The 68,780-nt window shown below is 46.9% G+C and overlaps 5 protein-coding genes and 1 non-coding gene across 8 annotated transcripts in view; all 6 read left to right on the top strand.

Moving 5' to 3' along the window:
• The window catches only part of LOC105855778 (5-hydroxytryptamine receptor 3E), a 7,723-nt gene extending 2,278 nt beyond the window's left edge, over positions 1–5,445 (top strand). Inside the window, exons 3-8 of the mRNA XM_076003554.1 lie at positions 2,871–2,980; positions 3,138–3,307; positions 3,986–4,146; positions 4,522–4,726; positions 4,886–5,101; positions 5,219–5,445. Of these exons, the coding sequence (XP_075859669.1) occupies positions 2,871–2,980; positions 3,138–3,307; positions 3,986–4,146; positions 4,522–4,726; positions 4,886–5,101; positions 5,219–5,445 (1,089 nt within the window). The remainder of the gene's footprint in view (positions 1–2,870; positions 2,981–3,137; positions 3,308–3,985; positions 4,147–4,521; positions 4,727–4,885; positions 5,102–5,218) is intronic.
• A 17,472-nt stretch (positions 5,446–22,917) lies between these two features.
• On the top strand, positions 22,918–32,055 carry EIF2B5 (eukaryotic translation initiation factor 2B subunit epsilon). The gene is made up of 16 exons (XM_012736928.3): positions 22,918–23,368; positions 24,427–24,551; positions 25,431–25,616; positions 25,709–25,886; positions 25,976–26,056; positions 26,335–26,412; positions 26,659–26,971; positions 27,904–28,049; positions 28,278–28,419; positions 28,545–28,646; positions 28,828–28,935; positions 29,694–29,784; positions 30,087–30,210; positions 30,780–30,905; positions 31,344–31,454; positions 31,627–32,055. Exons 1-16 carry the CDS (start codon positions 23,171–23,173, stop codon positions 31,684–31,686), a joined length of 2,169 nt encoding a protein of 722 aa, XP_012592382.2. The 5' UTR covers positions 22,918–23,170; the 3' UTR covers positions 31,687–32,055.
• Positions 32,056–36,016: 3,961 nt separating this feature from the next.
• LOC142874906 (U6 spliceosomal RNA) lies at positions 36,017–36,123 on the top strand. The gene has a single exon (XR_012922485.1). It is a non-coding gene; the product is annotated as a U6 spliceosomal RNA (small nuclear RNA).
• A 1,959-nt stretch (positions 36,124–38,082) lies between these two features.
• On the top strand, positions 38,083–54,873 carry DVL3 (dishevelled segment polarity protein 3). Its single transcript, XM_012736926.3, has 16 exons — positions 38,083–38,651; positions 44,754–44,823; positions 45,351–45,472; positions 45,591–45,700; positions 45,899–46,034; positions 46,212–46,305; positions 46,509–46,578; positions 47,216–47,355; positions 47,536–47,612; positions 47,727–47,794; positions 47,950–48,099; positions 48,674–48,805; positions 48,985–49,152; positions 51,594–51,809; positions 51,900–52,310; positions 53,134–54,873. Exons 1-16 carry the CDS (start codon positions 38,491–38,493, stop codon positions 53,163–53,165), a joined length of 2,157 nt encoding a protein of 718 aa, XP_012592380.1. The 5' UTR covers positions 38,083–38,490; the 3' UTR covers positions 53,166–54,873.
• Positions 54,874–56,094: 1,221 nt separating this feature from the next.
• On the top strand, positions 56,095–65,756 carry AP2M1 (adaptor related protein complex 2 subunit mu 1). Of its 2 annotated transcripts, none has more exons than XM_012736924.2 (11): positions 56,095–56,220; positions 58,234–58,350; positions 60,163–60,428; positions 61,538–61,620; positions 62,218–62,353; positions 62,455–62,596; positions 63,064–63,183; positions 63,286–63,421; positions 63,525–63,622; positions 64,094–64,205; positions 65,153–65,756. In XM_012736924.2, exons 2-11 carry the CDS (start codon positions 58,277–58,279, stop codon positions 65,285–65,287), a joined length of 1,302 nt encoding a protein of 433 aa, XP_012592378.1. In that variant the 5' UTR covers positions 56,095–56,220; positions 58,234–58,276; the 3' UTR covers positions 65,288–65,756. The 2 variants fall into 2 exon arrangements, with proteins under 2 accessions (XP_012592378.1, XP_075859644.1); XM_076003529.1 differs by having other exon boundaries at positions 56,099–56,229.
• A 2,058-nt stretch (positions 65,757–67,814) lies between these two features.
• Positions 67,815–68,780, top strand: part of ABCF3 (ATP binding cassette subfamily F member 3) — a 9,677-nt gene continuing 8,711 nt past the window's right edge. For both annotated transcript variants that reach the window (XM_012736920.2, XM_076003519.1), the window contains exons 1-3: positions 67,815–67,969; positions 68,197–68,344; positions 68,484–68,563. In XM_012736920.2, the coding sequence (XP_012592374.1) occupies positions 67,897–67,969; positions 68,197–68,344; positions 68,484–68,563 (301 nt within the window). In that variant the 5' untranslated portion in view covers positions 67,815–67,896. The remainder of the gene's footprint in view (positions 67,970–68,196; positions 68,345–68,483; positions 68,564–68,780) is intronic.

The following is a 68,780-nucleotide window of genomic DNA, read 5'->3' as shown; positions in this document are numbered from 1 at the left end:
CTAGTGTCCTTAACTTTTTCCCAGCCCCTGGCAAGGTGGCCCCTAAAGCCCTTAGCCGCACTGCAGCTTCCTCCACCATTGCTATAGGGCATTTGCCTGGCATGGGGATCTCAAAGAAGCTTTGTGCCATTCAGCACAAAGGTGAGGTATAACAGCACATGGAAGAGAATCTTTTCTTCTCACCCTGGCTGCATACCAGTGTCCAGGATCCACCAGAGGTTCTGTTTGGATGAAACCCAGGCAATTGGTATTTGCGAGCTCTGGGTTATTCTAAGTTACAGCCAGGTTGAGAAGCACTGCTTTCCTCTAGCCCTGCGGTGAACTCCCCTGCCCGTGGCTGGACACATGTGTTTTGATCAAGCTTTTGTCCTAGACTTATAATGTTGGCCTTGATCACAGCATCCCCTTTATATACCTTGGAGGTTGGTCAATGAAAATGTGAAGGGGGGATGAAAAGACTTCTTACATGCTGGAAACAGGAAATTCTTTCGGCAGGATGAACAGCTACAGCTCTTGTCATCGTTCCTGTGGCTGGAAATGGTATGGCCAACACTTTATTCTCTCCCTTCATTTAGTGTCAGAAAGGATTTTAAACAAAGATATAATAATTAAGACTTTTTATGTACCTAACATCACTTTGGAACACATGAAGGAGAAACTGAAAACTCCACCATAATGGTGAGAGGCATCAATATACTGCTTTCAAAAGTTGAGTAGAAAAAGAATAAATGTATATAGTGATTTTTAACAGCATAATTAAGAATCTTAACCTAGACTGGGTGCAGCGGTTCATGCCTATAATCCTAGCAGTTTGGGGGGTTGAGGCAAGAGGACTGCTTGAGGCCAGGAGTTTGAGACCAGCCTCAGCAACACAGCGAGACTTCATCTCTACAAAAAATTTAAAAATTAGCTGGGCGTGGTGGTGAGTGACTGTAGTCCTAGCTACTTGGGAGGCTGAGGCAGGAGGGTCACTTGAGCCTAGGAATTCAAGGCTGTAATGAGCTATGATCACACCACTGCACTCCAGCCTAGGTGACAAAGCAAGAGCCTGTCTCAAAAAAATTTAAAAAAAATTTTTTTAAAGAAATTATGAACTTGAAATGGAGCGCATACATGTGAAAATCTACAGAATGTAGCCAAAGCATAACTCAGTGGAAAGTTTATATTTTAAGTGCATTGATTAGAAAACAAGAGGGGTTTAGGAAGAAAATGACTGGAAGCTTATTAGAAATGTACTTGAGGCAGGGTGCGGTACCTCACCTTACGCCTGTAATCCTGGCATTCTGGGAGGCCGAAGCAGGAGGATCGCTCAAAGTCAGGAGTTCAAAAACCAGCCTGAGCAAGAGCGAGATCCCGTCTCTACTAAAAATAGAAGGAAATTAATTGGCCAACTAAAAATATATAGAAAAAATTAGCCGGGCATGGTGGTGCACTTCTGTAGTTCCAGCTACTCAGGAGGCTGAGGCAGGAAGATCACTTGAGCCCAGGAGTTTGAGGTTGCTGTGAGCTAGGTTGACGCCACGGCACTCTAGCCCAGGCAACAGAGTGAGACTCTGTCGAAAGAAAGAAAGAAAAGAAAGAAAAGAAAGGAAAGAAAGAAAGAAAGAAAGAAAGAAAGAAAGAAAGAAAGAAAGAAAGAAAGAGAAAGAAAGAAAGAAAGAAAGAAAGAAAGAAAGAAAGAAAGAAAGAAAGAAAGAGAGAGAGAGAGAGAGAGGAAAGAAAGAAAGAGAAAGAAAGAGAGAGAGAGAGAGAGAAAGAAAGAAAGGAAAGAAAGAGAGAGAAAGGAAGGAAGGAAGGAAGGAAGGAAGGAAGGAAGGAAGGAAGGAAGGAAGGAAGGAAGGAAGGAAGGAAGGAAGGAAGGAAGGAACTTGATCTCAGGTCCCACCTAAGGTGACTGGCCATCCCAGCCTGTCCAAACTGAGGGTCCTCAGGTCATGGGACTTTCAATGCTAAAACCAAGAAAGTTCCTAGCAAACCAGGATAAATCAGTCACCCTACCCACTGGATCAGAATCTGCATTTCAACATGATCCCCAGGTGTTTCATATGCACAGTGAAGTTTGAGAAGCATTGATCTCATGCAAACCTTAATACCCATAGAACCTCTAATACCCATAGAACCCCCTTTTCTGGCCGTGGCTTCAAACTGCAGCTGCTGACATTAAAAGTACCTCAAGACTAGACAAGCCCACCCAGAGTTAGACAGTCCTTGAAGACATTTTCCAGAGAAAGTTACTCAGCCTTGGAAAAGAGAGCTGGTCACCACGAAGGCAAGAGAAGATAGTATCTAGCATCTGCCAAATAAGGGAAGACCACTAAGGCTCTTGGCTTCAGAGAACCCAAGGGCTTGTTCTCTCCTCAAAATAGAGACCAGTGGGAGATAATTAAGACCTTGCTAGATATTAATCCTAACATATAATAATCTCCAAACAACATTACAGTTTACAAATCCTTCCATCTGCCCTATTTCATTTATACCCACTACTACCCTTATTTCACACTGAGGAAATTCTAGCTCAGAGAGGCTGAGGTACTGATCTTTCAGCTCTAAATCTATGCCTACTATAAAAGGAAAGTATTTCCCCTGATCATCAGTAATTTCTCACTAAAGTAGAAAAGCAGAGGGGTCAAAATTTATAAAGAAATGAACACAGGAAGGTTCAATTTTATCTGTAATTATGATTACTTGGGGGAAAATACTGACTCTACAAAATTGGGAGGTAGATAAACAGATGTTATATTGTTTTATATATTTTACTATATGCTTGAAATATTCTATAACTTCTGTTTTTTTAAAGAGGAAATTGAAGGGCAGGAGAAAATAACTCCAATCCATGTCAGGCTCTCACCTCTCCTCCACCTGGCCTGTAGGTCTGGGATAACCCATTTATCAGCTGGAACCCAAAGAAGTGTAAGGGCATCACCAAGATCAGTGTGGCAACCAAGAACCTGTGGCTCCCAGACATTTTCATCGTTGAGTTGTGCGTATTGGGGGAAAGCTGGAGGGAAGTCCCATCTCCTGATATCAATGGAGATTACCATTGGGACTACCATAAGTGGTCTTTAGATGGCTAAGAAACAACCAGAGAGATAAGAGAAAAACAAGAGCACCTGCCTCCCACCTCATCTCTCTTCTAGCATGGATGTGGATAAGACCCCGCAGGGCCTCACAGCATATGTAAGTAATGATGGTCGCATCAGGTATAAGAAACCCATGAAGGTGACCAGCATCTGTAGCCTGGACATTTTCTACTTCCCTTTTGACCAACAGAACTGCACACTCACCTTCAGGTCATTCCTCTACACAGGTGAGTTGCAGTGGGGTCTCAGGGATGGGGTGAATGAAAACAACCAACAAGGCAATAAAAAATAAAATATAGGCCGGGTGCGGTGGCTCACGCCTGTAATCTTAGCTCTCTGGGAGGCTGAGGCAGGCGGATTGCTCAAGGTCAGGAGTTCAAAACCAGCCTGAGCAAGAGCGAGACCCTGTCTCTACTATAAATAGAAAGAAATTAATTGGCCAACTGATATATATATAAAAAATTAGCCGGGCATGGTGGCGCATGCCTGTAGTCCCAGCTACTCGGGAGGCTGAGGCAGAAGGATCGCTCGAGCCCAGGAGTTTGAGGTTGCTGTGAGCTAGGCTGACGCCACAGCACTCACTCTAGCCTGGACAACAAAGCGAGACTCTGTCTCAAAATAAAATAAAATAAAAAATAAAATAAAATATAAAGTAACTGTGAGTAAATGGTGACCAAGGAGTATGGGTGGAGCAAAGAATAAAGGCTCTTTGGATGCAAAAATATTTTCCATAAAGGCAGAACCCACATCTGTCTTGTTTATCACCATCCCAAGCTCCTAGCAAACTTCCTGGCATATGGTAGTTGTTAAAAAATATTTGCTGAATGAAAAGATGGGAAACAAGAGTGCAGTTGAGCTACGAAACTATATCCTTGGAAGATGATCTGGATGGGTCTCACTTTCAGTGGAAAAAATGTTGCTGGGCATGGAGAAAGAAGTGTGGGAGATAGCAGACACATCCCGGGACATCGTTCAGACCCACGGAGAGTGGGAGCTCCTGAGCATCAACAAGGCCTCTCCAAGGATGTTGGTGGGAGACAAACTATACGATCAGATTATGTTCTATGTGAGCTCGGAGGCCTTTGCTTTTCTTTCCTTGATTGCTCTTGCCCTTGCCTAGAATCTCCACCAAATGAGTATCTCCGAAGTTTCAAGGTCTCTCAACCTTACCACTTTCTGCCTGAGGCCAGAACTCTCTCTCCTGGCTGCCCAGCCTCACTCTCCATCCTAAAATTCATGGCTCTGGCCTAACCCTCTTGGCTGGTTCTATATCAGATTATGAAGCTGCATGCCACATAGCTCCAGATCCCAGGGTGTTATCAGACCAATGAAAAAGGCAGAGACAGAAACAATCGCTTCTATTCCTAGCAGTGAGCTGCTATTTCTGAATTTGGATTTCCTCCCACCCCATATATACTCCCCTCACTTCCCTCCCCACCAGGTGGCCATCAGGCGCAGGCCCAGCCTCTACATCATAAACCTCCTGGTGCCCAGTGGCTTTCTCATGGCCATTGACGCCATGAGCTTCTACCTGCCAGCAGAAAGTGGGAATCGCGCCCCATTCAAGATAACCCTCCTGCTGGGCTACAACGTCTTCCTGCTCATGATGAATGACTTACTCCCCACCAGTGGCACCCCCCTCATCAGTATGGCTCCTCCAACCTTTGGGAAGAGAAGAATGGGAGCTAGCTCAGGGAAGGGAGGTGTACTGGGGAAAGGAGTCTTCATGCTTGCCAAGGTGGGATCAGAAGAGAGAAGTCCTGGGTGGTCCCTCTGGCCCTCACACAGGCCCACCTTCCCTCCAGGTGTCTACTTTGCCCTGTGCCTGTCGCTGATGGTGCTCAGCCTGCTGGAGACTGTCTTCATCACCTACCTGCTGCACCTGGCCACCACCCAGCCCCCACCCATGCCGGGGTGGCTCCACTCCCTGCTGCTGCACTGCACCTGCCCAAGGAAATGCTGCCCCACTGCGTCCCACAAGGGGAACGAGGGCCTTGGCCTGCCCCCCACCCAGCTGCCTGGTGAGGGAAGTCGGCCCCCCACACTTGCTCTTCTCACACCCCCACTTTTCTGCCCCTGCTTCTCTCCCTGGGCAGATAACTTTCACAGCCTAGGGCTCAGTCTCTGTCTTTCTGTAGGTGTGAAGGAGCCAGAAGTGTTAGCAGGGCAGATGCCAGGTCCCAGAGAGGCAGAAGCTCGGGGCTCAGGATGGACAAGGGCCCAGCGGGAGCAGGAGGCCCAGAAGCAGCACAGGGTGGAGCTGTGGGTGCAGTTCAGCCACATGATGGACACCTTGCTCTTCCGCCTCTACCTGCTCTTCATGGCCTCCTCCATCCTCACCGTCATCGGCCTCTGGAACACCTGAGCATTTCTATCTGCTCCTGCAGATCCCAGCTGCTGCTTCTGGCCTCCAGGGACCAGCCAAGTCTTCACCCTTTCCCAAGAACCAACTGTCATATCCCCAAAGTTACCAGTCCCTGCTGTATTCCATGTATACCAATCTAGCCCTGCTGGTCAGTCTTATCCAGTCCCAAACATTTTCCCCTTGGTCCTGCATTCCGTTGGCTTCCCTCAGTCCTACCGTGTGGTTCTAGGACCCCTTTATGTCTTCTGCATAGCAGGTTTCTACCTCCTCTTCCTGCTAACTTGTCCCAATAAATCATTTTACAGAGATTTCTGGTTCTTTGTCATGTCATAGAGTAGAAACGTAAATATTCAGGACTGATAGTTTCAAAATATCACCTGTGCATTCCTTTGCCTATGATAAAGCTTTAATGTCATAAGGCTGCGGTCCCCAACCCCCAGGCCACGGACCAGTACCAGTCCATGACCTGTAAGGACCCCAATGCACAGCAGGAGGTGAATGTCAGGCACACAAGGGAAGCTTCATCTGTCTTTTTACAGCCGCTCCCCATTGCTCCCATCATTGCTCCACCTGCCGGCACCAACTGAATGGAAAAACTGTCTTCCCTGGTGCCAAAAAGGTTGGGGACCACTGTCATAAGGGATGATCCCGTCACTTTAAGTCCAAGGTGACAACTCTCCTATTTGAGAAGTTTTAATTCTCTTAGATGTTTTTAGAAACATATGTTCTTACTAATAGAGTCTTTTGATTCATCTTTTTCACTATCTTGTACTGATTTCATCTTAATACTCTCTCAATTCGTTTCATTTTATTCTTTTTCTTATTTTTCAAGTTGAATTCTCCATTAAAGGATTCTCAGTCTTTCTATAATACAAATTTTACTCTGAGAACAGCTTCAGCTATATCCCACAGGTTTTAGAATAAAGTGTTTCCTCTTCATTACTTCATAGACAATTTATAATTTGCTTTTATTTCTTCTTTGATCTAAAGGCTATTTGGGAGAGTTTGACTTAATGTCCATAGACAAGGGAGTTTTGTTATTGTTATCTTCTCCTTATTAATTCCCAGTTTTTTTAGTTTATGATCAGAGAGCATGGTCTTTAAATTTAAAACTTTTTGGACTTATAAAGCTTTCTGTCAGGCTGAATGCATGATTGGTTTTGTAACAGGTTTTGTTTTAGGACATTAAAAATGCATATATTCTCTATTTATATGTATATCTACTAAGTAGAGCGTATTGATTGCATTATGCCAGTCCTCTTCAGTGGTCCCGAACCTTTTTGGCACCAGGGACCAATTTTGTGGAAGACAATTTTTTCACAGACTTTGGGGTGGGGGGATGGTTTCAGGATGATTCAAGCACATTACATTTATTGTGCACTTTATTTCTATCATTATTACATTGTAATATATAATTAAATAATTATACAACTCACCACAATGCAGAATCAGGGGAGCCCTGAGCTTGTTTTCTTGCAATTAGACGGTCCCATCTGGTGGTGATGGGAGACAGTGACTGATCTGACAGGAGATGGAGCTCACGCAGTGATGCAAGCGGTGAGGAGCAGCTGTAAACACAGATGAAGCTCCACTCGCTTGCCTGCTGCAAGCAGTGTGGCTGGTTCCTAACAGGCCACAGACTGGTACCAGGGGTTAGAGACTGTAACTCTATATCATAGCTTATTTTTTGTCTCCCCTGGCCTATTAAAGTTCAAAACTATTTTATTCATGTTCTCTGGGTAGTTGTAGTTTTCCTTTTACATATATTTGATTGTTATGTTATATGATGCATAAAAGGATATGGTTACTATATATCCTTGAATTATACTGATTTTATCCTCATATAACGTCACTATTTGTTCTATTCAATGTGTTTGAACATGATTTCCATTAGTATCATAATGCTGCATATCTTGCTTTTGCCTGGTATATTTTTGCACATCTCTTTATTAATTTTTGATTAATTTTTGGCAGAGTCATATACATACAAGGTACAAATGTCAAAAGGCACATATGGTACCTATCTTTGTTTGCAGCCACCTAATTCTCTCTAGAAGCATCCACTGTTACTTTCTTTGTGCATCTTTTAGAGTACTTCTTTATTTTCCATCTTGCCTTGTCAATTTATTTTAGGTGCATTTTTGTAAACATAAAGCTGGATTTGGCCGGGCGCGGTGGCTCACGCCTGTAATCCCAGCTCTCTGGGAGGCCGAGGCGGGCGGATCGCTTGAGGTCGGGAGTTCGAAACCAGCCTGAGCAAGAGCGAGACCCCGTCTCTACTATAAATAGAAAGAAACTAATTGGCCAACTAATATATACAGAAAAAATTAGCCGGGCATGGTGGCTCATGCCTGTAGTCCCAGCTACTTGGGAGGCTGAGACAGAAGGATCGCTTGAGCCCAGGAGTTTGAGGTTGCTGTGAGCGAGGCTGACGCCACGGCACTCACTCTAGCCTAGGCAACAAAGCAAGACTCTGTCTCAAAAAAAAAAAAAAAAAAAAGCTGGATTTTATTTAATTCAATGTCTTCCTCTTGATAGATAGATTCACCTGTTTACATTTAACAATTTTTTTTTTTTTTGAGACAAGAGTCTCACTTTGCTGCAAGTGAGTGCCATGGTGTCAGCCTAGCTCACAGCAACCTCAAACTCCTGAGCTTAAGCAACCCTACTGCCTCAGCTTCCCAAGTAGCTGGGACTACAGGCATGTGCCACCATGCCTGGCTAGTTTTTTCTATATATATTAGTTGGCCAATTAATTTCTTTCTATATATAGTAGAGACAGGGTCTCGCTCTTGCTCAGGCTGGTTTCGAACTCCTGACCTCGAGCAATCCGCCCACCTCGGCCTCCCAGAGTGCTAGGATTACAGGCGTGAGCCACCGCGGGCAGCCCCGTTTACATTTAGAGAAAAAGCTGACACATTTGGTTTTATTCCTCCTGCATATTTCATGTTTACCATGTATATTCCTTGATGCTGTTTCCTCTATTTTCCATTCCTTTACTTTTGCTGACTTGATCTAGTTTCTGTTCATTTTTTTTCCTCCTGTAAAACAAAATCCTGCAATGCTTCTTAAATTCTGCTCATGATAATCTTTGAAACAGATATAATTAGAACTATATTTTTCCAGTAATACATGAAGACTAAATTATAATTCTGTGCCCCCTTTAGTGTTTTGCCTATTCCTCCCCCAACCCCAGCAAAGTGAAAACTTTTTTAAAAAACAATTTACTTTGTCACTCTTCTCCCTACCTTCACCGCAACAATTAGAATTTGCAAATACAGTCTAAAATTTTTAGAACAAAGCTATTATTTTTTCTTACAGTTTGACTCTTCAAAGATCATTGCATCCACTTTCAAGGATCATTGCTTTTTAGTAATGGTTTATTTACTCTATAATTTAACTCTGCAGAGGTTGAATATCCCCTTTCCAAAATGCTTAGGACCAGAAGTGTTTCAGATTTGGAATGTTTTTGAATTTTGGAATATATAATGAGATATCTTGGGGATAGGACCCTAGTCCAAACACAAAATTCATTTATGTTTCATATACACCTTATACATGTAGCATGAAGGCAACTTTATACAATATTGTTGATAATTTTGTGCATGAAAAAATGTTTTGACTATGTTTTGACTGCAACCCTTCAAAAGAGGTCAGATGTGGAATTTTCCACTTGTGGAATCATGTCAGCACTCAAAAAGTTTTGGATTTTGGAGCATTTCAGATTTCAGATTACAGATGCTCAACCCATATATTCCAAGATCCACAGTTTATCTCAGTTTCTCTCCTCTTTGTCTTCTTCTATCAAGAAAATTTTGTTCTGTTTTAATTGCCGCCTGGTTAGCACACTTTTCTTGAGTATTTTCTTCCAGTAGTGTACTGGGTATATGCTCTGACTCCTTGTGTGTCTGAAAGTATCTTTTGTTTTGACAGATAACATTTTCTTGGCTAGGCATAGATGGTATAGGTATATAATCGCAGTCCCCCACCCCCCGCACCCAATTATCTATACCTGTTATTCTAGTTTCCAATGTCTTAGATGAGAAATCCAAGGCTGCTCTCATTTCTCTCCCTTTTGAATGGAATATCTGAATGCTTAGAAGAATTTCTATTTATCCTGGGAATAGACCGTATCTAGATGCATGTGTGTGTGTGTGTGTGTGTGTGTGTGTGTGTGTGTGTGTGTGTGTTTCCATTGACTCTGTCTGTCTCTCAGTGATCCTTTTCAACATGAATATTCAAATCTTTCTTCTACTTGGAGGATTTATTTCCAATATTTAAGTAACACCCTACTCTTTTCCATCTGTTCTTTTCCTGTTCTGGAACTTCTGCTATTCACAAGGTAGGTCTCATGTATCTGTCCTCAAACTATCTTTTTTTCTCATGCTTCATTTCTTTGTGGTTTGGCTTTGTGTTATGATCAATCTTTCAGACAACCAATTCAGTTCTCAGTAGTGACCATTTCTGCTCTCCATTCATCTATTGAATGTTTTAATTAAAAATAAGGCTTTTCATAAACTCTTTTAGTGTTCTAATCCCATGTCCTAGAAACTACCTTCTCTTCATCATTACTCCTACTTCAGTATAAGCCCCTGTCCTCAATATTCACGTGATCATTGAAGTGGTTAATTTTATGTGTCAACTTAGCTAGGCTATGGTGCCCAGATATCTGGTCAAACACTAGTCTAGATGTTGCTGTGAAGGTATTTTCTTACATGTGGTTAACAATCAGTAGGCTTTTAATAAAACAAGTTACCCTCCATAATTTGGGTGGGTTTTATCCAACCAGTTGAAGTCCTTAAGAGCAAAGATTGATGTTTCCTAAAGAAGAAGGAATTCTATGTTCAACATCTCTAACCATCAGGGAAATGCAAATCAAAACCACAATGAGATATCACTTAACTCCAGTGAGAATGTCCTTTATCAAAAAGTCCCCAAACAACAAATGCTGGTGTGGATGCAGAGAGAGAGGAACACTCCTATACTGCTGGTGGGACTGCAAACTAGTTCAACTTCTGTGGAAAGCAATATGGAGATACCTCAAAGCGATACGAGTAGATCTACCATTTGATCCAGCAATTCCACTACTGGGCATCTACCCAAAAGATCAAAAGTCACTTTATGAAAAAGACACCTGCACTCGAATGTTTATAGCAGCACAATTCACAATTGCAAAGCTATGGAAACAACCCAAGTGCCCATCAATTCATGAGTGGATTAATAAAATGTGGTATATGTATACCATAGAATACTACTCAGCTTTAAGAAACAATGGTGATATAGCACCACTTGTATATTCCTGGATACAGCTGGAACCCATTCTAATAAGTGAAGTATCTCAAGAATGGAAAAACCAGCACCACATGTACTCACCAGCAAATTGGTATTAATGGACCAACACCTAAGTGGACATATAGGAGTAACATTTATTGGGGGGTGGGAGGGGAGAGGAGGGTAGGGGTACATACAACCACAATGAGTAAGATGTGCAATGTTTGGGGGATGGACATTCTTGGAGCTCTTACTCGAGGGGAGAGGGGGGCATGGGCAATATAAGTAACCTTAACATTTGTACCCCCATAAAACGCTAAAATAAAAAAAATAAAAAAAAAGAAGAAGGAATTCTGCCTCAAGTCTACAACATAAAATCCCTGCCTATGTTTCCAGCCTGCTGGCCTGCCCTGCAGATTTTGGACTCAGACTGCAACATCAATTCTTCCCTGAATCCCACCCAGCCTGCCACCCTCAGCCTGTCTTACAGATTTAGCCCCCACGATCATGTGAACTAATTCTTTAAAATAAATATCCCACCCCCTTTTCTCTCTTTCTCTCTCTCTCTCTCCATGAATACATATATATATATATATACACACACACACATATATATAGTGTGAGTGTGTGTGTTTTGTTTCTCTGGAGAACCCTAATGCAGTTGTGCTTCCTAAGACAGAGTCCCCTTAAGTAAATTGTAAGTTTTCTTTGCTTGTGATTTTGTGTCCCCTCATCACCTATTTGGCCACACTGTGAGATTCTTTTGAAGAAGAGCAAACTGTCTTAACTATGGAAGGCCTGGAATAGACTGCTTTTATGAACCAGTGAGGAAACATTTTCCTTTTATGGAAGCACACGGAGGGCATTTCTCAATTCTCAGGTCAATCCAGTAGCAGGTAGCAATCCTCCCCCATCCTTGGGGACTGAGAATAACTGAACACCTCAGTGCAATTTCCCCTGTCCCCAACATGAACCAGACAGGCCATCCAACAACCACAGCAGCAAACAGAGGCAGCTCTTCCCCAAGTTCACAGTCTTCCACTTGCTAGGCCCCTTTAAAGGACTGTGAAGTTCTGGTCTTTACACCAACCTCAAAGAGAGACAAGCTTTCTCCTCGATACTGATCCATATCACTCAATTGGGACCAAGAGAGGGAAAACAAAAGCACAGATCTGACCATCCCCCTTATTTCCACTGTCTCATCTCTTTTCACTGTCTTATTTTCCCCATAATCCCCCAGGATATTAGGGGTTAGACTTTTTCCTACATCATATCATCATTCTTCCCGACTCTAGTTTCTTGACTAAATGGCAGACAAAGTTACCTTCCTAGATTCTGACCAACCAAGCCTGGTGCTTTACAGTATGATTAAAAGGATATAAAAATGAATAGAAATTTCTTTCATTCTCATACTGTCTATTATCTTGCTACATAATCATATTTTTAATATAATCCATTAAATGTTGCCTTTTTCAAAACTTGGGTTATTCGTTTTTCACAAATTGTAAATTTATAGAGAGAGGGAGAGAGGGAAGTTAATCAAAAGAAATTTAAGAGGCTGGGCATGGTGGCTCACGCCTGTAATCCTGGCACTCTGGGAGGCTGAGGCAGGAGAATCGTTCAAGGTCAGGAGTTCAAAACCAACCTGAGCAAGAGTGAGACCCCATCTCTACTGAAAATAGAAAGAAATTAATTGGCCAACTAAAAATATATAGAAAAAATTAGCCACGCATGGTGGCACATGCCTGTAGTCCCAGCTACTCTGGAGGCTGAGGAATGAGGATCACCTGAGCTCAGGAGTGAGGTTGCTGTGAGCTAGGTTGACGCCATGAAACTCTAGCCCGGGCAACAGAGTGAGAGTTTGTCTCAAAACAAACAAACAAACAAACCAAAAAAGCTTTGTCATTATAATGTGATCTTTTCAATTTCTAATAAAGCTTATCAATAGATTTGTTTTGGACAGCATTTACCTGATGCATCTTTTCACTTTCAGCTTTTCTGAGTATTTATGTTTTATGAATGTCACCTGTAAACAATATATTACAGAATTTTATTTCTCATCCAGTCTTTATGTGAATAATAAAAAGATCTTAGAATGTTTTAACTCTAATCACCTCCTTCCTGATTAATGTATATAAATAGTCGAACACTTTCTTTTAATCCCCCATCTTAGATATTAACATTATTCTATATCATCAATGTTTGTTTATATTTACTCACACACTGAGCATTTTCTTTCCTAGAACTTCCACCTTGCATCTCAGATCTTTGTTTCAGAGTTTTCTCCTACTTGGGGTATATCGTTTAACAGGGTTATTCAATAGAACTCTCTGCAATGCTGGAAATGTTCTCTCTCTGCACTGTCCAATATAGTAGCCACTAGCCACAGGTAGTTATTGTGCACTTGAAATATGGCAAATGTGACTGCATTACTAAATTTTTAATTTTGTATAATTTTAATAGTCATATGTGGCTAGTGGCTACCACACAAGACAATGTAACTTTAGAAGTTTCTTTAGTAAAAGTCTTTTAAAAATTTTTTTGTATTGCTATATAATAGTTGTGCATATTTTGGGGGTACATGTGATATTTTGATACATGTGTACAGTGTGTAATGATCAAATCAGGATAATTGGGATATCCATCACCTGAAACATTTATCTTTCCTTTGTGTTGGCAACATTACAATTCTTCTCTTCTAGCTATTTTGAAATATATAATGAATTATTGTTAACTATAATTTCTCTACTGTACTAACAAATAATAGAACTTAATCCTTCTATCTAACTGTATTTTTGTACAACTTAACCAACTTTCCTTCATCCTCCCCTGAGTAAATGCCTTTTATGGCCAATTGTCTCCATTTTTATTTATCTGAAAATGTATTTATTTTAATCTTGTTCTTGAAAGATAATTTTTCTGGGAAGACAATTCTAGGTTGATGTTACTTTCTCTCAACACTTGGAAGATGTTATGCCATTATCTTCTGGCTTCCATTTTTGCTCTAGTAAAGTCGACCTAATTTGTTCCCTTTTAGGTAATACTGCATGTATTTTCTCTCTCTGATTGTTTCTAATATTTTTTGTTTTGTCTTTGGTGTTTTGCCACAGTGTTGCTAACCTACAGCTCACCAGATTCAAGGACTCCTTCCTGTCCAGGCATTGGAAGAACTCTGGCTTTTCCCCCTGGTTAAAGCTTTTTAAAATTTCTTTCAGAGACAGGCCTTGCTCTGTTGCCCAGGCTGGAGTACAGTGGTGTGATCACAGCATGATCATAGCTCACTGCAACCTCGAACTCCTGGGCTTAAGCGATCTTCTTGCCTCAGCCACCCCAGCAGCTACCCACTATCACCTGGCTAACCCTGGTCAACTCTTTAGGAGGGAGTTCCTACAGCAGAACTCTTGCCACCTGTGACCTGTTTTTGTGGTGAGCAACCATTCCAGTGTGCCAAGGATTGAGCAGTTTCCCTCAGTCAAGGCTGCAGAAGTTTCAGTGCTAAAACTGGGACACTCTTAGGCAAATGGGGACAGTTGGTCACCCTACCTACTTCTCCTCCTTCATACAACAGCCTCCCCCATCCTGGAGCACACACATTCCTCTGGGGAGGCTGGACAGAGCAAGTTAGGCACAGCTTCACACTGTTCCTACAATTCCTCCCGCCTCTAGATCCAAGATCCTGATGTTCAGGCTGATCTATTTGGCTATTGTTTTTTTCCTGGCAATGCTGTCTCAGGAACTCTATTGTCTCTCTCCAGTCCAGCCTCATTCAGGAAGCTTAAGCTCTCTTCAAGAGCATTGGTCTGTACATGTCTGGACCCGGAGCAGCCAGGTAGAATTCTCTTCTACAGGGCTCTGAGGTCCATGAACATCATAGATGTGGCTGGCTCCCACTCACAGCCCTGGAATGCTAAAAGGTACCTAACCAGTCCAGTATAATAGGCGAGGAGGTCGGTGCATAACACAGCAATGAGCTCTAGGGGGCGGTGTTGCCTAACTCCACAAGCCACCCTTCAGCATCTCATCAGGGCCCAACCAAAGTTGTGTATTCATTGTTAGTGACTTTATTTTGGTTTTTTCTCTCTTCTCTCTGCTTAAGTTTTTTGTTTGTTTGTTTGGTTTGTTTTGTTTTTTGGAGGGACAGAGTCTCACTATGTTGCCTGGGCTAGAGTGCCATGGCGTTAGCCTAGCTAACAGCAACCTCAAACTCCTGGGCTCAAGCAATCCTACTGCCTCAGCCTCCTGAGTAGCTGGGACTACAGGCATGCGCCACCATGCCCGGCTAATTTTTTCTATATATTTTTAGTTCGCCAATTAATTTCTTTCTAATTTTAGTAGAGACGGGGTCTCGCTCTTGCTCAGGCTGGTCTCAAACTCCTGAGCTCAAGTGATCCTCCCGCCTTGGCCTCCCAGAGTGCTAGGATTACAGGTGTGAGCCACCACGCCCCGCCTTCACTTAAGTTTTTAAGTGAAGTTTCTGTTTAAAAATCTCAACCTGTTTCAACTGAACTATGGATAAAATTTAAAGGATATTTTTCTCCCAAACCTCAGCCTGGAAAATAAGGAGGATTGTTATACCTCTGGAGGCTGGATATATCTCCAGAGAAGACAATGAGAACAGGCAAGAACTCAGAATTTTATTTCTTTTGTCATTTTCTAGCAATCTGGGATGTGGACAGTAAATATCTCAGTTATCCTGTAGCATATGTAGAACACTTAATTTTCAGAACAACTCCAGACCCAAATATAACTAGAAAAATAAACATCACTCACCACAGTGAACAACCAGCTCTGACCACTGAGCAACAATTGAGCCCAGCTGAAAAGCACAAGAGGCCCTAAGATTTATCCTGAAAGTGCTCTGCCAGTTGGATGCATCCTATTACCAGAGTCCTGACTCTCAAGCAATAACTAGAAAAGGTCAGTTCTTACATACATATCAAGGGTGTCCTGAAGTGGGCATATCCTACATTACTTTGACATATTTACAAGTAGAATCTGGGGAAGAAAAAGTGCCATTTTATAAGTTAGAAGAAAACATAAAGGAAAAGCTTCACGGCATTGGATTTAACAATGATTTCTGAAATGACAACAAAAATACAGGCAACAAAAGAAAAAATATATAAGTTGAACTTCACCAAAACTAAAATTTCTGTACATCAAAAGACACTAGTAAAGGAATCAAAAGCCAATCCACAGCATGGGAGAAAATATTTGCAATCATAATCTAAGAGGTTGATGTATGAAGAACTACAATTCAACAACAACAAAAACAACCCAATTTAAAAACAGGCAAAGGACTTGAACATTCATTTCTCCAAAGAAGACATAGAAATGAACAATAAGCACATGAAATGATGTTCAACATCACTAGTCATTAGAGAAATACAAATCAAATCCACAATGAGACCACTTCGCACCCATTAGAATACCTATTATATTTTCTTTTATTCCTTTATTTTTTTTTTTTCCATTTTCAGTTGGCCAATTAACTTTTTTTTTTTTTAGTAGAGACGGGGTCTCACCCTTGCTCAGGCTGGTCTTGAACTTCTGAGCTCCAACGATCCACCCGCCTCGGCCTCCCAGAGAGCTAGGATTACAGGCGTGAGCCACGGCGCCCGGCCTATATTTTCTTTTAAAGAAAAAAAAAAAGAAATGTTGGTAACCATGTGAAGAAATTGGCACCCTTATGCACTGTTAGTGGGAATGTAAAATGGTGCAGCTGCAATAAAAATAGTATGGCAATTCCTCAAACAATTAAATATAGAATTACCATATAGTACAGCAATTCCACTTATCTTGGTATAAGCCCAAACTAAGTGAAAGCAGAGACTTAAATAGATATTTGTACACCTAGGTTCACAGTAGCATTATCCACAATAGCAAAAGATAGAAGCAACCCAAGTGTCCATTGACAGATGTGGTATGTACACACAATGGAATATTACTCAGCCTTTAAAAAAAAGGAAATTCTGAAACATGCTACAGCATGAACGAACTTGAAGATAATTTGCTTAGTGAAATGAACCAGACATCAAAGGACAAATATGGTATGATTCCTCTTATACAAGCCACCTAAGTAGTCAAATTTAGAGACAGAAAGTGGAATGGTGGTTGCCAGGAGCAGGGGGTTATGGGGAATGGGGAGTTAGTGTTTAACGGGTACAGAGTGTCAGTTTTACAAAATGAAAAGAGTTCTGTGGATGGATGGTGGTGATGATATCACAACAATGTGAATGTAATTAACACTACAGAACTGTACACTTAAAATGGTTTAAGATAATAACTTTTATGTCATATGTATTTTTACCGTAATATTTTTTAAAGACCTCAGCCATGGGAGAGCCAGGATACTTTTGTTTGTTTACAGTTGACCAGATACTCAGTTAACTGACTGGCAACAACCAGTCATTCATTCAACAAATATTTATTCAGCATCTGCCATGTGCCAGTTACTCTTCTAGACACCTGGAATACAGCAGTGAACAAAACACTCAGAAAGCTCTGCTTTTCACAGAGCTTACATTCTAGACTGATTTTATATGCAAGGTTCATTTTGAAATCTAAATGTGGAAAAAGAACCAGAACTGACACTTAGCAAAAAAATACAAATGGTCCCTTTAACATATGAAAAGACGTTCAACCTCACTCAAAATAAAAGAAATGAAAATTTAAATTACACCTTTTCCCCCTTATAGATTGGCAGAAAGTCCAAACCGTTGACATCTGTTGGTGAGGCTATGGTGAATTAGGCACTCTCTTACATTGCTGGCATAAGGGTAAAATGGCACATTACCCATGGATAGCGATTAAGCAATATCTCCAAGTTCCACCAACGCCTCTGCAGGCTTCCCAGCAAGTTTAACAGCATAACCCCTACCATAGAAATTGTATCCAATTTGAACCAGACACTACCCTTTAAGAATAAATTCTGGCTGGGCATGGTGGCTCACGCCTGTAATCCTAGCACTCTGGGAGGCCAAGGCGGGCAGATTGCTCGAGGTCAGGAGTTCGAGACCAGCCTGAGCAAGAGCGAGACCCCGTCTCTATTATAAATAGAAAGAAATTAGCCAAACAACTAAAAATAGAAAAAATTAGCCAGGCGCGGTGGCACATGCCTGTAGTCCCAGCTACTCAGGAGGCTGAGGCAGGAGGATTGCTTGAACCCAGGAGTTTGAGGTTGCTGTGAGCTAGGCTGATGCCGCAGCACTCTAGCCCAGGCAACAGAGTGAGACACTGTCTCAAAAAAAACCAAAAAGAATAAATTCTAAGAAATAAATGCAAATTTATAAAGATACATAGGAGTATGCTTGTTATAGCCTTATTTGTAATTGTAAAATCTTCCAAAAATATGAACATTTATCAATAAAGAAATGGTTGGATAAAAAAATGGTATATTCATACTACAGAATATTGTAGAATCATTGAAAGTAGCTAGGTTTGTCTACATTCCACCATATATCAAATAAAAATTAAGTTGCAGACAAAAATGCATAATCATCATCATCATAGCTAATATTAATACATTAACAATATGTCAAACACTATTCTAAGGGTTTTTCATATATTACTTCATTTAAATTTCACAACAACTTTATGAGACAAGTACTATTATTATCCCATTTCAAAGATGAAGAAGACCAGACATAGAGAGATTAAGTAACCTGCCCAAAGTTACCCAGCCAGAAAAGGTACCCAGACTGGGGCCTGGAATGGAACCCAGGCAGTCTGGCTCTGACATATCAGCATATAATAATAAAGTAAGGGCCGGGCGCGGTGGCTCACGCCTGTAATCCTAGCTCTCTGGGAGGCCGAGGCGGGCGGATTGCTCGAGGTCGGGAGTTCGAAACCAGCCTGAGCAAGAGCGAGACCCCGTCTCTACTATAAAATAGAAGGAAATTAATTGGCCAACTAATATATATAGAAAAAATTAGCCGGGCATGGTGGCTCATGCCTGTAAGTCCCAGCTACTTGGGAGGCTGAGACAGAAGGATCGCTTGAGCCCAGGAGTTTGAGGTTGCTATGAGCTAGGCTGACGCCACGGCACTCACTCTAGCCTAGGCAACAAAGCGAGACTCTGTCTCAAAAAAAAAAATAATAATAATAATAATAAAGTAAGTATACTGTCTCTAAGCAAAATTCTAATTCTGTGTTTGAATATGTGTGGATATAGCTATACTATATTTGAACATGTGTGTATGGTGTATATATGCGTAGGCATATATTATATCTCTAGTTCTATATATATAAAATTAAGGGGGAAGTGGAAAGAATGCTCATCAAATTGTTAAGAATGGTTTAACTTTGAGGGTTGGGTAAGATGAGAGAAGTGGGGGAAGGAATTTTTCTTATTTATGTAGTTCTGTGTGTGTGTGGTTATGTATGTGTGGTTTTCAGTATCTTTTGAGTAAGTTTTTTTTTTTTTAGCATATTATGGGGGTATCAGTGTTAAGGTTACATATATTGCCCTTGCCCCCCCTCCCCCTTGAGTAAGTTTTGAACAAAAATTAACAGAGTAAGACAGTCTCCCTGAGGCTCATTTATTAAAATTGTATCCATTCAGTTACCTTTCTACAGAATTGCAAGACCTGGATTACCACATGCACAAGTGCCTTCTGCAGCAGATTCACCACTTCTCAAGGTTGCAGGAGTCATTTAAAAATGTCTACAACTGTGAGCAGACAACTTGCAGAATGGGAGAAAATATCTGCAAACTAGGCAACTGACAGAGAACTAATATCTAGAATTCACAAGGAACTCAATTCGACAATAAGAATAAAAATACAAATAACCCCATTAAAAACTGGACAAAGGACATGAATAGACATTTTTTAAAAGACATACATATGGCCAACAAGTATATGAAAAAATCACTAATCATCAGAAAAATGCAAATTAAAACCACCATTGAGATACCATCTCAGAATGGCTATTATTAAAAAATCAATGTAATCCTAGCTCTCTGGGAGGCCGAGGCGGGCGGATTGCTCGAGGTCAGGAGTTCGAAACCAGCCTGAGCAAGAGCGAGACCCCGTCTCTACTATAAATAGAAAGAAACTAATTGGCCAACTAATATATATAGAAAAAATTAGCCGGGCATGGTGGCACATGCCTGTAGTCCCAGCTACTTGGGAGGCTGAGACAGAAGGATCGCTTGAGCCCAGGAGTTTGAGGTTGCTGTGAGCTAGGCTTACGCCACGGCACTCACTCTAGCCTAGGCAACAAAGCAAGACTCTGTCTCAAAAAAAAAAAAAAAAATCAAAAAATGTTGGTGAGCATGCTAAGAAAAGGAAACACTTATACACTGTTGGTAGGAATGTAAATTAGTAGAACCTCTATAGAACAGTATGGAGATTTCTTAAAGGACTAAAAACAGAACTACCATTGGATCCAGCAATCCCACTGCTGGGTATCCACCCAAAGGAAAAGAAATCTTTGTGTATCAAAAAGACACCTGCATGGCCAGTGCGGTGGCTCACCCCTGTAATCCTAGCTCTTTGGGAGGCCGAGGTGTGCGGATTGCTCAAGGTCAGGAGTTCAAAACCAGCCTGAGCAAGAGCGAGACCCCCTCTCTACTATAAATAGAAAGAAATTAATTGGCCGGCTAATATATATATAGAAAAAATTAGCCGGGCATGGTGGCACATGCCTGTAATCCCAGCTACTCGGGAGGCTGAGGCAGTAGGATTGCTCGAGCCCAGGAGTTTGAAGTTGCTGTGAGCTAGGCTGACTCTACAGCACTCACTCTAGCCTGGCAACAAAGCCAGACTCTGTCTCAAAAAAAAAAAAAAAAAAGACACCTGCATGTTTATCACAGCACTATTCACAATAGCAAAGACATGGAATCAACCGAAGTGTCCTTAAGCAGATGATTGGATAAAGAAAATGTGGTACATATACACAATGGAATATTATTCAGCTATTAAAAAAGAATGAAAGCATGTCTTTTGCAGCAACATGGAAGGAATCGGAAACCATTATCTTTTTTTTTTTTTGCCAAACAAGTCAGTTGTCTGAGGAAACCATTATCTTAAGTAAAACAATTCGGAAGGCCGAACTCTGAATGTTCTCACTAATAAGTGGGAGCTAAATAACATGTCTACATGGAAGCAAAATGTGAAATAATAGACAATGGAAACTCAGAATGGCAGGAGAGCGGGAGAGGGGTGAGGGATAAAAAGTTACTTACTGGGTACAATGTACACTATTCAGGTGATGACGGATACACTAAAAGTCCAAACTTTAGCACTATGCAACGTATCCATGTAACAAAATTGCCCTTTATACCCCTTGAATTTTTACCAATAAATTTCTACAATCTGACCTATTTTCCATACCCTCTCAACCTCTCACCTCTGCGTGTAGGTGTGCTATTACTTCCTTGCTAGTCCTACTTCATTCCTCCCCCCCCCCTTTATTTCTGACTGAATTTGGAGGGCAGCTGAATACCTTCCTCCACAACGGACATTCGTTTCATAGAAAGCCTTTACCGAGTTGCCTTCTGCCTTTTTTCCTCCAGGCTAAACTTTCCAAAACCAAATGGCTTCCGCTCAGCGCCCTCAGGAGGGAAGAACTGACAGACTCCTTGGTCCCACAAGGAGGGGGCCGGAGTCCAGTGACTCATGTCGGAGTCGCCACGTGGCAACAACTCTTGTCCTGCGAACTCCAAATCCCGACGTGCACCGCGGGGCAGGGGGTGGGAACAACATTTGCAGAAACTGCAGCATCCTGTGGCTGCGGAATTCGGACAGTTCCCGCGCAGAAAGGCACGGTGCCTTGCTGGAAAGCTCCTTGCCTCTCTTCCGCCGCCTCTCCATGCCAGCCTTGTTCTACTCTCGGCAGTCACCGCTTCTTTCCCGGAAACTTGCTGCGCCCATTCAGCATCTGGCCTTTGGCTCGCAGTTTCCTCTGCCTGGAAAGTTTGCAGCTTTACTCCAGTCCTACTCAACGTAGCTGGTGTTCTTGGGTCCTTCCGCGTCTCCACTCTGCTTAAGACAGAGTAGGCTCACTCTGGGAGGCCGAGGTGCGCGGATTGCTCGAGGTCAGGAGTTCGAAACCAGCCTGAGCAAGAGCGAGACCCCGTCTCTACTACAAATAGAAATTAATTGGCCAACTAATATATATAGAAAAAATTAGCCGGGCATGGTGGCACATGCCTGTAGTCCCAGCTACTTGGGAGGCTGAGGCAGCAGGATTACTTGAGCCCAGGAGTTTGAGGTTGTTGTTAGCTAGGCTGACGCCACGGCACTCACTCTAGCCTGGGCAACAAAGCCAGACTGTCTCAAAAAAAAAAAAAGACAGAGTAGGCTGATAGGCTGAATGAATGAATAGATGAAGACATCATAAAATAGTCACTGTTATCCCCACATAACTTGGCAGAAAGATTGTGGAACTATGAAGTCAGACATATCGGGTTCCAATGCCCGTTCTTCCACTTCCTAGCTGCGTGAACTTCCCTCTCAGAGTTCAAGTAGTGTTTGTTGAACGAACGATAAAATGTCTTGCAGAGGTGTGTGACGAATTAAATGAAATAATGCTTGTATCGTGCGTGTTCCCCAATCATCGCTCAGCAGAATTACTACTCTCCCTACAATACCACGTTCCGTATTTATGTGGATTCCCTGCGGGGAGGGGAAGTCTGATTCGGTTCCAGCTCCCCAAGGCGCCAGGTCCCATGAGACGAGGTCTACTCAGAATGAATATGAAGGACTATGATTTTTTTTCTTTTGAGACAGAGTCTCACTCTCTTGCCCGGGCTTGAGTGCAGTGGCATCAGCCTAGCTCACAGCAACCTCAAACTCCTGGGCTCAAGCGATCCTCCTGCCTCGGCCTCGCGAGTAGCTGGGACTACAGGCATGTACCACCATGCCCGGCTAACTTTTTCTATATATTTTTAGCTGGCCAATTAATTTATTTCTATTTATAGTAGAGACGGGTCTCGCTCTTGCTCAGGCTAGTCTCGAACTCCTGACCTTGAGCGATCCGCCGCCCGCTCGGCCTCCCAGAATGCTAGGATTACAGGCGTGAGCCACCGCGCCCGGCCAGGACTACGATTTTTAACGTGCTCGGGGCGGGGAAACCACTGGACGATTACAGATCTCGGATGGATCTGGCCCCCTCGCGGCAACCACAAGTCCCATCATGCCACGAGATTCTCGGTTCGTTCACGTACACGTGAAGGCCTACAATACTTGCAGACGGTGTCTGACGTCTAAGGGACCGGAGCTCCACCCTGCGCCTCCACTGAGCAGGACAACCGGCATAATCCCACCCCTCACTGCCCTAGGCTCACACCTCAGACATAGTGTGTGTGATGGGAAGACGCATGCGCACTTCTCCCTTCTCTTCCCCTCCCTACGTTAGTTAGCCCTTCGTTTTTCAAGTGCTGGATCCTTTTTGTCCCCTACTGCGTGCGGTGTCAGCTTCCCTGCGGAAGTGGTGGCCGTGAGAGAAGAAGATGGCGGCCACCGTGGTGGCGCCGCCTGGTGCGGCGGCCGGTCGGGCCAACAAACGCAGCGGCGGCGGGCCGGGAGGCGGCGGCGGCGGTGGGGGAGCCAGAGGGGCGGAAGAGGAACCGCCGCCGCCCCTACAAGCAGTTCTGGTGGCCGACAGCTTCAACCGCCGCTTCTTCCCGATATCCAAAGACCAGCCTCGGGTGAGCACAGCGCACGCAAGCGGCCAGAGGGCCTGGAGGGTGGCGGGGCTGGAGTAAGTTATACTTTCGGCTGTCTAGTGCAGCGTGCCTTGGAAGTACTTATGTCCATCCTGTTATCCTAAAACCGAGCTTATCTAGTTAGGAGGAAGGCGGAGGAGGGACAGTCTAAAGCCGTGACCTGGCTGATTGGGACATTCGTATTGCTGTCCACCTCAGGTTTGACAGGAATGGAGAGTACTAAATGTAGAAACGGTGCTGGAGAGAAGCCTGCACACCAGGAATCAATGCCCCTAGAGGAGGCTGCGCCGCCTTTAACCTTGCACAGGAGAGACACTTAGGTGAAAAGAAACACCACCCTTTGCCTCTGAAAGACCCTTAAGATGCCTTAAAAAGAGCGGGCTAGATCTAAGGCAGTGTACTTTTTTTCCTTTCAGATTTTAATGACAGCCAGTGCCTTCTGTAAAAAGGAGGACAAAATGGGTTTAGCGGTTGGTTGCCATTAGCCCCTGAATTGTCTAGACAGTGGAGAACTGGACTGAGCTGGCTCTGGGAATTGCTTGGTCACTTGGCAGTACCCAGTTCTATCAAAGAGAGGGAACTGCATTGGGTTTAGGAAAAATTCTCTCCAAATCTCCCCAAAAAAAGCCTAATGCTTGTTTTTTGAACAGTGATGGAGAGTAACAGCTCCTGACTCTTAAAAAGGGACCAAGGAAGGAAATTTTTGTGGGGAAGAAGGCCTTAGTAGTGCTTAAATGTATGGAGACTTGATTGATTTCCATTATTATCCTTTGTCAGTAATGGTCTGCTAGTCTATCACAGCTCTGTCTGATACTAGACAAATAGCTTCTGTGCTTATTATGCCCAAATTGTAACATCTTAGACTCTGAAGCTTAGAGCAAGCCATGAACATCAAAGACGGGAACCTTTGCCTTTGAATTGAAAGGATAAAGCAAAACTATAGTGTTTGGAAATACTCATAGAGGAGTGAAAATTATTATTGTAGTGATGTAACCAAAGAGCCCTTAACAGATCCAATTTTTTTACATCCTATTCTCCAGGTCCTCTTGCCCCTAGCCAACGTGGCATTAATTGACTACACTCTGGAATTCCTGACTGCCACAGGTGTACAGGAAACCTTTGTCTTTTGTTGCTGGAAGGCGGCTCAAATCAAAGAACATTTACTGTAAGATCCTCCAAGTTTTCTTTCCATGTTTCACCACCTTTTTCCAGTTTTTTCAGGATGGAAGTAATTTAGTAAGGGGAAATGTAAAGGGAAAAAAAATGTGTCTATGTAGATCCCATTGTAAATTCTAAGAGTGTTTTCTTAAATTATCAGACGGTGAGCAGCTGAAGCCTTATATCTACCTGTCTTGGGGTTCCTGTGACAAAGATTAAAGAATAACACTGGGATTTTTCTGAATCTCACTTATAAAGTTTGGTCCCAGTGGGCTTGCTTTTTATTTAATGGGTTTAATATTGAAGTTACAAAAATAACATATTTGTTTTTTCACTGAGTTTTTAAATAATATTTGCTCAGACCCTCGAAGACAAAAATGAGCTCTTCTTCATCTTTATATTCCCACTGCCTAGCTTAGTGCCAAGCACATGATGAGCACTTAACAACTGTTGAAATCTCAAAAATGACTAAATCTCAGGATTTATGGAAGTTTAGGATATTAGCATGGTCTCCATCAGACAGTTCCTAAATTTTATATAGACTTCACAAGGAGAAAGCTGACATGAAAAAAGTGTGTTCCTGGGGTACTTTGTGTACCCTAGGTTTCAGCAAGATTTTGAGTCCAAATCCATGTTTGAGGACAGGTATCAAGGTATGGAGAGGAAATAACTATGTTTCTCTATGCCATAAAACAAGACTGGTGACACAGGATGCTGAAAGCATTAATTATAGTTCATAAATCTCTTTGAAGTTGAGGACGCTGGCAAGAACCCAAAAAAGCCATAGAGAAGGAGTGTGAGTGCTGAATGGGGGAGAAAAACAGGGAAGGTTCATATGATATTTATGCTTGATTTACACATTCCCCTCAACCCCACCTTCCTTTAGGAAATCCAAGTGGTGCCGCCCTACGTCCCTCAATGTGGTTCGAATAATTACATCAGAATTATATCGATCACTGGGAGATGTCCTCCGTGATGTTGATGCCAAGGCCTTGGTGCGCTCTGATTTCCTTCTTGTGTATGGGGATGTCATTTCAAACATCAATATTACCAGAGCCCTTGAGGAACACAGGTCAGGATGGGAGAATGACAGGGACAAGGGTTAGGAACCAGCAAAGCCCTGTGACTGCTTTTTTGCAGCTTTTTCCTTTCTATCCTTTATAGGTTGCGGCGGAAGCTAGAAAAAAATGTATCTGTGATGACAATGATCTTCAAGGAGTCGTCCCCCAGCCACCCGACTCGTTGCCAAGAGGACAATGTGGTAGTGGCTGTGGATAGTGCCACAAACCGGATTCTCCATTTTCAGAAGACCCAGGGCCTCCGACGTTTTTCATTTCCTCTGGTGTGTGGGTATCTGGGGTCCTTGAGGTAGGAAATTAGCAGGCTTCAACAGGAGAAACAATTTAAAGTCCTTGTAACTTCTCCCTACAGAGCCTATTTCAGGGCAATGGAGATGGAGTGGAGATTCGATATGATTTACTGGATTGTCATATCAGCATCTGCTCTCCTCAGGTGAGCTCTTCAGGCCAAGGCCACACATCCAAAGAGTAAAACTCTGAGAGTATATTATTGCCCCCCTTAGAAAGCCGGACTATATTTTTCTCCCTCTTTTTCTTATCTGTTCTAAAGCAAAGAGGTGCTGTCATCTTGTCCCCAGTATGCCATTGGGAATTTCTTTGGGATTCTGGACTATACCCAATGTCTAGGGTGTGATAGGTCTCTGAGGGCTTGCTTATCTATGCTTCCAAAGAATAACACCTAACCTTAGACCACCCCACTTTACCCCCCAGGTGGCTCAACTCTTCACAGACAACTTTGACTACCAAACTCGAGATGACTTTGTGCGAGGACTGTTAGTGAATGAGGAGGTAAGAAAGGGCTTACTATGCCTCTTTAGGAGAAGGATATGATTTTATCTCATGCTGGTAACTTTTGGTTCCTTTTGTGAACCTTAGGAGGGAGGAGGAGGAGAACAGTACAGGAAGAAAAGTCTTAGGCCATTCGGGCTGTTAACAGAGGCAGAGCAGAACCTATGAGGATTAGAAAGGTGCTGTATGTGGGGGCGTTCTTTCTGTCTTCCTTGTTTGGTTGATCTCCCTTTCCTTCTCATTCAGATCCTAGGCAACCAGATCCACATGCATGTAACAACTAGGGAATATGGTGCCCGGGTCTCCAACCTACACATGTACTCAGCTGTGTGCACTGATGTCATCCGCCGATGGGTCTACCCTCTCACCCCCGAGGCAAACTTCACTGACAGCACCACCCAGAGCTGCACTCATTCCCGGCACAACATCTACCGAGGGCCTGAGGTCAGCCTGGGCCATGGAAGCATCCTGGAGGAAAATGTGCTCCTGGGCTCTGGCACTGTCATTGGTAGCAATTGCTCCATCACCAACAGTGTCATTGGTCCTGGCTGCCACATTGGTGAGCACAGATGGGGAATCAAGGCAGCTATCCTAGGAGCAGGAACCTGGGGGGTCCTGTGTCTCCAGAAACAAGGATGGATACACAGGGGGCAGTCCCTGGGAATAAGGAACTTGAGTGGCTACCTTAAGAAAGGAGGAAACAGATTTGAAAAGACTGATACTTTAATTTGTGGCCTGTGAGCTTTTATTGGATGACTCTCCACATTCCGTGGTAGCCTGTATTTTACATTCAGGACCAAGTGGATAATTAACAGCAACAACAACATTTATTTACTGCATTATAGTTTACAAAGGGCTTTTACATACATTGTTTCATTAATCCTCACAAAAACCTTGTGAGATAGATGTTGTTTATTCCTAATTTATAGATACATAAACAAGCTCAAAGACATTGTCTCACCCAAGATCATAGCTAATAAGAGGCAATAGTGGGCCTTGAATTTGGGAATTCTGGCTGTAAGTCCAGTGTTCTTTTTACTTTATTATAACTGCCTAATTAGCCTCTTGGCAACTCATTTTGGTTGTAGGAATGTGATGCTTCGAATAGTACTACCTCTTTAAAAGAACAATAATATTCAGACTCTAAAATGTACAAGAAGAAGTGGAATAATTTGGTTCTCTTTACAGACATGGATACGGTTCTAGTAAGGTTCATGAGTTCAAGGGGTCCCCAGGAATATTGAAGGTTCTCGGGTTCTTAAGCCTGATAGATAGTCCATAATTATTGTAAACCTGGTAGAGGATGGTCAGGCTAAGCAATGTTCTATGCACAGGCCTGGGCTTAGAGAGTGAGTGGGTGTTTCTGGTGAATTGAGGGGATGGTGTGATAGAGCTAGGTAAGAGCTGTGTTGGTGTCAGTCAGCCCTGGCCTCCATAAAGGGCTCTAGTCTGCGCCTTGAGTGACCAGGAGTCCTTTCCATCCTGAGCCAGGTGATAATGTGGTGCTGGACCAGGCCTATTTGTGGCAGGGTGTTCGAGTAGCTGCTGGAGCACAGATCCATCAGTCTCTGCTCTGTGACAATGCTGAAGTCAAGGAACGAGTTATACTGAAGCCACGCTGTGTCCTCACTTCCCAGGTGAGACCTGCTCCATACTATGCACAGGCCCCAAATCGAGTGGTAATCGTACTGAGCCAGAGAGTCCTTATTTCCACCCATAATCCAATCTGGCTTGAAAGTACAAATCAAGTGGTTTCTTTTACCTTCTACTTAGCTTAGTGGAAAAAAAATCACTCTCTCATTGTCAGGACTTTTCCTCAACACACTGATGGTTCTGTGTCATCCACTCTTTTTTTTCTCCCCTAGGTGATAGTGGGCCCAGACATCACGCTGCCAGAGGGCTCGGTGATCTCTTTGCACCCTCCAGATGCAGAGGAAGATGAAGATGATGGCCAATTCAGTGATGATTCTGGGGCTGGTCAAGAAAAAGAGAAAGTGAAGATGAAAGGTGTGAGGCTCAACAGGTGTGGGGCATCTATGTGTCTCTCTCTGCCCCATAGGAAAATGAATGTTTCCTCCTGGAGGGATTGGTGCTTCTGCTAGGCCTTCTGTATAGATCAATGCCTTTTCCAGGTTACAATCCAGCAGAAGTAGGAGTTGCAGGCCAGGGCTACCTCTGGAAAGTTGCAGACATGAACATGGAGGAAGAGGAGGAACTACGACAGAATCTGTGGGGTGAGCTAGGCCTTATGCCTGCCTTCTTCCTTCTACTAAAATCTGAATATTTTGAAGGATAATGAATATTTTAGAAGTACGTTACTTGTACATTCGTTTATTCGTATAGACAGGACAGATATATTACTCTTTGTCAGTGGCTCTTTCCTTATTTTTTTCTTCATCCTTTATGGATCCTCAGGACTCAGGATCAACATGGAAGAAGAAAGTGAAAGTGAGAGTGAGCGAAGTATGGATTCTGAGGAGCTGGACAGCCGGACAGGGTCCCCTCAAATGGATGACGTCAAAGGTGAGAGGCCAGAGGAGCAATGCCTTGGAAAAAAGAGGAAAGCCCCTAGTTTACTCTTTGCCTAGATCAGAGGTCTTCATAGGTGAGAGGCCAGAGGAGCAATGCCCTGGAAAAAGGAGGAAAGTCCCTAGTTTACTCTTTGCCTAGATCAGAGGTCTTCATACTTTTTATTTTATTTTATTTTATTTTTTGAGACAGAGTCTTGCTTTGTTGCCCAGGCTAGAGTGAGTGCCATGGCGTCGGCCTAGCTCACAGCAATCTCAAACTCCTGGGCTCAGGTGATCCTCCTGTCTCAGCCTCCTGAGTAGCTGGGACTACAGGCATGCGCCACCATGCCCAGCTAATTTTTTGTATATATATTTTTAGTTGTCCAATTAGTTTCTTTCTATTTTTGGTAGAGACGGGGTCTTGCTCAGGCTGGTTTTGAACTCCTGACCTCGAGCAATCCGCCCGACTGGGCCTCCCAGAGTGCTAGGATTACAGGCGTGAGCCACCGCGCCCAGCCTTCATACTTTTTAAACAGGGGGCCAGTTCACTGTCCCTCAGACCATTGGAGGGCCAGACTATAGCTTAAAAAAAACTATGAACAAATTCCTATGTACACTGCACATATCTTATTTTGAAATAAAAAAACAAACAGGCAAAAACACCTGCATGTGGCCCTCGGGCCTTAATTTGAGGACGCCTGGCCTAGATCAACTAGCCAAAGGCTTCTGCAGTGATGTTGGCCCATGAACTTATTCTTGCTTTGATTTTAGTGTTCCAGAATGAAGTCCTGGGAACACTTCAGCGGGGCAAAGAGGAGAATATTTCTTGTGACAATCTAGTCCTGGAAATCAACTCTCTCAAGTAAGAGCAGCCCCTCCCTGGTCTCCTTGGGGTAATCCCAGGCAGGTAGGGGTTTTCTCCTAAGTGTTTCTTTTCCAAATAGGAACCTATCCCTTGACATCCCAAATGGAGAAGCCCAGTAGTCTTTGGAGCAAGGAGAGCATTAGGTTGTAGCCTCAGCATAGATTTTTTTCCTTCTTAAGCCCTCTCCTTCCATGTTGTTCCATCCAACTTTCTCTCCTCCAATGCTCTGTCAAAGTCTTATTTCTACAGCATGCTGAAGGGCCAGTGGAGGCCCTGGTGTCACCCTAGTCTCCCCACAGGTACGCCTACAACATAAGTCTAAAGGAGGTGATGCAGGTACTGAGCCACGTGGTCCTGGAGTTCCCCCTGCAACAAATGGATTCTCCGCTTGACCCAAACCGCTACTGTTCCCTGCTGCTTCCTGTGAGCAAAGATTTGGGATGGATACAAGGGATTGGGTAGAGGCAGATACATATCCTTGCTATACTTGACTTCAAAAGAAATCAGTAGTAGAAGGTCTTATTATGGGATATATGTTATTTCTGGTTCCTTTCTCCTTGCCTCTGGAAGCTGGTTGGTTCTAGAACACCCTTAGCTGGTCCAGAGGAGTCAGGTTGGGTTCATTACTGAGTGGCCTTTGAGACTCCAAGATTCAGACCATACTAGACCCCCAAAGGTATATTCAGAATAGACTTGGACAGTCAGACTCTATGAAAGTGATTTGACCCAGCACAAGATCAACTTCTAGAATCTGGGAATAGGTATTTTGAGGCAGCCTGCAACATCCTATTCCCTTTAATCTTCTCTGAGCAATCTCTTCTTTCTCCCCAACTCTGCCCAGAACTCCTAAGTTCCACTGACATGATTCCATAGGGCCTATATCATCTCCCTGTTATTCTCCCGTGTCATGAATATTGATTTTCTTTGCTGTCCAGGTATAGGTGCATGCTCAGAAGTATATTGCAACTCCCTTCTCTTCCTTTCTTCCGTAGCTGCTCAAGGCTTGGAGCCCTGTTTTTAGGAACTATATAAAACGTGCAGCTGACCATTTGGAAGCGTTAGCAGCCATTGAGGACTTCTTCTTGGAACACGAAGCTCTTGGTACCTCAATGGCCAAGGTGAATACCACCCCAAGCCCCATGCTCTTGCATTTGCTTTCAAAGAGGCCTTGGTGACACCCATGGAGACACAAAACAAGAAGCTAACATGAATCCCGTATGGAATTTGGTGAACAGTACCATCCACCCCTAGTATTTTGCTTATTGCTGGAATAATACAGCTTGGAGCCAGGCTAGTAAGGCAGCCAATTTTTTGGGCAGGGTGGCCTAGGAATGTACAAAGTTCTATGCAGCAATAGTTCCAGAAGTTACATCTGCCCCAGTAGCTGAGTCAACAGCTCAGTCTTGTCTGTTTTGGAGTAGGCTGCTCAGTACGTGGAAGGAAGATAAGGGCCTGGTAGAGAGATGCTAAGGTCATGCTTCCTCATCTGTTATCCATTATATCTTGTTGGACTCTTAAGACCCCTGAGATCAATCCCCCTTGCTGGCCTTCTGCAGGTGCTGATGGCTTTCTACCAGCTGGAGATCCTCGCTGAGGAAACAATCCTGAGCTGGTTCAGCCAAAGGGACACAACAGACAAGGGCCGGCAGTTGCGTAAGAATCAACAAGTGAGTCGGGCTGCCCTCTCACCAAGGTGGTTGTCTGGTTCCCAGGTCCTTGCCCCTACACTCTAGGGTGGCTAGTCCCTGGGCTTCTGTGGTTGTTAGAGCTGTTTATCTGCTAAGAACAGGAGGGTTATGTGCCCCTCCCCCAGTAGATCTCCCATCTGCTTCCTTACAGCTGCAGAGGTTCATCCAGTGGCTAAAAGAGGCCGAAGAGGAGTCATCTGAAGATGACTGAAGTCGCACGGCCCGCTCCTGTGGGTGTGACTGATTGCCCTCCTGGTTCCTAGGCCAGGACAAGTGAGGAGCTAGTTGCAGAAGGATGAGTGATCCCCATCCAGGCCAAGACTTAAACGAGCAGAGACTGGAACTACAGTATTCTTCCCACCGCCAGCAACCATGTGCCTCCCATCCTGACTGGGGAGTTGGGATGAGGGAAGCTGGGCTGGAACAAAGCTGCCTAGGGAGGAGCTAGGCAGGCCTTGCAGTTGGAGGAAGGCCAGAGGAACAGCTTTGTGCACTGGCTTTCCCTCAGGGGACAGCAGAGAGCAGCTGGCTCTCTCTGCTCCTTGTATTTGTTAATATTAAAAAAAGAGATAGCGGTGTATTTGGTTTCTCTCCAACCATGACTATTTGGTTTCTCTCCATCCTTGACTACTCAGCCATAAAAGAATGTGACCAGAGTTCTGAACCATTGACCTGGCAGCCTTTTCCTAACTGGGGGAGAGAGAGAGAGAAGGGTGTTATGGCCACTAGGTGGTACTGTGGTGCCTTGCTAATTAACCATTCCCCTGGCTTATGGGTAGTAAAGGGCCTACTTTCTTTTCCAGCCTCTGTGGACCAGCTTGTGGTCCTGGGATGATGTGCCTAAGCCTGTTGCCATAAAGAGTTCTAGTCTAAACACTGCCAGAGAGTGATGATGCCAAACCTCTGTAAAGCCCTTTATCGTGTGTCAGTCCCTCTCACATGCCTTTTCTACTTGATCCAGTACTAGTCCTGTCAGAGAAGCCGGGGCTACTCTTCATCTTAAAGATAAGAAAATCCGCTCCACGTCACAGGTCCTTAGACTTGAACCTCGTAATCTCCATTGAGACACAGCATACTATGTCTCAATGAAGGGAAAATTGCCCCAGCCACAAAACCCAAAGATAATAATGGATATCCTAAGTACACAGGAAGGTCCTGGGAAAGATTTCTCTTAATATTGTTTACTGTGTGACAGGCATTTTGCTAACTACCTTTAATGTGTTAGTTCATTTAATCCTCACATCAGCCCCGGGAAGTAGGTCATATCCCCATTTTAAGATGAGGTGCCGAAAGCTCACAGAGGTCCCATAACTACTAATTGATATAGCCAGATTTGATAATGGACTCTAGAGCTGGCATTTGTCACTTTGTTGTATTGTCTCCTTTAAACTCAACCATGAGACATGCCTTTCTGTCACATCTTTTTGAGCTCTTTGTTGTCTTCGTATAGAGATATGGAATAAGTCAATAATTTCCTCTATTGGCACTTAAACTTTGGCAAATGTCACTGTGGTAGCAAGTGCCCCCCCCCAACATAAAAGATCAAATGGTTGCCTTCATTTTAGTTGGGTGCAAAGATACAAGCTGAGGAAGAGATTATTGAATTCTACTTGGGAGTATGAAGGTATTACTGGGTATTTCTAAAGAGGAAAAAACAGGGTGCCCAGGATATGGTTTAATTTACTTGTTCAGTAAATCTAAGTTTATGTCTTGTTGAGTAGAATCTAGTTCCTAGAGAGCATGTAAAGGTTATGGCATGGACCTAATAGGGTAAGTAACTATAAGGCATTTCTGATCTATACCAAATATGTACAGATCTCTGTGACAGATTAGAAGTAGTCTATAGAATGTTTTTAGGAAGGAGAGATCCCTTCTAGTAGGGGTGGTTAGGGAAGGCTTTACAGAATTGCGATGCTGGAGTGACCTACAAAATAGAAAAGGTTACAAGAGGCCAGGCACAGTGGCTAAAGCCTGTAATCCCAGCACTTTGGGAGGCGGAGGTGGGAGGATTGCTTGAGTCCAGGAGTTCAAGGTTACAGTGAGCTCTAGCCTGGACAACAGAATGAGACCTTGAGACCATGTCTCTAAAAACAAGAAAGAAAAAGAAAAGGTTAAAAGCACATTAAAAGCAAAGCAAAAGATTTCCAATTAAATATGGAAAATTAAACACATGAGCTTTTTTTTGTTCCCTCTAAAATCTCCATTAATGCTTATAAAGGAATTCTTTTAAAAAGCCACATGACCCAATGATAAAGAAAACAGGTGGTGAAGAGAGAGACATTAACATTTTAGAAAATGAAAGATAAAAGAGTAAAAGGCGACTTAGCAGAGCAGAATGAGTTGGGTTCTACCTGCCAAGGGAGTTACTAATAGGAAGCAACCCAGTGTGCCCTTCTGAACCCAGAAAAGGCTCAGCACCTCAGAGAAGGGTACAGATTGGGACTGAAAACTAGGAGTAGAGTGGAGGGAGATTACACAAAGATCTATATAAGAAAAAGGCCCCCAGGTCCTGACATGTGATCCATCTGGGTAATTACACCTACTTCTCCCCTGCAAGAAATGGGAGATTATGTGTCTAGAGAAATGATGGGGAAGAAATTATCAAAGAAACACAAGATTTCCTAAACCCAAAGGTCATGAGTTTCCAGACTGACAGGGCCCATTAGTGCCCCAGCTTAATGAATGAAAAAGCCCATGAAATTTCAGAATGTCCAAGAGAACTTAAACTATCAGGCATAGTGAGATTGGGGGTAAAGTTTTACATTGAAAATGAGTTAGGCGAAGGTATGAGTGGTGGGACTCTGAACATACAATACACAGTGACTTATAACCCCCAGGCAAAAACAAATGGAAGAGCTACAGAAAAAAAGTCCTATGAACACTGACATTTTTTGTTTCCTTGACCAAAAAACAGGTCAGCTTTCCTCCCACTTGATCACCCTATACTGAAACCTATTAGTTACTAAGCCTTGTACGTAGACTAAGCTTCCAATCAACTTTTAGTATCTCATTGTTAAATGTGAATAGACAGCCAAGGACAATCAAACATTTGAAGAATCTTCCAACATGGAAGGTAGAGACCAAAACAAGTAAACAGAAAATTGAAACCAAGGAAATAATGGCAAAGTAGGGAACTTTTTGCAAACTTCAGGGAGAAAAAGCTACAATTACTATACTCAAAACTCAAAGAAGAAAGATACTGTGGCTATGAAGAAAGTGCTGTAAAAAGGAAGAATTGTTGTAGACGGAAGTGTGATGAAAAAATTTTTTTTAAAAAAGGAAGAATTGGAGAACAAGAAATAGTTTTTAATTTCTGATTTAAAATAAACCAATTAATTCCTTCTGTTGAGAACTGGAGGACTAGCGAACCAAATAGGAGGGAGAAGTTTTATTGTATTTCCATCCTTATGTACTTCTTGAATTTTGAATATTTTACCTATCCAATAAATATATTGGATAGGTAAAATCCAGTGAATATATTGGATAGGTAAATGGTTGGAAGGGTTGGATAAGAATGTTAAAATCTGGCAGGGCTTGGTGGCTCACACCTGTAATCCCAGTATTTTTGGGAGCCTGAGGTAGGAGGATTGCTTGAAGCCAGGAATTTGAGACCAGCCTGGGCAACATAGCAAGACCCCATCTCTACGCAAAAAAATTTAAAAATTAGCTGGGCATGTGGCAGGTGCCTGTAGTCCTAGCTACTCCACTGCTCGGGAGGCTGAGGTGGGAGAATTGCTTGAGCCCAGGACTTCAAGTTTATAGTGATCTATGATTGTGCCACTGTACTACAGCCTGGGCTGTACAGAGTAAGACCCTGTCTCTTAAAAAAAGAAAAAAAAAAAAAAGAAAATCTTGCAAAAAGGTGAAATCATTGGAAAATAAAAGGAAATGGATAAAGGAAAAAAGAGAATTAAGGATCAATCCAGAAGGTCTAACATCAAACACAGGTTACAGAAAGAGAATAGGAAAAATTGTAGTGAGAATGGTCTTAATTCAAGAAATTATTGTTGAATTTCTAGCACACTAAATAAGAAAAGATCCTTACCAAAATGAATTACCATGAAATTTCAGAATCCTTGAGATAAAGAGAACTTCCTAAAGACTTCCAGAGACAATTAAAACAAATGTACAAAGGCTTGGAAAAAATAAGATCAAACTGACCACTCATTATCAACACTGGAAGCTAGGCCGGGCGCTGTGGCTCACGCCTATAATCCTAGCACTATGAGAGGCCGAGGTGGGCTCAAGGTCAGAAGTTCAAAACCAGCCTGAGTGAGACCCCTGTCTCTACTAAAAATAGAAAGAAATTAATTGACCAACTAAAAATATATAAGGTGGTGCATGCATGCCTGTAGTCCCAGCTATTCGGGAGACTGAGGCAGGAGGATTGCTTAAGCCCAGGAGATAGAGGTTGCTGTGAGTGCCTCAGCACTCACTCTAGCCTGGGCAATAAAGTGAGACTCTGTCTCAAAAACAAACAAACAAACAAAAAAACACGGGAAGCTAGAAGACAACAGATGCCTTCAAAATTCTAAAGGAAAGTGCTCGCTTCGGCAGCACATATACTAAAATTGGAACGATACAGAGAAGATTAGCATGGCCCCTGCGCAAGGATGACACGCAAATTCGTGAATCGTTCCATATTTAAAAAAAAAAAAATTCTGAAGGAAAATTATTTTCAACTCAGAAGCATATATTGTCAGATATGCAAGTTCTCAAAAAATTTTTTTATTTTCCATGCTTCCTTTCAAAGGAAGCTACCAAAGGATATGCTTTACTAAAAACAAAGGAGTAGACTATCCAGAAAATAGGGATTCAACACAGAGGAGAAGTAAAGGGTATTCTGAGGATGTAGAGAAGTTTCAAGATGACAGCTATGCACAGGCTGAGACAGGCAGCAGGGCAGACCAGAGCAAAAGAATGAAAGGCTCTAGGAAAATATGGAACTGATGGATGATCTAATAGATTTGACTGAGTGAACAAAATGTGTGTTGAGAAATAATTAGATTACATGGAAAGAATTAATGATAGGTAAATATATTGAAAACAAAGCAAATGAAAAAGCAAGGCAATGATTAATGCCAGGGAAAACAAAAAGTTGTAAAGAAAACATAATCATGGAACACACATGGCTTAGTGGTGAACATTTATTCATGGTTAAAATAATGTCAATACTAAGTACTATATTGACTTAGCCAGAAAGTGTGATTTTACCATTTTAAGAGGGTAGGGAGAGGTGGAAGAGAGATCATCCTCAATCAAAATTGGAAATCAATAAGCAATGTCTAGAATGCATAAATCAAGAAATAGTAGTGCAAGCTACTCTGTTTCAGAGAAATGAGTTGTATAAACAAACAAAAAAGAGAAAAAAGAAAATATTCTGAGAGTGGGGAGGGAAATTGGACAAAGGATTGCTGCTTTTGTTAAAAGCTTCTTAATGCTATTTAACTATGCATACATATTACTTTGATTAAAAACTTAAAATTTAAAGAAGGTGAAGGAAAAGGTATGAAGTGAAAATGTATAAGATGTTGCAGGGGCTAGCAAATGGGTTCATATCTATGGAGTCAAAACAAATGGCTAGGATATAATGAGACAAAAGGCTGTAAAGGTAGGTACAGGTTAGATTATGGAGGGCCTTGATTATCATGCTAAGGATATTTGGAAGGCATTGGGGAATGTGGAGAGATTTCTGAGCAGATGATGAATCTGAAAGAAGTTCTTACTCTAATTTGGCAACAGTATACAAATGGAGTGGGGGGAGTCCATACTTGTTACTGTAGCATAAAAAGCCCCATGTGATCTGACCCGTGTCTACCTTCTAGCCTCATCTCACACCGTCCCTCTAGTCACAGGGGACTTCTTGTTCCTCGAATGTGGCAAGCTTATTCCTGCCTTGAGCCTTTATACTTGGCTACCCCCCCCCATACTGCGTCCCCTCCGCCTAGAATACTCGTCCCCCAGATCCCGTAGCTGCTTCCTCCTCACTGTTTCTAGGCCTTAGTTCATATGGAAGAGGCCTTCTCTGACCACCTAGAATCCTCTTTCCCCTGTCACGGTCACATCACTCCATTTTATCTTGATATTAATAGCATTTGGTCACTCTGAAATTATTTATTTACAAGCCTATATGCTTTCTTCCAGTTGAGTGAAGATCGTGAGGGCAGCCTTGTTCATTTTGTTACTGTTATATCTCATGCAATACGCCTTGCGTATAGTAGGGTCTCAGTATTTATTAAATGAATTAAAAGCCAAGGGGTGAGGAGATCTGTTAGGAACCGGTTATACCTAGTTCTGGTTTGAGACTGTACTGTCCCAGGCATGCTTGCAACCACTCAATCTTCAGTCAATCCATTAACTAAACCACTGCTTTGCACTTAGGCGCTAAGGTTAGAAGGAAAAAATCAGTCCTGCCTCCAAGGAGCTCAGTTTAGTAGACTCAAAGACAGCAGCTGTGCTTCTCCACAAACCCTACAGGGCCACGCTGAGGTCACTCTCCTCCCCCAGACCACCTCTGGGGACCAAAGCCATCCCTGCATTCCACTCCTCCCGGACAGCAGAGGAGCCACCGATCCCACTCGGGTGCAGTCAGGCCCTTGGAAGGTCCGGGGAGGCGGCCACCCCGGTGAAAGCTCCCCTTCCCTTTCTGGGTGCCGGGACCCGAGCGCCGCCGCCCGCGGGTGGGCGGGGTGTCTGCGGGGCCCGGGCGGGGCCGGCCGCCTGCCGGGGCGCGGGGGAGGGGAGCGGGCCGGGACGCAGCCCAGGGCCGGGCGGGCCGCGGCCACCGGAAGAGTCGCGGTCGCCAGCCGAGCCGGGGAGTGGGGAGCGGAAGCGGCGGCGGCGGCGGGCGGCGCTGGGACCCGGGAGCGGCCGGAGAACAAGGGAGCTGGCGCCGCGGCCGGCCGCCGCGCTGGGCTGAGCCGCTGGGCCGCGCCGAGCGCCGCCGCCGCCCGAGAGGCCTGGCCCGGCCGCCGGAGCAGGCCGCGCGCGGGCCGCTGCGCCCGAGGCCGGAGCCATGGGCGAGACCAAGATCATCTACCACCTGGACGGGCAGGAGACGCCGTACCTGGTGAAGCTGCCCCTGCCCGCCGAGCGCGTCACCCTGGCGGACTTTAAGGGCGTTCTGCAGCGACCCAGCTATAAGTTCTTCTTCAAGTCTATGGACGACGATTTCGGGTGAGGATGGCCCTCGCCCTGCCTCCGGGGAGCCCGGCGCCGCAGGCTCTCAGGGCCGACGCGGCCAGGCTGGACTTCCCTCGCTACCCCGACTTCTAGCCCCACTCCGACTTCTAGGGGCGACTCATCCCATTCGAGCCCCCTTGGCTTTTTCGGGGGCCAAGGTTCCAGCCCCTCTAGGGGCTCCCGTGCGCCTCTTGAGGGAGGACCTTGGCCCCCGAGTTTAGGGGGACGTCCAGCTCCCCAAGAGCAGAGTTCCTGCCCATCAAGCCCGCTCACCTCCTCAGAGACCAGTGGCCCACATAGACAGACACACACCCCCTCCACCCAGTTCCAGGGCCGGAGCCCGCAGCCCTCCTCCTGCCGAGGGAGCCACCTCTTTAGCAGAGGCTAGGGGTGTCTGGCATTCGGCCTTGGCCCTCTTCATCTTTTGAGCTCCACAACTCAGAGCCATATTTGGAGTATCCTGCATCTGAGGGCTATGCCTTGGGACTTTGAGCTGGGGAAGGGGGAGTGAGGGGTGCCCGGGCTCCAGGATGTGAGCGAGGGTCTGCAGCTCTGATGTTTGTTTAGCTGTCGCCCCTCTCCCCTGCGGGCCGGGCCGTTCGGATGTTGTCAGGGGAGCAGAGCGCCTGACCCCCTGACGGGGAGTCCTCCCCAGCCCAGGTGCCGAGCTCCCTTTGGAATTGGGGCCTTTTTCCTCCAGATGGTGGCCAAGGGGGGAGATGTTGGAAGGGGCCTCAGGGCCTGGGTGGGAGGGCCAAGAAGAGTTTCTGGGAGTTCTCCATCTTCCCTTCCCTGGCGGGGTCTTCCCCTCCACCCAGCTGCAAGGCTTTGGACAGGCAGAGTTTGGAAGCATTGACTTCCCCTTTAAGAAGGGATGGAATGTTGGAGCCGGAAGGTTCTGTAGCAGCTGGCCTGGGAGGGGGGCCTGGCTGATCCCCTCGACCCCCCCCCAACTCCCAGGGGACTGGGGGAGGGGAGGCCCCCACGTTAACTGGGCGCTGGGCCTGGAGGCCATGGGGAAGGCCCAGCCAGGCCTGAAGGGCGCCTCTCCAGCCCTAGCTTGAGGCCTGCATTGCTCTTCAGAGCTGAAGTCCCAGAGTCAAGTGAGGGGAAATATTCTTCTCCCTAGTGTTCATCAATCTGGGTTCTCTCCCACTACCAGGGCCCTCCCAGCCCTAGGAGGCAAGCACCTATGTCTTCTGTCTGGCATGTTTTGCTGTCACTTTCTGCCTTGGAACTCAGGTTTTGATGAGCCCATGAAATCATGTGCGTGAAAGTGCTTTGTACAAGGGGGAGTGCTGTGTAGGTTCTGACTGTTCTTGTTTCCATTGTTGCTGCTCTTACCCTGGGGTGGGTACTCCTGGTGTGTTGATGATTGTCTAGCTTCAGTCCAGGGACTGACACCACTGATTGGAAGATTCTTAGGAGGTGTGAGTGAGGGGCTGGGTGCCTTGGCTAGGCAAGAGAAGAATAGGGTTAGAAGGGACTAAGATACTGCCTCAGGATATGGGATGAGGAAAAATCAGCCACAGTCCAGTGGCTGGAGTCACCCTGGATCCAGATGCCTTGAGGGACTAGGACAGGCCTGTGTCTCCACCCTCTACTTATCCCCTCACTTATCTCTTACAGCCTGACACCCACTGGGCCTAGCCCCCACCTCCTAAGCTCCTTTGCTCTCCCAAGGCTGCTGTTGAGCCAAGCCTAACTGCAGTCGTAAGAGGACCCCCATTACATCCACTCACTGTTAATATATTTCTTTAAATCCACTGCAAAGCTTTTTCTTAGCTTGACCCAACCAATAATATGAAATCACAGGTCTGATTTTCTATTTATATTTCTTTTTAAAATATGTTTAAAGTAACTATTGAACTAAGCAGTGTTTATTCATACACTATCTGAAGCCATCTTGCATACATCAGTGGTACTTAACCACCCTTTGCAAAATGTCAGAGTTAGCCATTTTAATAGGGTTGAGAACAATGCTAAAACTGAAATGGAGGAGATTAATTTTATTTTTATCCCCAGAGAGATAAATAAGCAGGAGACCTATAGCTATCTTGTCACAGATGACTAATAGCTGACTAGCATGTATAGTTTTCATTTATTTAACAAACTCATTTTATGGTAGTTACAGTATGGCAGGCACTGATCTTAATACTTTTCAAATCTTCACTCATTTAATCCTCATAACAGCCCTATGAAATAGGCAGTAATATCTCCAGTTTACAAATGAGGAAACTAGAGCACAGAAGGCTTAAGTAATTTGCCCAAGGTCACACAGCTACCAGGTGGCAGAGCTTGATTCGACATCAGGAATCTGGCTCCAGAGTCTAAAGCCTTAGTCACACAATTGTAGGTGTTGTGATGATCACCATTTTACAGGTGAATCCTTTCTGAGGGAGATGGTAAGCTTTGGCAAACTGTAAAGGTGCTAGGGCCACCATTTTCTGAGCCCCACAAGAGCAGGGTTGGGCAGAGGCCAGTGCCCCTGCTGACAGAAGGGAAGGTGGGTCAGAGACGGAAGGCTGCTGTCTCTCCAGTCTCTCCACTCCAGGCTCATCCTCTGAGGTTCTGGTTATGAGGCCTAAGGACTTCCCAAGTCCCATCTGGTCTCCAGAAGTACTTGTCAAGCTCAAGGTAGACCCATTCATCTTAAATTATTTGGGAAATGGAAAAAGGATAAACATTTTCAGCACTGAGGAGATGGTGGATGATACATGGTAACAAGGTACCCACTGCTAGCCTGGCCTTGAGCTGTGGGAGAGAGCAACATGGCAAGTTAGGTCATTAAACTGTGTTGCTCCTCCCTGCTTGTCACACACTGTCCTCCCTCCCTCTGGGCCTTCTAGTTGGAGCACTCTTCCCCTGTTTCCTCTAAGTCCAAATTCTCCTGTCCTCCAGGTTGAGCTTTTCCATGAGAATGATCATGGCACTTATTCTGCTTATCCTTACAGCCTGACACTAAAGAACATGCAGCAGATGTCTATCCAGTGAACACATCTGCTGCTTTTACGACTCTGACCACTTCCCACTTGCAGTGTACTTATATGAACTATCCATTGGACTGTGATCTCCCTGAGAACAAGGCAGGTTCAACGTCTAGTGCTTTGTGAAGTCTATACAATGGAAAGCACAGGACCTAAAACCCACTAGACTCTCAGCAAAAGCTTTTTATTTATTTATTATTTAATTATTTTATTTTTTTGAAGACAGAGTTTCTCTGTGTCTCCCCAGGTAGAGTGTAGTGGTGTCATTGTAGCTCACTGCAACCTCAAACTCTGAGCTCAAGCGATCTTCCTGCCTCAGCTTTCCAAGTGGCTGGGACTACAGGCACGTGCCATGATGCCTGGCTAATTTTTCTATTTTTAGTAGATATGGGGTCTTGCTTTTGCTTGGGCTAGTCTCAAACATCTGAGCTCAAGCAGTCCTTCTGCCTCAGCCTCCCAGAGTGCTAGGATTATAGGTGTAAGCCACTGCACCTGGCAGCAAAAGCTTTTAATCAGATGAACAATGAATAATGAGCAGAAGATTTGTTGGCCCTGTCCTCAGCAATTTACACCTAGTTAGAAGAGTGTGTGGATCCTGCTAAAAACTGACAAAGTTAGTAACTAGCTTATATTGTATGCCTAGATTGTGCCAGGCATTTAAGAATATTGTTTAACAGGACAAGACAAAGGCTTGCAAGAGTTAAGAAATTTCTGTAATATGGAAAGGCTAAGTGGTAGAATTGGAATTTGAACCCACATTTATTCCACTTCACTTGTGGGGGGAGTGTAAGTGCTGTGGAACCCTGAGCCATTTGGCTACGTGGTAGGAGGGTAAGGCCTGTCTGAGGTCCCCCGAGGCTGCTGAAGATCAGCTGATTGTTGTGAGTCAGCAGAGCCTTGGTGGCCTGTCAGTGACCCCCAGAAAGAAAGGAAACATCTGTAGTGTGGAACAGTATGGTGGGGCCTGCTTAGGGGGGGGGGAGGGACTCAGCAGCAGTTTCCCACTTACAGGGAGACCCTCTCCAAAGCAGGCCACAGAGACCACGCCATGTGATGCACATACCCGCCTTTTCCTTTGAGTCCTGGACTCTACCACCCCTCCCCCATGTGGGGCTATAAGCATAGGGTACCCTGCTGCCAGACTGATGGGTCTGAGCTACCTCTCTGTCCCTTCTATCCTCCTGGGATTTTGAGGAGCTTCTATTTCTGTCCCAGAAAGTTCTCTCTGACATCCCCTTTCCCTGCAGAGTGGTGAAGGAGTAGATCTCAGAAGTGTAGAAAGTTCTTTCTACACTTTCCACCATGGTGGGCCTGAGCGGGATGATCTGGGCTTCTTTCTTAGGGTCACTGTGGGGTTGCAAGTGGTGGAGGAGCCAGAGCTGGCTGGGAAGAGGGAGGGCAGGCTCGGCCTGCAAACTTGGCTGTGAGTCCAAGAATGTGAGCATCACAAGGAGCCAAGCACGTTCCAAGCTCTGGACAGAAGCTGCTCTAGGAACAAGGGAGAACTGGGCTTCCCAGCTTCCTTCCTTGCTGTCTTCCCTCTCTGCTCAGAATTCCACATGTGTCATTCTCTTACCCTTGGTCACATCTTTCCAGCTCTGTACTCCTGGTGTGTTTGATAGTCTGATGGTCCTCAGACTTTTCATTTCCCTTCCCTGACCTCAAACTGTAGTCACTGTCTGACTTCTTTTTTTTTTGAAACAGAGTCTCACTTTCTTGCCTGGGCTAGAGTGCCATGGTGTCTGCCTAGCACACAGCAACCTCAAACTCCTGGGCTCAAGCAATTCTCCTTCCTCAGCCTCCTGGGTAGCTGAGACTACAGGCACGCGCCACTGTGACTGGCTAATTTTTTCTATTTTTAGTTGTTTGGCTAATTTCTTTCTAGTTATAGTAGAGATGGGGTCTTGCTCTTGCTCAGACTGGTCTCAAACTCCTAAGCTCAAGCAATCCTCCTACCTCAGCCTCCCAGACTGCTAGGATTACAGGCGTGAGCCACTGCACCTAGCTAGTGTCTGACTTCTTGCCTCACCACATTCCCCATGCCAAACTACGTGCCCATGACCACATCCCACATCCCTCATGCCCCACGTCACTGTCCCCCCACCACCCACCTTCTACACAGACCCACATTACCTCCATCACTGTACAGGAAAGAATGTGAAATACAGTGGAAAGAGAGGGAGTTTTGGAGTCAGATGAGCCTAGATTTGAATTCCAGCTCTGACGTCTACTAGTTCGGTGACCTTGGAAAAGTTACTGAATGTTTCTCAGTTTCCTTATTCATAAAATGAGGACCATATTGTCTACCTAATGAGGCTGGTATGAATATTATATGTTCTAACTGTAGGGAAATAAAAATCATAAAATAGGTAAGAATATAGACTTTAGAGTTAGGCTGACCAGAATTCAAATTCTAGCTCTTCACTTGCTAGTGATAAGAGTTTAGGTGAAATACTAAACCTTTTGAGCCTAGTTTCCCCATCTATACCTACCTTATAGCATTGTTGTGAATATTAAACAAAATGATACAAGTAAAGTGCTTAGCATAGTGTTTGGCCTGTAATACATGTTCAATAAATGAAAGCATTGTTACTGTTCATTATAATGGCATGTGGAAGATGTATGATCATCAAATGCCTTCTCCCTTTCTCTCTTCAAATTTCTTTAAATTCCTTGCCCATACATCCCACAACAATGTCAGAATTCCCAGTTTAGAAGGGAAGGGCAGCAATAATTGTGTGCTTTTTTACAGCCTGAGATCAGAGGGAAAGAGAAAGTCTATCGCAGGAGAGCCATGTTGGGGATGGGTAGAGCACTGTGGAGATTTGAGGCAGTGGCATGCAGCACAATGATTTGTCAGTTGTAATTTGCAATCACCCGATGAGTGAGAGGATGACCTAGGAAGGCAGCTGGCCTTGGTAGGACTGGTGTCTTCCTGGTGGTGCTAAAGAGCTGTCCCTGGGTCACCCCGACTTCTGCTCCCATTTGAATAGTCTGTGCTAGAAGTTTGATTCCCAGTTTAGGGTTGAGGAGCCCCTAGGAGTTGGGATTTTGAGGAGCTTCTATTTCTGTCCCAGAAAGTTCTCTCTGACATCCCCTTTCCCTGCAGAGTGGTGAAGGAGGAGATCTCAGACGACAATGCCAAGTTACCCTGCTTCAATGGCCGGGTGGTGTCCTGGGTAAGGAGCCCTCAACTTTCCATCCACCTGCATCCCCATGCCAGGCTGGAGGGGGAAAGGCCTCACTGAGATTATAGCTGGTGGTTTTATGCTTCAAAGTCTGAATCTTCCTTTAGTTTTCTAATTGAACTTTTTCTCACCCCAGAGTCTATAACTTTAATAAAAAGTTAGAGTGGTGGGAAGGGGGAAAAGGGAGAGACAGAAATACACAGTGAAGACAGTAATGTCTCCTGTGGCCTTCGAGATACTTTGCCTCAGGTTCCCTCCTGTCCACCTGCTGATCTCTGCCACGGGCCAGTGACCCTTTGTCCCCACTCCACTTCTCCACCCCATGCCTCCCAACCACCCCATCAAGCCAGGCAGTGGGTCCACTCTTCATCTCAGCTGTTCTTGCACAGGCCTGTCTCTTTTCCCTCGATGTTTCTTTCTTCATTCTCATTAGGCCTTCATGCCCTGCCAGAAGCCAACTATCCCCTTTCTCCCTGGTGTCCCTGTAACCTAGTACCCTCTCATTTTCTCCCCATCAGCTGGTATCAGCTGAGGGCTCACACCCAGAGCCAGCCCCTTTCTGTGCTGACAACCCATCTGAGCTGCCGCCACCTATGGAGCGCACAGGAGGCATCGGGGACTCCCGACCCCCATCCTTCCAGTGAGTGCAACCTAAGGGTGGGAAGGGCCCAGGGGGAGGGCCGCATCAGCTCAGCCCAGGGCTGGGGGAGGGAACCCCCAGCCTGACCCTCCCTTGCCAAGTCCTCTCTTCCCTGCAGCCCTCATGCTTGTGGGGGAAGCCAGGAGAACTTGGACAATGACACAGAGACGGACTCCTTGGTGTCTGCCCAGCGGGAGCGGCCACGTCGGAGGGATGGCCCAGACCATGGTATGTCTTCCCTGAACAGGGATGTGTTCCTCACCCCTACACCCTCCCCACAGCTTCCACCCAGCTACCCACCCCTTTGCCCTTCTTTCTGGGCTCTGGATGTGCCCAGTCCCACTGCAGCCCCTGGCTTGCCTCTCTCTCCTTCCTCCATTCCTACATGGGGCACTATGTGAAACCAGCTGCTTCCATCCCTTGCAGCGGCTCGGCTAAATGGAACTGCGAAAGGGGAGCGGCGGCGAGAGCCAGGCGGTTATGATAGCTCATCCACCCTTATGAGCAGCGAGTTGGAGACCACCAGCTTCTTTGACTCAGATGAAGATGACTCCACCAGCAGGTGGGGCTTTAGTTTCATGGGTACTGTAGGGCAGGTGACCCTTGAGGAGCCCTGAACCCTGAGGATGCTGGGCCCCTGGGAGGCATGTGGGCTTTGTGTTGGGGACCTGGGCCCTGCAGTGCCTCTCATGGGGCAGGGCTGGGCCAGCCTGGTGGGGAACGACTGTGGACCCCACAGGTTCAGCAGCTCCACAGAACAGAGCAGTGCCTCACGCCTGATGAGAAGACACAAGCGGCGCAGGCGGAAACAGAAGGTTTCTCGGATCGAGCGGGTATGGGGCCTGGGATGCTAGGGATGGGTGGGGGCAGATTGTGAGCACTTCTCAGGCAGGGCCAAGGCTTATTCTTCCTTACATCCCTTCCCATTAGTTCAGGGGGATAGGGGGATGGTGCTGAGGGTTCACATTGAGGAAGAGCCAGTTGAGAGTGAATTCCTGCCACCTCTACCTGCTGCTCAAGCCTCTGTCTATTCCAGTCCTCATCCTTCAGCAGCATCACGGACTCCACCATGTCACTCAACATCATCACAGTTACTCTCAACATGGGTGAGTCTGATGAAATAACACTCTCGAGCACCTACTATACATGCTAGACACTAGGCAGACTTGAGGATTTCAGAGAGACATGGGATAGTTCCCTGCCCTCAAGGAGCTATCTTCCGTAAATATCAACTAATACATAAACTGACCATTTCAGTATCTCATTATCGGGGCTATAACAGAGATAAGTACAGAGAGCTATGGAAGCAGAAAATGGCATCAGGGAGGGCTTCCTGGAAGAAGTGATTTCTGAGTGCCCCACTCCTTCCCATCTTTCAGCCAATGCATCCTTGCTCTCTGGTTTTTACCCTATATACTCTCTTTAGGAGACAGCTGGATATAATAAAAAGAGCTCAAATTTGGGATTTAAATCTGAGTTCGAATCCTGGCTCTACCACTTACTGGCTTAGAAAAGTCACTTAAATTCTCTGAACCTCAGTTGCCTGCTCTTTAAAATGGAACTAAAAGTCCCTACCTCACAGACAGCAAGCATTCAGTGATAGCATGTGTGAGTCCACTGAACACAGTGTCTGATTCAGGTTCAGTAAATGTCATTTCCTATAACTTTCCATTTTCTAATAATGGGCTGTGAATTTGGGTGGGCACCTTGCTGCCCCTCAAGGTCATACATTACTCCCTGTAGAAAAGTATAACTTCTTGGGCATCTCCATTGTGGGCCAAAGCAACGAGCGTGGTGACGGTGGCATCTACATTGGCTCTATCATGAAGGGTGGGGCCGTGGCTGCTGATGGACGCATCGAGCCAGGAGACATGCTGTTACAGGTATCATTGCCCACCCTGGGTGGTGGTGTGATAGGAAGCAGGGAGTTGTCCCTACCCGCTGTACCCTGTTCATTCAGAGGCCCTCTCTTGGTGCGGGGAAGACCTCCTGACTCGCCAAACTGAGTCCTCTACCCCTACCCCAACACAATTGCTTATGCCACTCCTGGTTCTCTTTTCCAGGTAAATGAGATCAACTTTGAGAACATGAGTAACGACGATGCAGTCCGGGTACTGCGGGAGATTGTGCACAAACCGGGGTATGGATGGAATGGCACGCTGGGGAGGACAGGGCAGGCATTTCTGGTTGTCAGGCAAGGGACTCGCTCTGGCCTGCACATATCATGCCCTTACTAGGACGTCCTTGCTTTCAGACCTATCACCCTGACTGTAGCCAAGTGCTGGGACCCAAGTCCACGTGGTTGCTTCACATTGCCCAGGAGTAAGTGGATGGGGGACTCAGCCCTAAATCTGGTGCCTGACATACATGAGCCCTGTCTCTCCTTCCTCGTATGTTGCCCAGAACCCCCACACCTATCCTGTTGGGCCCAGCAGTGGACAGGGTGGGCAGCCTATGACTCCTCATCCTCCCTGCAGGCGAGCCCATCCGGCCCATTGATCCTGCGGCCTGGGTCTCCCACACTGCAGCCATGACGGGCACCTTCCCTGCCTACGGCATGAGCCCCTCCCTGAGCACCATCACCTCCACCAGCTCCTCCATCACCAGTTCCATCCCTGACACAGAGCGTGAGTGTGCAACCCTGTCTCCTGGGCCCAGCAGACAGAGCCAGGTGTGGGGGAGACTCTTGCTTGAGCGTCAGAGGGAAACTCAGCTCATTCTAGCTACCCCACACTGCAATTTCCCCCAGCTGGTCACTCAGACCCTCACTAAACAGTGTTTGCTCTGAACCTGTATTGAGCACCCAGGGTACCTCAGTTTCCTCTTGTAAAATGGGACTAACAATAAGCACTTACCAGGTTCCTGGGGGTTTAATGAAAGGATATAAGTAACGCATCATCACAGTGTGTGGCATAGAGTAAGCATTCAATAAATGATGGCCATTTTTATTCTCATAACATCACATGATATACTATGCTAATAAGCACATTCATTTACATTATTTAATTCTTTCTTCAAATATACTTGTAATATACATATTAAAATCCCAATTTTTACAGAAGGGGAAACTGAGTGTCCAAGAAGTCAGTAGTTTACCCAGTGTCAGTCCCATAGTTACTAGGTGGCAGAGCTGGAATGTAAACCCTGTCTACCTAACTCGAAAGCCCCTTTCTGCCTCACCATTCTGCCTCCCACCCCCAGGCCTAGACGACTTCCACCTATCCATCCACAGTGACATGGCCGCCATCGTAAAAGCCATGGCCTCCCCTGAATCAGGGTTGGAGGTCCGCGACCGCATGTGGCTCAAGATTACCATCCCTAACGCTTTCATCGGTGAGAGAGCCCCATGGTGGGATGAAGGATGGGTGGGGAGTAATGGGGCAGGGCAGGCCAGGGGGCTTAAGAGCTCCCTTGCACCACTCCTTTGAGCTGGAACAGCCTCATAGCGTCTGTGAGGCCAGATGAGCCCAAGTCAGATGGGCTTCCCAATCAACTGGCAGCCTTGCCCGCAGGCTCAGATGTGGTGGACTGGCTGTACCACAACGTGGAAGGCTTCACTGACCGGAGGGAGGCCCGCAAGTATGCCAGCAACCTACTAAAAGCTGGCTTCATCCGCCACACTGTCAACAAGATCACCTTCTCTGAGCAGTGCTACTACATCTTCGGCGACCTCTGCGGCAGTACGTGCCTCCCCCACCTTCTTGCCCTGTCTCCTGGCTGGGAGTGGGGAGGTGCCCAGGGATGTGGCAGCAGACTCCAGATAACCCAGACTGGGGAGCAACAAAGCTGGGGGCCCAGCTCAGGGACTGGGAGTTCTGTAGTGGAAGCAGAGTGCAGTCTAGCCTCTTCACCTGCCGTACATCTTCCTTTGGCCTGGCATTTTCTAAGTGCCTGCTCTTTGCCTAGTACCATGCTGGTTGTTTCTAAAGCATCGCTTTGTTTTCTAACTCAATCCTCACAACACCCCCAGAGGCCTGACTCAGGGGGATACTGATAGAACAGGCCTTTTCCTTCTCACTGGTCAAGGTCTCCTCAGCCAGGAGTATGTCAGGCTTAGAGGGGACACAGTCACTCCCCTCAGGACAATAGTCTGGAGACTAAGGTCATGACCAGCTCTTTGAGCATGAGCTGATGCAGACCACTTTTTAACTCCACTACCACCCCCCATGCTAGCTGATGGCTTGGCTGGCAGCTCCACAGGCTGCCTCAGAGCTCTGCCTCCTTTTTTTTTTTGAGACAGAGTCTCACTTTGTTGCCCAGGCTAGAATGAGTGCCGTGGTGTCAGCCTAGCTCACAGCAACCTCAAACTCCTGGGCTCAAGCAATCCTACTGCCTCAGCCTCCCTAGTGGCTGGGACTACAGGCATGCGCCACCATGCCCGGCTAATTTTTTCTCTATATATTAGTTGGCCAATTAATTTCTTTCTGTTTATAGTAGAGACAGGGTCTCGCTCTTGCTCAGGTAGGTTGCAAATTCCTGACCTCAAGCAATCCGCCCGCCTCAGCCTCCCAGAGTGCTAGGATTACAGGCGTGAGCCACCACGCCTGGCAGAGCTCTGTCTCCTGACTGTTACCCTGCAAGGCTGGGCTGGCCCACCTTAGAAAGGTGGGCTTGAAGGAAGGTCTCCTATATATTGGGCCCGTAGCCCCTAGGACAATTACAGCTCTCTTGGAGCGAGCTCTGGGGCCTGTACAGATGGCATGTGAACAGGAGGTATCCCAGGCAGGTATTTGTTAGTCCTAGTGGCTCCTTATATCCCCTTCAAGGTAGTTCCAACATTGGTGGGGCCAGCCTTGCCCTTAAGGAATATACAATTTCCCCAAGGGAGCTAAAGTCATGAAATAAGTAATGTTATAGGAGTGGGACAGCGCTGTGAAGAGCCAGGCCTGGCAGGGAATAGGTTAGAGAACAAAGAGGAGACACCTATGTTCTTTCTTTCTGGCCCCATCCCACCCTCACCAGTAGCACCAGGGAAGTGTAATCAAGGCCAAGAGCCTTCTATATAGGGAGGCTCTGAAAGGCCCTGTGCTCATTCTGGGCTTTTATTTTTTTTTTTTTTTGAGACAGAGTCTCGCTTTGTTGCCCAGGCTAGAGTGAGTGCCGTGGCGTCAGCCTCGCTCACAGCAACCTCAAACTCCTGGGCTCGAGTGATCCTTCTGCCTCAGCCTCCCGAGTAGCTGGGACTACAGGCATGCGCCACCATGCCCGGCTAATTTTTTTATATATATATCAGTTGGCCAATTAATTTCTTTCTATTTTATAGTAGAGACGGGGTCTCGCTCTTGCTCAGGCTGGTTTTGAACTCCTGACCTTGAGCAATCCGCCCGCCTCGGCCTCCCAAGAGCTAGGATTACAGGCGTGAGCCACAGCGCCCGGCCTCATTCTGGGCTTTTAATAGGTTTTTTTTTTTTTTAGTTCTAGGTGAGGGGGCAGGGTAAAATTTCACCTAAATTTCCCCAAACTACTCCCCACTCCTAACTAATGACTTCATCTGGAAAGGTAAAGCAAAAGTAAGAAACTCTTAGTTTCTGTTCTGGCTGCAGTTTAGGTTGACCTCAGGCTGGTCATTTAACCTCTCTGGATGTCACTTTCCTCATCTGAAAAAAATGTGACAGATACCTTCTTCATAGGGTTGGGGTAACATTTGCAGGAGATAGTCCTTTGTATCGTGCTGAATGAATTATAGGTAGGCAGTACCTGATGGTATTTCAGCCCTCCATATTTCCCAACCTTGCACCCTCTGAGTGAACAGAAGAGAAAAGGGCCAAATAGGAGTTTTACCCCTTCTTCCAGCCCACTGAGGAGGGAGGAGAAGGTGCCAGAAGCTTGGCAGGGGCCTCCCAGGGATTGGAAGTTGGATGTCCAGATTTGGCTAAGAATCTGAAATGATGACTCAGGGCCTTCCTGAAGAGGGTTTCCCAGAGCTATCTCTGGTGGTGGCAGAGGGGGTCTGAAGGAGGGGTGAGTTCTCTGGCCTGTGTTTCCTCTCATTCTGGCCAAAAACTACCACAGTTGTTGTTATCCGAAGCCCACCCACCCAACTTAGGCCAGGGCTCTCTCTCCTGAGCAAGGGGTGTAGGGCATAGGATAGACCTAACTCACCCGGCCCTCTCCTCCACAGACATGGCCAACCTCTCCCTCCACGACCATGATGGCTCCAGTGGCGCCTCTGACCAGGACACGCTGGCCCCTTTGCCGCACCCTGGGGCCGCCCCTTGGCCCATGGCTTTTCCTTACCAGTACCCGCCGCCCCCGCACCCTTACAACCCACACCCGGGCTTCCCGGAGCTGGGCTACAGCTACGGCGGTGGCAGTGCCAGCAGTCAGCACAGTGAAGGTAAGGCGGAGAAGGCCATAGAGGGAGGCCACAGGTGAGCCCCAGGCTTCTTCCTCAGGCTGAGCGTCCTGGCCTGCTCGTCTCCTACAGGCAGTCGGAGCAGTGGCTCCAACCGCAGTGGCAGCGATCGGAGGAAGGAGAAGGATGCGAAGACTGGGGACTCCAAGTCCGGGGGCAGCGGCAGTGAATCGGACCACACGACACGCAGCAGCCTGCGGGGGCCACGGGAACGGGCGCCAAGTGAGCGCTCAGGCCCAGCGGCCAGCGAGCACAGCCACCGCAGCCACCACTCACTGGCCAGCAGCCTGCGCAGCCACCACACACACCCAAGCTACGGCCCTCCCGGAGTGCCCCCTCTTTACGGCCCCCCCATGCTGATGATGCCCCCACCACCCGCGGCCCTGGGACCCCCAGGAGCCCCTCCGGGCCGCGACCTGGCCTCCGTGCCCCCGGAACTGACCGCCAGCAGACAGTCCTTCCGCATGGCCATGGGAAACCCCAGTGAGTTCTTTGTGGATGTGATGTGAGCAAGGCACCCCCACCCACTGCCATCCCAACCCTTCCCCGGCCGGCTGCATTCCTCTCTCCATCCGTCCGTCTTTTATACTTTGTCTGGTACCTAAAAGGGAAATAAATGGAACTAAATCCAGGTGCGCTAACTGCTCGCTGGGTACAGCGAGGGCAGGATACACCTACCGATTGGCTCTGCTGCCCCTAACCTGCCTCCGGCCCCAGTTTGTTCCCTCTGCCCACTAACTGCTGCGCAGGACTTGCTGGGACCCTTCATGTGCCTGGGACCAGACTTACTGGTGCTCCCCCTTACTCCCCTTCACCCTCTTTAGGAGGTGACCCCTGTGGTGTCCTTGGGCATGTTCACTCCTTATCCCCTCCTTTTCTCCTTCAGTTCTCTTTTACCATTCATTCAGTTACACCATCCCTCTATTAATCCCACCCCCTCAGGCATGTGTTCAGATCTCTTGACTGCCCCCACAATACTGACACCAAAAAATATTCGCTTCATCTGCCCCTTCTAACGTCTCCCTGCCTGCTGCCCCAGTCCTGCACCCTAGAGCTGTAGTCACCTCCAGTAGCCACACTGCCTGTGCCCAGCCTGGATCAGAAGCCCAGAGGGCCCCCTCAGTTGTCTGAGCAGCTAGTGGCTTCCATGGGGCATCTCTGCTGTACTCCCACCCCATGCCTGCCTTGTGTGCTGGCTCCTTCGGACCCCTAACACTACTAACTAGCAGGCTCATCTCACCTCTGGGCCTGAAACATTTCTTTTCTTTCTTTTTTCCTCCCCACATTTTCCCTGGGCCTGGAGCAGCCAAGAATTTCGGGCTGTTTGACTTTCTGTGAGCCCCCAGCAAGGGGAGGCCAAGCCTCCGAGGAGACCAGGAACCCTGCTTCAGCAGCCCCTCAGGGCTTCCCAAGGATGTCCAGCCCCCACACCCACACTTCAACATGTTGAGTCACTAGGCTTCTGGGGAGAGCCCAGAGTCACCTATACATGAGGGACTCTGTTCTTTCCAAAGACAGTGTGTGTCTCCTCTTTCTCCCTCTGCTTCCTATTCTGTCTCCCTGTCTCTCTTTCTTTTTCTCATTTTCTCACTTTCACTCATATAAGCATGCACGCATGCACATACACACAGGTGCCTATGCAAGTTTGCTTAAGCCTCAGGGCTGGTCCCTGCCCAGAGGGCTGGACCCTCTCTCCCAGTCCTCCACCAGGTTGTGGGGCTGGTCCCCTAACTTCCTCTCCCTTTCCTTATAGCTCTCAAACCTCCCACACATCCCCAGCATCTTCTTACCCGGATAAAGCCCATAAGCTGGGTCTTAGAGTGAGCTCAGCGGAGGACTCCTCAAGTGACCGACAGGCCATTCTCACCCCCCCCCCATCTCCGCACACGCTTCCCTGTTTCCACATTCACCATGACAACGCAGAGCAAGGACACAGGAACCCACGGGCCAGTTGAGGTTGGGCAGAGGGACTTCCAGACTGATAGAGTGCCAAGTCTTCTTATATTTTACTTTATTCTCCACTTGAAACAAATCATGACTTTCTCTTTAAGCCTCTGCTGTAAATTCTTCTGCCTCACCTAGACTCCTATGCTTTCAGGGCTGGGTGTCAAGAGTGAGATGAAGTCCTTAGCTCCAGGCTTTGGGGCGAACTGAAGTAGGGGCATTTTGGCATTCATTCATTTAACGATACTTCTGGGGTTTTGGTGAGCAGAGCTCTGTGTTGAAAGTGTAACTCAGTCTTGCCTGCCTTCTGGTAGCTCTGGGTTTGGTCCCAACTCAGGCCATGGCTTCTAGCCACCACTATAGGGCTGTTTCCTGTACTTCTCTCTTTGACTCTGTCTTGAGAATTTCTCCACTATTGCTCATGCCTTCATTGTTGGTGCTTCCATTGTTCCATCTTTGGACTACTTCTCTTTTCCTCTCTATTTACTTCCAAAATAGTGTCATCCATCCTGATGTCCTCAATTGCTGCTGATATGCTGGTGATTCCCAAATACATAGTTCCAACCCCAATTTCTCCCAATCTTTAGATTTGTATTTTTATTACTTACTGGACATCTCCATGGATGTATCCATATGGACTTAAACTGATGTCCCCAACCAAGTGTGTTCCTCCTGAATTCCAATCCTGGTTACCTTCATCACAATCTACATAGGCTCACCAGCTAGAAACACTTATGGGCTTAAATTCCTTCTTCCTATATTTTACTCATCAGCATATCATGTCCATTCCACTCCAACAATCTTTTTTGAATTTGGCCCTTCCTCTCCCCTCTGCCTCTACTTTAATTCAACAGAGCATGGGATTTAGAGTCAGGTTGTTCTTGGTTTGAATTCCAGCTCTACTACTTTTTGGTTCCATGATAAGAGAGATATTTAACCTCTCTGAGCCTCAGTTTCCTCGTATGTAAAATTATGATAATAAAACCTACCTCACAGGGTTGTTGTGAGGATTTAAATTAGATATTGTACGAAAAGTGCCTAGCACAGTGCCTGGCACGCAGTAGAGTAGGTGCTCAATAAATGGTAGCTATTATTATCATTATCATTATGATTATTATTTACTCTAAATTGGTAGCAGTTTAGGATATGTTTGAAAGATAAAGCTTTTACAAAAGGTAGGAGTGAAGCCTTGAGTGCTGGTTCAGAGATTAGAAGTGCCTGTATTCAATCATTCAATGGCTTCAGACTGTGATCACCCTTTATGGAAAACCAGATCTTCATCCTGCTACATCCTGGCTTCTGGAAAGAGGCTGCTAAGGACAGTATGGTTTGCAACCACATTTGCCCTTTTTTGCCCTTTCTCCCATGACAGGGTCAATCCTGCTCAGGGAAGACAGCAAGGTATCTATCTCTGCCTACAGAAAGAAAAAAGCCAACAGATTTTCTTCAGATCCAGCAAGAACCAGGCAGGCCTTTCATGTTTGAGAGTCAGTTCTGTCTCCTCCACTCAGCTTGGATGTAAAGATTAATTCTGTTCATCAGAGAGGGAATCTCGAAGCCCATGTCCAACTAAACTCAATTCTCCAAACATTTTCTAAGCTATATATATATATATACATACACACACACACACACACACCTGTCACTAAAAGGAGCACATAGTGACACAGGTATAGCTGAGGAGAAACTGGCACATTCATGAAAAGCTTTAGCTGGCCTTCAGGAAGAGTTCATAGTCATGGGCACATTCGTGAAAAACTTTAGCTATTAGTTTCTTCCTAAGCATTTGCCTCCCTCCCTGCTCCTCTTCTTGGGTCTTAATCCCTGGAAAAAGGCTCTGTCTGGAAAAATATATGAGAAATCTTGGGATAATCAGAGGTGGTGTTAGAAAGCAGTAAATGCAGCACAGACACTTCTACTGCCAAGCTGTTTTTCTATGTAAAGAGAGGACAGCTAGTCCTTGGACTCTGGAGACAGAAACGGCCTTTAGCAATGCAAGGCTCAACAGATGGGCTTCAACAAATAGTATTAATCCTCTGAGGCTCTCTGAAACACTGACATGGGAACAGGAGGGATTGCAGAGACTACAATCCCCAGAATGCTAAGCGAGGAAAACGAAGCGAGGCTGCGGCCTTTGCCATGATATGTATTTCAGATAAGGCGGGCGAAGGACTCGCCTATCCCCGCCCAAGACGGGGGCGGTTTCTCGAAGGCAGTCGGTAGTTGTAGTCTTGCTCAACTTAGCTTAAATTTGTAAACGAGAAGGCCGATGGGCCTGACGGGATTTGTAGTCTACCCGGGAGGCGGGTGCGCACGCGCAGCTGGGGCCGGGGCGGGGCCGCGGCACTGCGGTGAAAGCCGAGGCAGCGGGCAGGCGAGCCGGGGGCGGGCGGACATCTTGGGATCCGGAGAGTGGCCGGGCCGGCAGAGCAGGGGCCTTGGACACCAGGTGAGCTGGGTATGTGGCCTTACGCTGAAGCGGGGGGGAGGACGCCGCGGGTCGTCTGCCTCTCCGCCCAGCTTTGCCCGTCCCTGCACTGCGCCGGGTGGAAAGCTGCACACACCCAGGAATGGCCTCAGCCTTAAGACCCAGGAGGGAGCTGACGGCGGGGCGGGGGCGCCTAGGGTGCGGCTGCAGGACGGGCGGGGAGCTGCGCCCTCCACCTGACCCGCCGGGTACCTCCCGTGAGAGGGAGACCTACTGGAATTCTCCCAGAGCAAGGACGCCGTCCGTCGCCCCCCTCCCTAGGATCGTGACAACCCCCTTAGCCCTCCGCGCCTCCTCCACAGCGCAAGGACAATTCCCCCATCTCCTAGGACTGTGGCACCCTCTTGTGCCGCCTCCTCGACTGTGACAGGTCTCGCACTGTGCGGCACTCCCTCCTCTCAGGTGGCACCCCGCGGCTCTTCTTCCTAAGACCTGTCATGGTCCCAGCACCGCGTGGCACTTTTTCCACGATGTTCTCGTCCCCAGGGCAAAAAGCTCACCACTCCCTAATACCTCTGCTCCTAAACCCCAAAGCAGGCTCCATCTCCCCAGTTTTCCCTTATTCACCACTGTCAATCTCTCTCTGTCGGTTTTTCCTTTTCAAAGCCGGGATCTTTTCCATACTGGAAACTCTTTCCCTTAGGTGCCCCACCACCCCTGTTTGCTGCTGTGGGCTCATCTGAGTATACTGCCTGGCCATGGCTGCCAGTCTTTTCCCTTAACTAAATATTCCATTCCTGTCTAGGGCCCCACCTTTCGTCCTCTGGTGCCTTAAGCTACCTACCACTTGATACCTGTGGACTTGGTTCTTTGCCCTGGGCTCTACCTCCATTTTACATCTCTTTTCCCAGCCCCTTTGGGACTGAGATATGGGATGTGTCCACCACCTTGAGAGACCTCTCACTGGTCTGGGAGGCCTTGACAGCCACATAAAAATCTGCTAAACTACTCCCTGTGAAATTAATACCAGGGTTAATCCAGGAAATCTAGAACCAAATTAACCCCTTTTTTCAAACAGTCTAAATTAATTTGACCCAAATAATGTAGATAATACAGGCATTCAGACATCCCTGCCCCTTGCTTATAGGCACTCACGCCAGACATGAGTTACTTGGTGGGCCTGGAATCACAATTTCAGCTAGAAGGATCTCTTTAATTTTATGAACCTGCCTCCACCCCACACCACCCTAAATCCTTATTTTTATTGCACTCCAGAGCCTTTTGAAAGAGGGGTAGTCAGAAATAACTGTAATAAGCAGGGTCATTGAAGTGTGGTCTGCCCATGCTGGGACCTTTCTTCTCTACTCTTTGCCTGTTTATCTGACTGCCTGGAAGAGGTTGAAGCCACATTCCTGGGTCTATGTCAGGGCCTAAGCCCTCCCTTCCCTCCTCCTTCCCCCACCCTGCACACCCTTTCCTGGAATGTTTAGACTTCTGTGAATTAGAGTGTCAGAGGTTCAGGCCCTGCTGCCTTCTCTGAAGGGTAGTAGAGTCTGAGAGATTAGATGCTCTCTCTAAAGGTTGTGCCTGGAGGCCCCAGGCCCGAACCAGCTGGAGTAATTTCTGCCACCAATCCTGCAGCCACCAGCGGCAGCGGTGCCCAGGCCTTCTCAGTGACTCACTGGCTGGAGCCTGAGTGAGAGTCTGCACAGGAGGGGGCTTAAAAAGGATCCTTGCTGAGCTCAGCGCTGTGAAGAAAGGGCTGGGGCTACTCTCTGGCTCAGCCCCAGAAAAGGGAGGGTCAAAATGGCCTTAGAATCCTGGGCCTAAGTCCCTCTCCATTTCTTTCTCCCATCCAGTTTTGGATAAACAGGAACTGGAGCCTGGCTAAGGGGAGGGGCATGTCTGGGAGGGCTGCAGGGTCACTTACTAGAGGGTTGAGTCAGGAAAAAAGTGCCAGTGACCTGCACAGCCCCACAAGGGACATTGACAGGGGTTCTGAGGTCTTCCTTACCCTGCCCCCGCCTGTCCTAGGTCTGTTCTCAGAGCGATGGGCCGCGGAGACTGAGCTGCCGCCATGATTGGAGGCTTATTCATCTATAATCACAAGGGGGAGGTGCTCATCTCCCGGGTCTACCGAGATGACATCGGGTGAGTCCCCTGGCTGAGCCAGCTGTGTCCTACCATGCCGGCTCCTTCAGCCTCAGCATGCAGGATCAGGTCTGTTCCCACCAGAGGCTTGACTTGGGCCACCCCCACGCCTTGATGCATCCTGTAAGCTTAGCTAGTGTAGCCTGGTTCCCATTAGGTCTGGTAGTATTAGCTTGGCAGCCAGCTTGCTGGCCACTGGTGGGACCTATGGAATGGCATGGTCCCCACAGCCTTAAGAACTCCTGCCCTTCCTGCCTCCTGTTTCCCTTTGCTACAGGCCTGGTTGCTAGAGATGAGTGCTTTTGCCCAGGCAGGTTGATTCCTCCTTTGAGGAGGAGCAAGATCTGTCTCTAGAGGCTGGAATTAGTGGCCAGGCTGGCTGTATCTAAGCCATGCTCTCAGAAGTTCTTCTCATGTTTGGGACCTTCACTGGATTCTCTTGAAAACCTCTCTAGGCTGGTGAATCCTCTCCCATTCCCTTTCTCAGGAGTCAGATTGCTGGCTCAGCTCTTTTCAGTTCCTCTAGGCCATTCCTGGAAGAGAGGTTGTGAGCAAGCTTGAGGCACTCTCTAGGTCACTGAGTGAAGGGCAGGGAGCCATACTGCCCTTTCAGGCCTATCAGAGTAGACCCAGGAGCCACAGCCTTACTTTTCCTTCTGCCCCACCCTGCATGCCATTGTTCTTTCCTGACTGAAGGGATCTATCCTAGCCTCAGCAGCTCTAATGAGATTAGGCTCCTCTGATTCCTGCTACCCTGTTCTTTTTCCTCAACAAGCTTGAGATAAACAGTCTCAGGATGGGCCTGTTGCAGTGCCCCTTGCTTCTTGGCTCCCTGGCTGATAGGCTGGCCTAACCTTTGTGGCTGTTTGTCCATTGGCTGGTGGTGTGGCATGAGCTAGAATTGTGGCAAGGCCTGGCCTGCCTGAACCTGGCTGACTGTACCCCCCAACCCCCGTGTCCCTCCTGCTCTGGATGGACTTGGGCAAGCCAAGGCCAGGTCACACACCACTTTGCCCATCTTGTCTGCTTCCACTTCATGGTGTGTGCTGCCCTCCCAGTGTGTCACGTGTCTAACCCTCTCTCTTGTTGCTGTCACTCTCCTCTTCTTGCTGGCGTCATTTCTCTCATCCCATCTCATTGGCTGCTGTAGCAATAGGTAAGCGGCCTGTCAAGCTGCTGCCCAGGTACAGGTGGGTGGGGAACCCTGACCCCCTCATTGTTTTCCTTCATCCTTTTTCATTCCCTTAACTTGCTCTGGAGTTGGATCCTGGACACAATGGGTGGCACACCTTCAAGGCCTCTTGATACTTCTCCTTCAGTAGATTAGAACCTTCTCTGAAGTCACGCTGCCTTTGTCTAACTTCTGGAGGAGTTGGCCTTCCCCACTGGTGGGGTCACTAGTGGAAGGACTAGAGAAGATGCAGGGTCTCTATATGTCCTGGGCCTAGAGCTTACAGGGAATCCAAAGAGGTGGCAGCTGGGGTATGGCTGGGAAATTGGGACCAGGCCTGGGAGTCAGGGACATCTGTCTCTAAACCTGGTGAACCTCACTCTATTAAGGTTACATCTGCACTCCTGTTATTGCCACTTCCCATTTTTCAGGGCCTTCAGACACCAGCCCAGGCCTTCTGCCCTTGCCTCCGCTGAGAATCATAAGGGAACCACCCTAGTGGTTTAGGCATTGGCTTTAGAGTTAGTGTCAGACTTCAGCAGTGAGGAGGGTGGGGCTGTTATTAGCTGTGGTTGATCCCCAGGGAGGGGGGTGAGGTTTGCCTAGGCTCTGAGCAGCCTCTGTGTACCGTTTTCCCTCAGGAGAAATGCAGTGGACGCCTTTCGGGTCAATGTTATCCACGCCCGGCAGCAGGTGCGCAGCCCTGTCACCAACATTGCTCGCACCAGCTTTTTTCATGTTAAGCGGTCCAACATCTGGCTGGCAGCGGTCACCAAGCAAAATGTCAACGCTGCCATGGTCTTCGAATTCCTCTATAAGATGTGTGATGTAATGGCTGCCTACTTTGGCAAGATCAGCGAGGAAAACATCAAGAACAATTTTGTGCTCATATATGAGCTGCTGGATGGTGAGGCTGGTGGGGCAGTGGTCCTAGGGTGCGGATGAACCTGACCAGGGCTGGCCTGAATGTGGGAGCAGGTCTGAGGCTCCAGTACACTCTGAACTTTCTTTCCTGAGTGTCTGGTCTCTTGGGCTAGGATCTCTATGCCCCTGAGAAGGCCAGTTGACATCCAGACCTAAGGGCTGCTTTGAAGTGGAACACAGAAATAGGCCAGCAGGTGGGGTAGGGGAAGTTTTGGTCTTTCAGGGGGCTAGAAACCTGACTATGCGGTTTGGTGGCTGAGCCTACTATATTCATCTTCTTCCCTTTGTGGTTTGGGCCTTAGTTCACTAACTAACTTCCCAGCTTTCCATGTCAGCAGCTGCTTCAGAGCCTGGGGGAGGTTGAGATATTACATGCCCCTTGGGGTGCACTGTTACTCTTTTCCTTTGTAGGATGTGATATAGGTGTGAGTCCTTCCACCTTCCTAACATCTCTCTGTTTTCTAAAGAAAACAGGACTCAGGGCTTCTTGACCTTTCACCCACTGGCCATGTGACTTTTCTGTTGATATGTTTATTTGAAAAAAATCAAACATTTGAATTGTCTTTTTTTTTTTTTTTTTTTTTTTTGAGACAAAGTCTCACTTTGTTGCCCAGGCTAGAGTGAGTGCCATGGCGTCAGCCTAGCTCATAGCAACCTCAAACTCCTGGGCTCAAGCGATCCTACTGCCTCAGCCTCCCGAGTAGCTGGGACTACAGGCATGCGCCACCAAGCCTGGCTAATTTTTTCTATATATATTAGTTAGCCAATTAATTTCTTTCTATTTATAGTAGAGACGGGGTCTCGCTCTTGCTCAGGCTGGTTTCGAACTCCAGACCTCGAGCAGTCCTCCCACCTTGGCCTCCCAGAGTGCTAGGATTACAGGCATGAGCTACCTTGCCTGGCCTGAATTGTTTTCTTATGAAGCACAAATCACAGAGTAAATGCTACAAAGCTGGAAGATTTTGCTGCAGATGATCCCACACAGTCTTTGGGAGCTGTGCTGGTCAGACATGTCCAGGCCAGGGGAGGAATTGGAATGAGGGAGCGAGCCTCAGCTTTGTCCAGGGGCTGATGATTCCCTTCCTTTTGCAGAGATCCTGGACTTTGGCTACCCACAAAACTCTGAGACAGGCGCGCTGAAAACCTTCATCACCCAGCAGGGCATTAAGAGTCAGGTATTCAAATTGTCCAGACTACTGTCAGTGTTGAGTCCAACCTCCCTTCATCACAGCTGGCCCCCAGACCTTGTCCAGGCTGACTCATGAGCCCTCCCGCCAGTGACAGGAAGTGTTGACTTGAACCTCCTGCCATAACTGCAGGCTTGTTTTGCCCTATGTGGCCCTTCCACCCCAGGAGAGCCAATTCAGCTGATCTCTGTTACCAGGAATACAGCTCAAGCAGTTTCCTTCTGCACTGCAGGGAGGGGGTGTGGGCTGCTACGGAGGCCTGGTGTTCCTTAGGAGGAGAAAGCCTGGGCCCTCTTCTAGGATCCAGGCCTCATAGCCTTTTCCTTTTCTGCCTCCTTTGTTGCTTCCTGTGGGCATCTCACTGGCCTGCGGCCTCCAGCATCAGGTAAGCTATTCCCTCAGCTTCTACTCTTGCAGCTTTGCTTGTTTTGTCTAGGCCCTGCCCTGTGGGGATTGTGGGGGAAGATGGGTTACAGGTGGGGACCAAAAGGGAAGGGGATTAGGGTGGAATGGGGATAGGGACAGGAGGATGATTGAAAGGGGAGGGGAGTAAGGCCATTGCTGTTTGTCGCTACTCCCATGTAGACAAAAGAAGAGCAGTCCCAGATCACCAGCCAGGTGACTGGGCAGATCGGCTGGCGGCGAGAGGGCATCAAGTATCGCCGGAATGAGCTCTTCCTGGATGTGCTGGAGAGTGTGAACCTGCTCATGTCCCCACAGGGTGAGGGCCCTGTCATGGTGAAACTGAAGGGGGGTCAGGGTAGGATCCTGGGCCTGCCTGCCAGACTCAGCTGCTCCCTTGTTTATCTCTTCTATCACCAGGGCAGGTGCTGAGTGCCCATGTGTCAGGCCGGGTGGTGATGAAGAGCTACCTGAGTGGCATGCCTGAGTGCAAGTTTGGGATGAATGACAAGATTGTCATTGAAAAGCAGGGCAAAGGCACAGCAGATGAAACAAGCAAGAGGTACCTGAGGCAGGGTAGCTAGGGGGAAAGGGTGGGCCTTGGAGGCCTCAGTGGGACCTGGGGAACCACAGTTCCTTCTGGACTTCATTTCCACTATAATTGCAAACTCTTCCCAGGGGTATAGTTGGCTGGTTGCTTTTGACAACAGTGCTAAAAGAGATGAAGAGATTGTTCTCAGCAAGCCCCTTTGTTCGGTCCCCAGGACCAAGGCCTCCTGTGTATATACTGATGTCCTCTGCCTAGTGCACCTAAAACACCTGAGTCCCAAGCAGTAGGGCTCTTGAGAGATAATGAGCTTGCAAAGTTTCCCCTCATCCTGAACTCTTGGGCAGGGACCTCTGCTGCAGAAAGCCACATTCTGCCAGCTTTCCTGTCTATGGTGCCAACCTGGGATAAGGAGGCCTCCCAGCCTGATACTTGCTACTCTCCTGTATTGATGAGGAACCCTCTTCTGCATTTGCTTGCAGCGGGAAGCAATCAATTGCCATTGATGACTGCACCTTCCACCAGTGTGTGCGACTCAGCAAGTTTGACTCTGAACGCAGCATCAGCTTCATCCCACCAGATGGAGAGTTTGAGCTCATGAGGTGCCATTGGGCTGTGAGGGGGCAAGGGGTGCTGCGGGGAGAGAGGGGAGAAGGGGGAGTGGGCAGACTCTGTAGTGCCAACCTTGCTACCTATCCCCAAAGGTATCGTACCACCAAGGACATCATCCTTCCTTTCCGGGTGATCCCACTAGTGCGGGAAGTGGGACGTACCAAACTAGAAGTCAAGGTGGTCATCAAGTCCAACTTCAAGCCTTCACTTCTGGCTCAGAAGATTGAGGTGAGTGCAAGGGACTTGGGGAGTAGGAAGACCTTGTGTCTAGGAATAAAGGCAGCTGATGTCAGAACTTGACAGAGCTCCCTGACAGGTGTATCATTTCTAGGTGAGGATCCCAACCCCACTAAATACAAGTGGGGTACAGGTGATCTGCATGAAGGGGAAGGCCAAGTACAAGGCCAGCGAGAACGCCATCGTGTGGAAGTGAGTCTTTCCTTCATGAGGCCATAGCAGGGCTCAAGTTGCCATAGTATACCCTCTTGTTACCCTCATCCTTTTGAGTGTGGGGTGGGAGGGGTAAGTATACCTTCTCCAGCAGTCTCTACTTATACTTTCAGCCCTTATACCTCTGTGTGAATGTGTACATGCTTGGACTTGGGTTCACACACATACTTGTTTTTCAAGATGCTTTGGCATTTCCCCACTTGCCCTTGTAGTATCTCTGTGAAAGAGACAGAGCAGGGGATGGTATGCCAAAATATCTAAGCAGAAACTGTAGCCCTCAGTGTTAAAGGAGTAATAGACCCAAGGTTCCATAGAAGTGGTTATCAAGGTCCTGACCACTTTTCCTTGTCCTGGCATCTCCTGCAAGCTCCTGGACTCTTTCCCACTTGAAATGGGCAAGTGCCCCAAGCTACAATGGGTACTTGCTGCCCGTTGCCCCTGTATTTCCAGGATCAAGCGCATGGCAGGCATGAAGGAATCGCAGATCAGCGCAGAGATTGAACTTCTGCCCACAAATGACAAGAAGAAATGGGCTCGACCCCCCATTTCCATGAACTTTGAGGTATGGCAGGGGAGGGCCCAGAGCCATGGCAGGGTATGCTGGGAAAGACCTTAGAAATCATTCAGATCAACCTCTGCACCTTAGAGAAGAGGAAACTGAAGCCTAGAAAGGGAAAGTTACTTTAATTCATAGACTCAATTCTTCCCCCTTCAAGCCTCTTAATAGAAAGGCTGTTCACACACTGAGAAAAATTTGAGGTCAAACTCTCTTAGCTTGGCATAAAACAGTTTTTTGAAAAATTTAGATTGTTTGAATTCCAGGTAAGAGGCTGGGCACGGTGGCTTACGCCTATATTCCTAGCACTCTGGGAGGCTGAGGACCGTTTGAGGTCAGGAGTTCAAGACCAGTCTGAGCAAGAGACCCCATCTCTACTAAAAATAGAAAAAAATTAGCTGGGCGTTGTGGCCAGTGCCTGTAGTCCCAGTTACTTGGGAGGCTGAGGCAGGAGGATCGCTTGAGCCCAGAAGTTCAAGGTTGCTGTGAGCCAGGCTAACGCCATGGCACTCTAGCCCGGGCAACAGTGCAAGACTATCTCGAAAAAAAAAAGAACTCCAGGTAAGATACAAAGTTTACTTATAGGCTGACTTTGCTTTGTACATATTAAGCATATAATTTTCTCCACGTTTTTAAGTCCATAATATTGAGCAGGATAAATATGTTCTAAGACAGTTTTTTGGTTGCTGTCTCCTGATAATTAAAAGAATTGATTTAAGTTGTCATAGGCAGGGCCTGACTTCAAACCCAAGGTGATTGCTAGTTACTCTAGGATATACTTCCTTTTTTAGTAACCTCTCAGAGGGCTCTTTACCACCCGAGTTTCCCCCAGCTTCCAGGGCCCCAGCCATTCAGACACCTGTTGAGATGAGGCAGCACAGGGCTACAGAATGTCTGAGAGAGTGGCTGTGAGGGGAAGGCCACATTCCTAATTAGAACTATCCCTTGCCCAGGTGCCATTCGCACCCTCTGGCCTCAAGGTGCGCTACTTGAAGGTGTTTGAACCGAAGCTGAACTACAGCGACCATGATGTCATCAAATGGGTGCGCTACATTGGCCGCAGTGGCATTTATGAAACCCGCTGCTAGCTGCCTGTGGCAGCTAGCCCACTTCCCCACACCTTCCGCACGTTTGGATACCATCCCCTTCTCCACACCCCCGCCACCACACAGCAGTGTCTCCCCCTTGCTTTGCTGCCTTCCCTTTGCACTAGCCTGAGTCTAGATCTGAACCAACCACTTTGCGAGCGGGACTGATGGAGCAGGCCCCGGGCTCCCTGGGCAGGGTAGTTCTGGGGCTCCTGCTCTTCCATCCATCTGTCCTGGCCAAGTGTCAGGCTCTGAGTTCTGTGACCAAAGCCAGGTGGGCCCCTTTTCCTTCCCACCCCTGTGGCCATACCTCGAGAGTGGGAGGGTTGGCTGCCCCTCACCTCAGAGCTCCCCCAAAGGCCAGTAACAGATCCCCAGCCCTCAATCTCTGCTTTGGGATAGTGTGAGCTTCATTTTGTACATGTGTGGTTTTGTCCAGTTCCAAACCCAATAAACTCTGTAGAGCGGAGTTGTTGGCTGATGATGTGGGAGTTACATGGGAGGGGAACTGATAGGTCTGCTCTTCCTAAGATTTTCTATTCTGAATACTTTCAAGGCTCTTGTCCTAATTGTTAGGCCCCTCCTGGACTATCCAGCTCTTATTGTCAAGGGTTGTTGGCCCAGGTCTACTGACTTACCTAAAAGGAAAACAGCCTCAAGGGCAAGCAGCCCCACTAGCCCCAGTTACCCTGAGGGTAGATTCTTCTTTCCTTAACTTTTTTTTTTTTTTTTAAGAGAGGTGGTCTTGTATCCCTAGGCTCAGTTTATCCTCCTGGCTCAGCCTCCCAAGTAGCTTGGACTACTGGCACTCACCACCACTCTTAATTCCATCCTTTTTCCTTTTACCCAGGTTTCCCAAACTTGGGTGGGTGGGCGGTACAAAGAAAAAATTTTTTTCCTAGGCCTCTTCCAAAACAACTCCCTTTGATACCTCCACCTCTCCAGATAATTGTGTAGTGAGTTAGTCCCTGAAGGACATGATGCATAAAGCAGATTTTTCCCTCACCAGTTTTCCCTTGCTTAGTTTCAACTTTCTCACACTTAAAAAAAATCTGTTAAAAGCCTGATGTGGTGGCACATACCTGAGGCAGGAGGATTTGAGGCTGCAGTGAGCTATGATTGTGCCACTGCACTCCAGCCTAAGCAGCTAAGTGAGACCTCACCTCTATTTTATATTTTATTTTTTAATTTTTTTTAACTTTGATTTCTTCAACTCTTTATTTTTTTCAATGAGTTGTAATCTTTTTGTTGGAGAGACCTCAACTCTAAAAACAAACTAGAAAATTTCAAATATAAACAGAAGTAGAATAATCATGTCCTATCATCCAACTTCACCTATGATCGACTCATGGCCAATTTCTTAATATCATCCAGTCTGTGTTCACTTAACCCAGGTGTCCCATAAAATTTTCACAACTTCCCTCTGGATCCAAAAAGGGTCCACTGTAGTTGGTTAATCCTTCTTAAGTCTTACAATCCATATGTTTCACCTCAGCTCTTGCAATTTTGTTGAAGAAAGTGGACTTCTGTAGTTTCCCCATCAGAATTTGCCTGTTACATCCCCATGATGTCACTTAACATGTTCCTCTTTGCCTGTGTTTCCTGTAAAATAAATACCCAGATTGATTCCTCACAATGGCAATGTTTGATCCAAAAGAATAAATGGATAATGATGTAATTTTAGGTGCCACTTTTAGAGCCAGGTTGGATAATATTCAGGTTAAATATAAAGTAGTGTCATTTTGGGTAAATTCTTAACTTCCACCTGAGGGAATTGGTAAAGGAAATAGGCTTTTACTGTCATTTACTGACATTCAGGGTGCAAAGAAGTCTGCTTTGAGTGTAGGTAGGGAATAAATACCAGTGAATTTATACAAGCCTCGTTGACCTGGTTTTCTTGCCCTTTGGCGGTGGGTGAGGTTGTGCCCTGGGGTGGTGGAAGAACATAATTCGCAATGGTCAGCTGACCTGTCACGAAGTGTGAAAGGACTGAACACAGGTCGCGTGGGGTGGAGGAGAGGGTGACTGGCCACCAGGCTGAGAAGCCGGTAGGACCTGGGGACCGGCGAACGCACGAAACTGAACACGGGGGCTTCCGAGAGGCAGGGACCAGGGTGAGTCAGCAAAGCTCTCGACGGGTTCCAAAATGGACCTGGTTGGGTGCGCAGCGGCACCCGACGCGCCTCAAAGAAGCGCATAAAACCTAGCAAAGCCAGTGTGTTTTATCTGTCTCTGGGAAGGCTCCCACCCGCCGGACCACCGGTACCTCACTCCCTGATAAAAAGAGAGCTCCCCTGCCTCCTCCCCTTGCCTCCGAATCTCAACCTCCCAGAAGGCAGCGAGAACCGCACTTCTGGCTCATCTTTCGGCGGAAAAGGTGTTGCGCAATCGCATAGAGAGCAGTTCCGGCGCAGACTCTGAGCAGCGCTTGCGTGCCGTTTCTGCAGCTTGTTCACTCCGCCCACCGGGTTCCGCGCATTCCGCGCCTTTCTTGCGTCATCGATACGCATGCGCTTTGGAAGAAGGGGCGAGATTTTTGGGGGAAGGGCAGGGGGCGGGCCTAGCCTGAGGTCTCACAGCGACTGCGCGGACGGGTTCCCTACTGGAACATGGCGACTTGTGCTGAAATCCTGCGGAGCGAGTTCCCTGAAATTGACGGACAGGTCTTCGACTACGTGACTGGTAAGCCAAGCAGAATTAATGGGCTGAGGAGGCCCAAGTGGAGGTCAGGGGAAAAGCCTGAGGGAGGGCTGTGCCGGGGACCGCTGCCAGGCCTCTTCTCTGCATGACCTCTTGTCCCGAGGGCCGGTTGAGTCTTGGAGACCAGACTGGGGCCCGGTTCGGGGACTCAAACTGATTGTATATCTACCCTACCCGGTTTTTTCCTTGTCCTGTCACGCCCGGCCCAGGGGTCTTGCACAGCGGCAGCGCGGACTTCGAGTCTGTGGATGACTTGGTGGAAGCTGTGGGGGAACTACTGCAAGAGGTGTCCGGGGACAGCAAGGATGACGCGGGCATCAGGGCCGTGTGCCAGCGCATGTACAACACTCTGCGCCTGTACGTGCCAGGGAATAGGAGTTGATGGGGGCGAAGGGAGGGCGAACGGTCTGGAGATGAAATGGGGGAAGAAGGCCTAATGGCCATAAAGCTTTTCCCTCAATTCCTAATCCTGCGATTTCTATTCCTACCTACATAGGGCTGAGCCACAGAGCCAGGGAAATAGCCAGGTGCTACTGGACGCCCCCATCCAGTTGTCAAAGATAACAGAGAACTACGGTGAGAATGAGGGGAGATTGAACTGTCCTCTACACTTTTCATAGCTCACTCCCACATCCTCCCACAGCCTCTTGCAGTTCAGGACTCCTACTATCTCTTTAACACAGGATAAGCTTGTACGAGTTAGTATATGTTTTCACTGACGTCTTTACTGAGGGCAAAAAATCGTATAATGAAGGGAGTGGAGTTGAAGGATTCTCGGAGCTCTTGAGTATGG

Source organism: Microcebus murinus, chromosome 1 (genome assembly GCF_040939455.1).
Source record: "Microcebus murinus isolate Inina chromosome 1, M.murinus_Inina_mat1.0, whole genome shotgun sequence".
In the NCBI taxonomy this organism is placed as follows: Eukaryota; Metazoa; Chordata; class Mammalia; order Primates; family Cheirogaleidae; genus Microcebus; species Microcebus murinus.
The sequence above is the reverse complement of the archived record's forward strand: the minus strand, read 5'-3'. Positions and strand labels throughout refer to the sequence as shown.

Bases quoted from the DNA above. Each gene is read 5' to 3' on its own strand.
- EIF2B5 (XM_012736928.3), top strand. From the start codon at position 23,171: ATGGCGGCCACCGTGGTGGCGCCGCCTGGTGCGGCGGCCGGTCGGGCC. The intron at 24,552-25,430 runs GTAAGATCCTCC...ACCTTCCTTTAG, and splicing joins CAAATCAAAGAACATTTACT to GAAATCCAAGTGGTGCCGCC. The intron at 26,057-26,334 runs GTGAGCTCTTCA...TTTACCCCCCAG, and splicing joins TCAGCATCTGCTCTCCTCAG to GTGGCTCAACTCTTCACAGA.
- DVL3 (XM_012736926.3), top strand. From the start codon at position 38,491: ATGGGCGAGACCAAGATCATCTACCACCTGGACGGGCAGGAGACGCCG. The intron at 49,153-51,593 runs GTACGTGCCTCC...TCTCCTCCACAG, and splicing joins CTTCGGCGACCTCTGCGGCA to ACATGGCCAACCTCTCCCTC. The intron at 51,810-51,899 runs GTAAGGCGGAGA...CGTCTCCTACAG, and splicing joins CAGCAGTCAGCACAGTGAAG to GCAGTCGGAGCAGTGGCTCC.
- AP2M1 (XM_012736924.2), top strand. From the start codon at position 58,277: ATGATTGGAGGCTTATTCATCTATAATCACAAGGGGGAGGTGCTCATC. The intron at 58,351-60,162 runs GTGAGTCCCCTG...GTTTTCCCTCAG, and splicing joins GTCTACCGAGATGACATCGG to GAGAAATGCAGTGGACGCCT. The intron at 63,184-63,285 runs GTGCCATTGGGC...CTATCCCCAAAG, and splicing joins GGAGAGTTTGAGCTCATGAG to GTATCGTACCACCAAGGACA.